This window comes from Myotis daubentonii, chromosome 2 (genome assembly GCF_963259705.1).
Source record: "Myotis daubentonii chromosome 2, mMyoDau2.1, whole genome shotgun sequence".
Classification (NCBI taxonomy): domain Eukaryota; kingdom Metazoa; phylum Chordata; class Mammalia; order Chiroptera; family Vespertilionidae; genus Myotis; species Myotis daubentonii.
This window is the reverse complement of record NC_081841.1, coordinates 52,833,407-52,898,362: the sequence shown is the minus strand read 5'-3', so window position 1 is coordinate 52,898,362 and position 64,956 is coordinate 52,833,407. Positions and strand designations below refer to the sequence as shown.

Genomic DNA, 64,956 nt, shown 5'->3' with positions numbered 1-64,956 from the left:
TAATGACCAGAATTAATAAACCCTTCTGGCTTGCAGAAAAAAAAAACTGGCTAAAATTATGGGTCAAGGGGGAAAAAATCTTATGAAATAATGGAAAACATAACCTTCAGCTTCTTAAAGGGCCTGCTGGTCACCCAGGCTTACTGCCATTGCTCCTCTGCTCCTCAGACAGCACAGAAAGCCCACCCTCTTCCCCATGCAGGACACCCCAGACTCCTCTATCTGCTCATCTGTGGCTGGTGCCAGCTCCATTATTCACCGATGCCCCTACAGCCTTGTTCTCCATGAGGTAAACACCTTGGTGGTTATTATGCTCTGTGATTGGTTCAGTGGAGACTGAGTCAGCCAATTACCCCCAGGTACCTTCTGGCTACTCCATGAGGGCCCCGCAGAGAGCCCAGGCTCCAAGGTATAACAGAGGGCACAGCAATGAGCCTCGTCCTAAGCACCAATCTCTTTCACACTCATCCTGAGTGTCCCTGGTGCCAAGGCCTGGGCTGAGCATGGGAGGAGCAGGGGAAGGGAGGATTAATCTAGGGACCTGTCAATCTGATGGGGGAACTGGGACACATACCGAGGACCAAACTGAGAATAGAATGATGAAGTAGAAACCTATCCGGGGTTGTTTCTGAGAGAAGAATTGAGGGCAACTTAGGTTGGAGAAAAGGAAATTGGGCCAGAATCAAAGAAGGATACTCCTATGCTTATATGGAATGAAGTTCTAGAATCTGGTTCTTAATTTCAGATCTGAAGAGTCTTCCTCAGCCCTTCTTGGCCTTGTTCCTAATAGGTGGTCACATATTGATCCATAATCAGAGACACGAGGGCAGGAAATGTCCTGATCAGAGGTTCCTTGGATTGGATAAATATCCCTCTTCTCTTATTAAAGAACTCAGAAGTACCTCCCCCCGTCCCCCCAAAAAACCAACAACCTCAGGAAAGACCATCTTCCTAAGCTTTCCCAGGCCATCTTCTTCCCACCCCCCAGCTAGTATCTCCCCACTCTTATTCCAGAAATGCTTTTCTGGAGAAACATGTTAGCTCTGGACCCAAGTCACCCCCAGCACTTGTGACCAGGGCTGTCAGTGACCTAAGTCTCTCACTGTGTCCTGCCCCCCCCCCCCACACACACACCCCAAGCAAACTGAGAGTTCCTTGCAGATGGGACAGAAGTCTCAACTCTCCCGGCTTCCTTTCCATACTCAGGGTGGAGCCATCCTCCTCCAGAACCCAAAGAAAGCAGCAGGGGACAGGCTAAAGATGATTCTCTGGAATATTCTTGACCCGGGTCATGTCCTGAAGCAGAATCGGCCTGGACATCTGCTTCCCTGATCCTCTCTCTCTTCCCCCCACACATCCAGAGCCGCCAGACCAGCTGGAAGCTTCCACAGGAGATGTTGGCTGTGATAACCCCAGTAATTGGATGGCAGCAAGTGGCGATAAGGCAGCAAAATTATTATAATGCAGGAGGTGAGCAAAGCAAATGCAGGGTTCTGGGGCATTTTATGGGGGGTTTATGGGAGGTTCAGGGAGGAAGAGACAAAAATCTCAGATAGGGGATGGTAATTTCCTAAATGAAGAACCCAAGAGGCCCCCATGGCCTAAATGATGTTTCAGACCTACAAATTAGGCTGACTCCATCCAGCAGGCCCGCGCTATTTAAGGGGTGAGCCAGGATAGAAGGTCCAGTGCCCTCTGCTCCCTCTCCTGCCTCCTGCCCGCCCCGCGCCCCACAGCACATCCTGCAACCATGAGCCGGCAGCTGCACTCTTTCCCTGGCAGCGAGCGCCTGGGCTTCAGTGGCTGCTCAGCAGTCATCTCGGGCAGGGTGAGCAGCAGCTCCGCCTCCTTCAGGGCTGGCGTCAAGGGCACCACCGCCTTCGGCAGCAGGAGCCTCTTCAGCCTGGGGGGCGGCAGGCGCCTGGCTCTGAGCGCCTCCGCGGGGCGGAGCGGCGCCTTCGCGCTGGGCCACTGTGCGGGCACTGGCGGCCGCCTGGGGGGCTTTGTGGGCACGGTCTTTGGCAGCGCCGGGCTGGGCCCTGCGTGTCCCTCTGTGTGCCCGCCAGGTGGCATCCCCCAGGTCACTGTCAACAAGAGCCTCCTGGCCCCCCTCAACGTGGAGCTGGACCCCAAGATTCAGAAAGTGCGTGTCCAGGAGCGGGAGCAGATCAAGGCGCTGAACAACAAGTTCGCCTCTTTCATTGACAAGGTGGGTCCTGGGACATGTTCCTGCGTTGGTAACCGCTGTACACAGGGACGCTCCCTCTGCCACTGACAGCTGCGTGGGAACTTGGGCGAGTTAGCTAGTCCTCTGAGCCTCCCTTTCCTTATCTGTGAAGTGGGCACAGGAGTGGCTCTTACCCAGTAGAGTTGTGATGAGGATGATTGGTTGTCCTTCGAACAGTGGCAGGCATTCACTCCCCATAAACCAAAGCTTCATTCCTTCTGTACAGGAGAAGAACCTGGGAAGGGGGTTGGTGTCTGGGGCAGGAGGAGAGTGGAATGGCCATCTGAGGGCTCTCAATGTCAGACAAGAGGGTGGGGACACACATTCAGGACAGGGTCACTAGTGGGACAGAGGCCAGTGGGTGTCACAGGACATGATGCTTGGTGAGTGGGGAAGGACTTGGAAGGTAAGAAGTGGGATACAGTTGTAAGCTAGGATGGTTTTTAGAGGAGACGTTTGAAAAGGCCCAGAAATTTGAAGGGTGAGCCTGAGGGAGAATATTTAGAAAGAGGGCATGTCAAGTTGTATGTGTGTGTTCTGTGTGTGTGGAAGGTACTCAGAAATCCGGGTGATAGGAAAGATATCGCTGGAGATTCTGAGCTAGTGACCCGAATGAATGGGGAGGAGATGGGGAATGGGCTTCTCTTCTCTCCAACTGGAGCAGAAGGTCTAGGGCATGAGTGATGGGGACATAATACTAACAATCGCTGACACGCCTCAGTGCCCGGTGCTGTCCCAAGTGGTTCTTGTTTATCAACGTGCAACCCATGATTCTGTTATCCTTCTGCCACGCAGATGAGGACAGTCAGACAGAGGAAGGCTAAGAAAGCGCCCCAGTTGCTAGAACAGGGAGCAGTAGAGCCTGTCCCTCACCACTATGCTCGGGAAGAGGAAAGAAGTAGTTAGAGGAGAGAAGACAGGAGTGGAAAACACAGAGCTACCATCCCATTTTCTTCCTCCAAGTGTGTTCTTCCCTAGCATATTTCCTTCTCTCCCCCAGGCTAAAGAGATAGGTGAGAAGAGGAATGCTGGTGAGTAGCGGAGTGCCTGAGCTTATGTAGCCCCCCAAATGCGAAACCTTTGGTCGAGTAGGAAAGAAGCTTGTAAAGATGTTATAGCCCACTCTGAAAACCAAAGAAACAAGCCAATCAAGAGCCATTTGGGCTGTACAAGAGATAGAACATACTAACCATGGGAGTAACTTTCCAATGCCACCTCCCCGTCATTGTTTCTCTCCTGCTTCCCATTTCCTTCCACTCTGAAAACACCAGCATTTATAGCAAAAGACGCTCCCTCAATCACATGATAACCATGGAGGCAGTTACAGCATTGCTTAAGAACACTTCCTGGTTTCTCTTAGACTGGATCTTATTTCTTGTCCTAGAGACCCAAATAGGCATGATCCCCCCCAGACTGAATCTACTCTGTAATGAGACTTGCTCTTTCCTGCCCCACGCCCATACTAGAATGACTGCATCTGATTTCTGGAGCCTTCTCCCCACTTTTGAGAGTCAACAGCATGGGGATTCTGGGTCATGACCATCGTTGGGTTCCAGGTGCGGTTCCTGGAGCAGCAGAACCAGGTGTTGGAGACCAAGTGGAGCCTGCTACAGCAGCTGGATGTGAACAGCTGCAGGAAGAACCTGGAGCCCGTGTACGAGGGCTACATCAGCAGCCTGAGGAAGCAGCTGGAGACACTGTCGGGGGACAGGGTGAGGCTGGACTCGGAGCTGAGGAACATGCAGGATTTGGTGGAGGACTACAAGAACAGGTGAGTGGAAAGACAGAGGTTATGCCCCTGGAGGGTCTTGATTACAGATGGGGTTTTGATTTGGATCTTTTGCCGATCCTATTGCAATTTTCTTTCCCGTAAGGGAGGGAGAGAGATTCAGACAGGAGGACAACTATTTCATAACATAAGTTGCTAAAAAGAAGTTTTCAATTATCTTTTGAATAACACACATGAAATCTGAGATAAATCATATAATTTGTTTTCTGTGTTTTATCCAGTGTAATTAGAAAAATCTGGCAGTTTTAGAAAATGTCACATTCCCATTCACTAACATGTACTACTTCAGCCATTCAATAAGGCTTTTCTTCCTGGCAGTCAGTGATTTGCCTTAGCAAGTAATAAAAGCTGAAAAGATGTGCTCATGTTAAAGTGTATGAAAAAAGCCACATTCTAGTATTAATTATTTTTTCCAACGTTTTATGTTGTTTGCTCTCACAACTGTCCTATCATACATTCTTTGACAATAGTAAAGGGTGAGATAGTGAGAACTTTAAGTGGAATGATCAATACTCTTATCTCCTCGATCCACAATATATCTGTATTAAGAACATCTCACCCCATACAAACACCTGTTTCCAAGACCTTACTGCACCTGGAATATATAGAGGAAACAGGTAGGATAAGGTTTTGTTTGGTGCCTGTGAGGTTTTGCACGCTGGGCTAGTGCACATTACTAAGGTGCCAGATAGAGGAGGGTCCATCTTTCTGCTGTCTCAGGGAGGCGTAGCTGTGAAAGGGAGGTGGGACAGTGGGACCTGCATGACATCTCCCTCATAGATCTCCCCGGCAGATCTATCTTAGGGCAGATGGCATATGAACTAAGGAGCTGGAAATTGATTTCCTTAGCCTGTCCTTGTCACATTCCCATGAGGAAGGCTATGCATGCCCCAGGGGTACATGACCTCAGTTTGAAGACCACTGCCCTGCAGCTCTCAGCACAGAGATGATCACTAACTGCTTAGTGAGCATTTGCAGAAGTGAATTATCCAGTGGCTGTGCTCTCTCCTTTCTCTTGCTCCACACAGGTACGAGGTGGAGATTAACAGACGCACAACTGCTGAGAATGAGTTTGTGATGCTCAAGAAGGTAAGGGGAGCAGGAAGGGATGGAGAAAGCCTAGAGGGCTCTCTGAGGACTTGGCTGAGGAAAGGGAACCTTAGTCCCTTGGGAAGGGATGACTGGGGTTCTAATTTTCCTGCTCTTTTCACCAAGTCTTTTATATGCTGCACCCAGAATCCATCTGTTTGAAACCCCAGCATTTGTTACACTTCTGGTGCACCATTGCACTGCATATTGGTTGGCTTGCTCTTAGGGATGGGGCCTCCCTGAGAAGCATGGGTTAGGGGAGTGGAGAGAGTAGGGAATCTGAGGCTTCTTATGGCAGGAAGGGAGGAAGAAAGGGATGGAAGACGAGAGGGAGGTGGGGCAGCTGTCCGCTCTCTGTGTTCCCCAGGACGTGGATGCTGCCTACATGAACAAGGTTGAACTCCAGGCCAAGGTGGACTCTTTGACAGATGAGATAAAATTCTTCAAGTGCCTCTATGAAGGGGTAAGGACCTCACTGACCTCCTTCACGTGGTTTGCTCCTCTTACAAGTGGCTTCTGGCCCTTGGCCCAGATTGTTGTGTGGACCAAAGGCTGGCAGAGAAGCCTTTCAACTCGGTGCAGCTGAGGCCCTACTATGTGCTGAACTATGATATGGGTTTTGCAGAAACCATGATGGAGAAAAAATTATTCTTGTCTTCCAGGAATTCACAGTCTCAGAGATCAGAGCTGTGCTAAAGCATGAGGGGCCTAGAGAAGGGAAGGTCATTGGCAACTCCCTAGAGCACTCCGAGTTTAGACTTGATTGCATAGGTGGAGGGTGGATGTTGCTGCAGAGTGTGAAATAGGGGTGGAAGCAGTCCTGAGTCCATGGTGAGAGGATGGTCCCACACAGGCTGAAAGCCCAATGTGTGCATCTCACACCCCGCAGACACTGGCACTGCTGGGCTCTGCTAAGGAAGGGCAGAAAGGGACAGCGACGGTTTTACCAGGGAGGATCAGGAGACGTGCTCCCCTCAGGGGAAGCCTTTAACTGTCTCCACTCCCCTAATTGTTCCCAGGAGATCGCTCAGATCCAGTCGCACATCAGTGACACATCTGTCATCCTGTCCATGGACAACAACCGGGACCTGAACCTGGACAGCATCATTGACGAGGTCCGTGCCCAGTACGAAGAGATTGCCTTGAAGAGCAAGGCGGAGGCTGAGGCTCTGTACCAGACCAAGGTGTGCCCAGTGACCACAGGTGCTGCCCTCTCATTGTGTGTGCATGTATGTGCATGCATGTGTATTTAGGCTGGGTGGAGACCTCCTTCGTCTTGCAGTTGGGATTGTGGAAATGCCTCTCTGTGGATCAGGGAGGCCAACTGCAGTTAAAAAAATTATTGATTCCAGAGAGGAAGAGAGAGGGAGGGAGAGAAAGATCAATGATGAGAGAGAATCATTGATCGGCTGCCTCCTGCATGCCCCGAACTAGGGATTGAGCCTGCAACTCAGGCATGTGCCCTTGACCAGAATCAAACCCAGGATCCTTCAGTCTGCAGGCAGATGCTCTATCCACTGAGCCGAACTGGCTAGAGCCCAACTGCAGCCTTGGCATGAGTTGGGGACATATATGGAGCTTAGCCCTTCCCCTGCCATGACCCTTACTGACAGCAGAGGCCACACCAGCCACAGCTCTGACATGACTCTGATACCATTTCTGTGGATAATCCAGAAGCCTTGGCTTTTCTTCCTGTCCCTAACTTTGTCAAAATAAGGACAGGAAATTTGAACTCCACCAAGGCTCTCACATTTGCGAGCCCAAGGATTCTGCTGATGGGGCAGGACCTTTCTATCCAGAAGGAAAGAGCTGTCTTTCTCCCCCTCCTCTCCTTCCCTTCTGCCATCTCTCTCCCCTCCTCCCTCTTTCGATTCGATTGTGTCTATGATGCTTGGATAATGAGAATGGCATGTGGCCCTCCCTCTCCATGCTGAACACCCTTGAAAGGTCGATGCTCAACTGTCCTGTGTTTCTCTCCTCTTGCTCCCAACTTCAGATCCAGGAGCTGCAGGTCACAGCGGGTCAGCATGGGGATGACCTCAACCTCACCAAGGCTGAGATCTCAGAGCTCAACCGCCTGATCCAGAGGATCCGCTCAGAGATAGGGAGTGTGAAGAAGCAGGTAGGTTCTATGCAATGGGTCAGCTACAGGGTTAACTGAGCATCAATATATAGGACCAAATATGGAAAAGGTCCTTCCTTCAGGCATTTGTAATTCATCAGGAGAGAATAGTCTGAGCCAATATGGAAGGAGGAAACATCCACCCAGTGTGCTGCACACCCACTAAGTCCTGTAGAAGTCCCCAGGGGCTGGAGCTGCCTGAGCGGGTGGGATTACACTGGGATGGGAGGCAGAAAGGAGAGAGGAAGAGGTGCCTTCAAACCCGGGCAGTGGGGTTTAGACCCAGTGCAGTAGGTAGAAGGAAGGCATTGGGAGGTTTCGTGTGATGAATCTGCTGGAGGGAGGAGAATCAGGCAGTGGATGTTAGAGAAGAGTAAGGATTAAAAGCCTCCCACCCTTGCCTTGCCTTAGGGCCCTGCTCTGGGTTTGCCTGCCCCACTTCTGAGATGGCACATGTTATTTTCTGGTCAGGCAACTGGGTCCTAGGTGTCTCCGCTGCAGCTGTTAGCCACTCACCCAAAAAGCAATGGTGTTTGCCTGGCTGGGGGCCTACCTGATAGAGGAGAGTGACACCAGATGGACAGCAGGCCAGAATTCCACATGGCCTTAGGGTCAGCTGCTGTCCTTGGGGTGAAACAAATGTGACTCCAGAGAAAGGGACACACCAGAAAGAGAGGCCAGACACTTAGATCCCACCAAAACCTTAGCCAAGTGACCAGAACACGCACTCAAGACTAAAGGCTCCGGAAGCTCCCCATCCCGTGCTACTCCCACCTCCCCAGCTTTCACATGGATGCCTCTGAGCCCCACCTACAGCTTCTTTCTGGAAGTTACATTTCCACCCAACCGCAGGTGTCTGTCAGCTTGTAAAACCTGCCAGTTACCGCTTAAGGCATTGCCATGTAGCATGATTGCCTGCAAAATTTTGGAGGCCATACTCTCAGTGTTTATTGGACAGACATTTTATTAATAGGAACTCTATTAGTCCTCAATTTTTTTTCATGATTTACAGGATCTCCCAAAACAACCTTTTACACTGTGAGGCAACATTGAGGTCAGCTACCCAGAGACTATTCTGGCTTGGCATTAGAATCATATAGCCCATGTTACAGACCAGGAGGGAGAGGGCAGGGGCCACGTGCCAGGTGCCCACATTCTCAGTGCCCTTTCCCTCCTCCATCCTGTGGTAGAGACTCTCCACCTTCACATGCCACAGCATGAGTTAGGGTGCACTGTGTCTGAAGTCGGGGAAGGACAGATTCTCCTCTAGTGATGTCCGAAGATGGAGGAACCAGGACAACCTCAAAGCGTTTACTGTCAGTCAGGACCCAGTGAAGGGAGGTAGTCTGAGCAGGATCTCAGATGAATTTATCTGCCCCTCAGTGCTCTAACCTGGAGACGGCCATCGCTGATGCCGAGCAGCGGGGCGACTGTGCCCTGAAGGACGCCCGGGCCAAGCTGGACGAGCTGGAAGCTGCCCTGAACCAGGCCAAGGAGGAGCTGGCCCGGATGCTGCGCGAGTACCAGGAGCTGATGAGCACAAAGCTGGCCCTGGATGTGGAGATCGCCACCTACCGCAAGCTGCTGGAGGGCGAGGAGTGCCGGTGAGGGCCACATATCTTTTGTCTGGACCAGTTATCGCTTTGCATTAGTAAGAAGATTGAAAGCAAACAGTTTGGTTTTGTTCAGGTCCTACTGAGGTAAAATCTTATAGAAAATGGGCTTTAACATGCTGCCTAGGAAAGACAGCAAGAAGTTAGATAGCAAGAAGAACTGAGTTATAAGATATCCCAAAGAAGTGGGAGCAGAGGAAGTACTGATTCAGCAACGTTTGAGAAACAGAGCATCACTTGGCCCTTCGTGGTGCAGGATGACCTCCAAGAGTCATTCACTTTCAAGGTCACTCTAGCAAAGTGGGGGCCCAGTGAGGATGTGCGCTCATTCCTCTTATTTGTCTAAGACCAAGGGCGTAACTAGAAAGCAGTGGAGGCACAATTATCTTACACATCAGGTAATCTCAAATCCACTTTGATGGAGTGTTGACTCCATGTGGCAGATTTTTCATCTTGGTTCTCCATTTCTGAAGAGGCCCCGCTGGGGTGTATGGGAAGAAAAGAGTCTGGAATGGGGTAGAGGTGGGATGTTCTGAGAGGAGAGGCTCATTCACAGGAGACTTCCTGGAACCTTCGGGTGATGGTTTACTGAGGGTTTATCTGTTTTTCTTCTTCCTCTTCAGGATGTCTGGTGAATATCCAAATTCTGTGAGCATCTGTAAGTACCTACAGGCCCAGTCCTGCCCTTGGTCACCTATCACAAGTCTGAGTTCCTTTAATTCCATGACACCAAGAAGAAGTCAGAATACTGGAGTGAGGTCAGGGCCGACTTAGGGGCACAAAAAGGGAGCTGGCTTTAGTCACCAACGAGAAGCAGTGGATGGAGAAAAAGAATAATATCATGAAATACAAGTATAACCTTAGAAAATCAAATAATACTCAACAGTGTATAATCCAAGAGTCTGTTGTAAGAATAATGCTTAATGGCTACATTATATTTCTACTGATGCCGGACCCAAATAAAAGCCCTGAATGACAGCAAGAGGTTATTGAGGGAAACCTGAAAGGGAAATGATGAAAAAGAAAGCTAAAATCTCCTCCAGATTTAAAAACTAGAGAAAGCAAGGGGAGATGCTGTCTATGACAGGCAGGAAGACCCTGGCAGCCCCAGGCCTCCAGGAAGGCCTTTCTTCCTGTGGCCCTTCCTGTGGGCAAATTCACTAGTAGAACCTGCAGAAGCTTAAAGTCGGATAGTGACTGAGTGATACACCTACCAGGAAAAGGCCAAGTGCGTCAAAAAGGACAGTGCTGATGAAAATCTGCCAGTTCACTAAAAATGTACAACAGAGAGAATCTGTCTCAATGTGAAGCCACCATAGGGAAGAGAACTAAGGGAGGGCCCCGGATGACGGGGCTGGGTTCTCCTCTCGCCCATTGCAGCTGTCATCAGCAACACGGGAGCCGGAGCTGGAGGGGCTGGCTTCAGCATGGGCTTCGGCGCTTCTAGCAGTTACAGCTACAAACCTGGGGCCGAACTCAAAACCAAAGGCAGCTGTGGCAGCGAGTTCAAGGATCCCCTCACCAAAACTTCCGGCAGCAGCTGTGCAACCAAAAAGAAGGCCTCCAGATGAAGGGCAGAAAGCTGCGGACCCCATCCATCTCTTCTCCCTCCGCCCCTTCCCAAGTCAGGAAGTGCTGACCCTGTAACCACAATCCCAGTCCCCTCCCCTCTCTCTGTGGTCCTGCGCTGGGTGACACGCCTGTGCGGAAAGTCCAGTCATGGGTGCGCTTGGCAACCTCCTCCTGGACCACCTCTCACTGGGTCGCTGCCCTAAATGCAGAGACAAGACACAGACTCAGCATGCTTCCTTGTGGCCAGTTGCCAGCCCCTCTGTTCCCATGTTCTTTTCTTGAGCCTTCATTGCCCAGGGTCTCTTTGCCCTCTGGTTGGAGTCGTGTCCAGTTCTCTGCCTCCCCTGCAATAAATGCTCAATGCTGTTTGATTCTCAGTGTCAATCTGTTGCCCAGGATGCCAACATCTACATGGCCCCTTCTAACTTCTCTTGGTCTAACTCTTGCTTTCCTGAGTCCCTGACACTGAAGCCTGGCTTCTCCATCGGGTTCTCAAAAGCACCCAGTGTTCCACACAACTGCCTCTCGTTGCTAGAGTGGTCAGTCCTTCTTTTCCTTCACCTCCTCGCTCTCTGGCCAACCTCCCCCACAATGGCCCTTCTTCCTGCCAAGTCTTTCCACCCTGCAGTTTGAGGCCTGCATGTATATAAAATTGTATGGATGTATCTGTGTCTATTATGTACACATAGTAGTGGCTCACTGCACAAATCCTTAGTGAGGCAGGCATTGCTCAGGCACTGGGAATACTACAGTGAACACACGGGCGCAGACCCTGTCCTCAGAGAGCTCACAGTCTGGCATGCAGAGTAAAAATAAGCCACTAACACGGGAATAAAGAATATGTGTCAGTAGTGATAACTACTATGAAGGAAAACTAATGGGGTAAGGAGGGTGCTCTTTTAGGTATGTGTGTATGTTTCTGCAACAGTGTTTGTTTTCTCAGAATCAGCACAGGTGACTTGAGCAAGGTGCTAAGGAGCAGAATCCTTAAGGGTGAGACCACCTTCCAAGGATGAGAGTGGCATTCAAGGTGCCCATGACCCCTTCTTCTCCCACATCATTCCTGTCCTTTTACTCCAGCCTTTCTCCAAGCAGGCCAGGACTTTCCATGCCCATGGACCTTTGTAAATATGATTTTTCAATCACAGAAATCATGCCCCATTTATTGAAAGCCTGCTCATCCTCTGTGGCCCAGCTGAAATGCCACCTCCCATGTTCCTGAATTTTCTGGTCCCGCCAGGTGGGTTCTATTAAGTCATAAAGCTTAAATGCAAGGGAACATTAGAGCTGCTGGCTCAACAGCTCTCCCCTGTCCCTTCATTTTATGGGAGGCAAACAGGCCTGATGGCTAGGTGCTTTTCCCAGGTTCACAGCCCTGCAAGCCCACAGCACCGTCCTCAACTGTGTTAGGTTGGTGTTTATTTTCCTAGTGTCATGTTAGCTACACTCATGTCTGTCTCCTCCCCACACTCCTCTCAGCCCCTTGTTCCAGGGTCCTCAAGTCTGGTGCACAGTCAGCACTCAATATACCTTCACCGGGGAGAGAGTTCAAGGTATACGCACGTCCCGATGATTTGGCATGCAAATGATAAAACAGATTTGGGTTAAAAAAACTGTGTTTCCTATGCATACACATGTGTACAGTTTATGTAATTTGTCAGCCAAACTTTTGTTCTGGACACATGCTGACCTGGCTCCTCAGACAACAGGCATAAGCCAGTACCATCTCAGGCAGGTGGCCCCCTGGGCCTACCACTGGCTGAGGAGTCGTGTACCTGGCTTCAGATCCTGGTTCTTCCAATGGCTGCCTGTGGCCTAGTGCAGGATTCTGTTCTTGTGAAAGAGGATTGATGCAAGCTGGTTCTTATTGCCAGATACTGTCTCAGTACCAATTCTCCTAAGCACGCTATGTCTGGAAACTTAATTAACTCTTCCAGTAATCTGATAGGCATTATTGCTATTGTAATAATTCCATCTCACTACCGCGGATACCGAGGCTCAGAGAGCTTACCGAACCCACCCAATGTTACATGGTTAGTAAATAGCAGAGTTGGGACTTGAACCCCAGTCCAATTCCATAGTCCACACTTCCAGCCACTGCACCTCATTACCTATCAAAGTTCTCACCTTAGAGGAGAGTTGAAAATGTGAAAAGGGATAATGGAAAAAATACAGTGCCTGGAACTCAGTTTGCAGCCAATACATGTTAGTTGTTATAATAATGCTTGCCATTGAAGTGTGTTTGTGAAGCCCTCTGTGTTTGCCAGCCAGGCACTGGTTCACGACCAGTCGATCCACAGCAGGACTGTGCCCAGAGCCCTGGCCGAGATAAGCTAAGTGCAGGGCAGAGGGCGCTGGGTCTGTTCATTGACACACATCCCCATCCAGTCACCAACTGCTTATTTCCAAGCAGGTAAAATACAGGGTATTCCCAAAATATATACACACTTTAACAGCTGAAAGCTCAATTGATGTTTCTTTCTTTACAGATTTAACCCATTGGAATTAATAATTATTCAAAGTGTGCATACATTTTTTGGGGGACACCCTGTAACTCCTTGGTGTCTGTATTTTGTGCATACACTGCCCTCTGCCATCAGATCCAAGTACTGCACCTTCTGTCTGTGGCCCAGGGGAGACTTCCCCACAGTAGAGAAGGTGTTGGATGAGCTGTCAGCAGGAAGAGAAGCTGTTTCGCTCCCTAGCCTGCCCAGGCTAGTCCCAGCCTCCATACTGCCCAGGCCCTGGCTCCTGGGCCCCCTTCCTCTCCTCTGTGACCCCTCCTCTACCAGGAGGTGGCGGGGGGGGGGGCGGGGCTGGTGCTGCTGCCATCTGAACCTCCTCACCTCTAGTCAGAGAACTCGGTACCTTCAGACAGCTCTTACTCAATGGGCACCTGAGAATGTTGATCTTGGTGCTGATCCAGAGGTCCCGGGAATGAGAACCCCCTTCCCTTACCTCATAATGTCCCGCCACCCCCCCTCCCCTCCCCCTGCCTCTCTGCGTGCAAACCCTGCCCTGGTTGTATTGGGGTGGGAGGGCTTTGAACTCTCTCTCTCTCTCTCTCTCTCTCTCTCTCTCTCTCTCTCTTCTCTCTCTCTCTCTCTCTCTCTCTCTCTCTCTCTCTCTCTCTCTCTCTCCCTTTCTCTCTTTCTCAACAGATAATCCAGACATGGAGACACTGGCAAGGTTTAGCCAAGGGGTTACAGAGGAAGGAAGGGATCAGAGTTGAACACTGACAATCTAGGAAGGCTTCCTGGAGGAGGTGAGAGGGACACAAAATCACACTGTGTAAGAGAACATGCTTTGCGCTGGGCTAGTCAAGAGTCTGAATCCCATTGTTGGTTCGTTTCTTTTGCCACTTATAACCATGACTTGGGTAACTCAGTCTCCTTGTTCCTGTGTTTTCTCATTTGTAAAGTGAGAAAAATAAGAGCACTTTCCTCATTGGATTGGTGTGAGGATGAAACAAGTTAAAATGTACCAAGCAAGCTGTCAAAAAGTGTTCACTCCATTTCTACATCCGAGGCTCCCCTGCCCTGCTTGCTTCCTGCTTGATTCCAATCCCAGGCCAGCAGCTCTTCCCCCATCTCGTTCCCCTTGGCCCTTGTAGCCACATTCATTTTCAGAAGGTTCCCCTCCATGTCCACTGGTTCCTCTTAGCCGTCTCCTTTGGCCCTCTGTTGTGACATGGAGTGCCTGTCCGTGCTCCAGGCTGCCCCGCTGTTCCTCTTCCTTCCCCATGTTCACCAGTGTGCCCCGTGTCCATCGGCTCACACCCACAGACCGCCTGAGTCCTGGTGTGCGTCACTCTCTGATCTGCAGGTTCATGTCACAACCAGTCTCCTGAACTGATAGCTACATGTCACACCTTGTAGCCAGGCCACAAAGTCCCACCTGCCTCAGCGGGGGCCCCTGACACTGGAGATGGGGACTTGCTCTGTGGGCCTCCTTCTCTACAGGGAAGGTGGACAGAACTTTTCAAAGGGGCTGGGCTGTGGTCTCAGCTCCAGATGGAGAAGCTCACCCTCTGACCCAGCCTCAGGTGCCAGCATTGAGCATCATCTAAGCCCCACCGGCTGGAGTGGCTTCATCTAAGGCAGGCTGCATCCTGGAGGGCGGTGCTTAGGGCCCCCTGGCACAGCAGTGAGGCGAGGCGGTTCCTTGCAGTCAGTAGGTATCTCATTCCTTCCTTGCAGGCTGGGGTGGGGCTGGGGTCAGTTCAGCCCCTGCCTCCAGCCTCTGGGCTCATCCTCTACCCTCTCTGTGTCTTTAGCCCCTCCCCTCAGGACAAACTCATCCCTCCTCACTCAGTCTTTACTAGTTCCCTTTTCCTAACACATTCAGTTATTTTTTATATTTCTTTCTTGACATCCTACTTCACGTATTTTCCTCCCAGTTTTTACCTTGCTGTGGCCACCCAGGCCCTGAGTGCTTCTGCCCTGCTTGGGTGTTTAAGTCCCCCTCCTAACCCTGTCCCCAGGGTCTAGCGGGCTCAGTTATAAAGTGGGCCCGGGAGAGAGTGATGGCCATTCCCCCACACCTGAGGCAGGTGCTCCTCCACCCCAGGCCCTGCCCACCTCTCCAGCAGCTTCTCCAAGGGATGGGGTGGGGGCAGGGATGACCTTCTCCCTCTTGTTTGAATAGGGCTGTGCATGGTGCTCTGATGGGAGATAGAGAGCATGTCATTAGCGATGACTGGCTTAATTGCCACCTGTGCGCAGCCCGCATGTTTGCTTTGGAAATGGGTAAAGGAAGAGGCGGATAAAGCTTCAAACTTCATAGTCACGATCAAAAGATTAAGGCATTTCCCCCAGCTGCTCTATTCTCTTTCAAAAAAAGAGAGTCATACAATAAAGGGGGTTGGGGGGACCAGAAAATAACTTATAAACTTCTCCCAGAAGTGGTTGGTAGTGGAAGGGACTGAGTTGGAAGAAATAATACAGAAGTGGGGGCCTGGTAGTATTTTGAAACAAGCAAATGGAAGAAAACGTGTCCTTCCTAGAGCAAGACCGCACTTGTCCGACATACCTCTGGGCATCTAGCTGAGAGGAGAGCTCCCTGTGATGACGAGGCAGATGGTGGGAGTGGGGATTGCAAAGAGCCCAGAGAGCTTGTCTTTTAAAAAAGAGGAAAGAAAGGGAACTAAAGACTGCTTGATTGACACTAAAGGACTAGGGGTCTGTGCAGTCATAGAGCCTAAGAAGGCAGGGTGGGGGAGGGAGTGAAAGGAGAAAGGAGCTCATGAGACATGGGCCAGGGCAAAAGGACACTCAGGCTGGGAAAAATGAAAAAGAGTCTGCAGGTCCCTGAGCCAGAGGGAAGCAGAGTAGGGCAGTTAACAGTGGTCAGAGCCCAGAGTGGACACAGGGGGGAGCAGGGGGGCCACCACTTCCCCAGGGCTCAGAGAAGGAAAAGACCCAGGGGACTGGAAGACAGCACTCAGCCAGCCCTGGAGGAGTAGGGGACAACTGGGGGGCATGGGGGGAGCCGGGAGACTCTGATGGCCTTCCCTTTGAGAGCACAGAATTCTGGCCACAGGCTCCAGCTCACCTGTATGTCTTGAGCCTATGCTTGAGGTTCAGGCAAGCCAACCATGCTGCCCCAGGGCCCTGTGGGCTGTGCACATGAGGGGTGAGTGGGGCCTGAAATCCAGCTGTGCACTCAGGCTAAGGGCTGCATCTTTCTAACCGGCACAAAGGTGGCCGAGGCCCTGCAGCCACTTGGTTAAACCGCTGTGACAGTTACACTCTCTTGGTTAAACTCTCTTGTGGCAGGAAGGCCGGGACATGCCCCTCCTGAGCTAGGCTGCAGCGGGCAGAAGCAAGATCCGGGGTGCTAATGCTGAGGAGTTGACAGGAAGGCCCTAGACTCAGAAAGAGGTGTTTGTGGAGAGATGCCAAGGAGTACTGCTAGAAAGTTCTACGACCAGCTGTGCTAAGGGAACCACCACTAGGTGTCAGATCACTAAGCATCCTCTGGTAAGTTTGATCAAGCAGAGGATCACTGCACAATGTCTTGACACTAAGGTGGCACCGGTGGGGATTCAGAGCTCCGACTGCCCTCTGGGATTTCACTCAGCACAGTGCCTGCGTTTGATAAGTGAGAGTGAAACTGAATTTAAATGGATGAGATCCAGCTACCTGTTTTCTTAATAATCTGGAGGATTCACATTAACCTGTGTGTGTAAGAATGGGCATGGGGAAGAGGGACTAGATGGATGAAGAGAGATGTAACTTCAATGACCCCTACAAACTACTGGGGAATCTGGGACTCTGCACTCTGCAATATAAGGGGTGATAGGGTGATTGGCCGCCCAGGTCGTAGCACTGGATAAGTCGTCAATCCTGGGGAGTTGGGCCAGGTGGTCAGTCTAGAGCCCTGGACTGCAGCGATGGCTCTGCCCTACTGCTTAGTGCATATCCCATTTGCTGTGGGACTCGAGAGGCCAGGACTCGGAGAATTTCATGCCAGGAAGGTGTAGGGTGTTGGGAGGAGAGGTAAAAAATGAAAGAAAAGCTGATGAATCTACTGTTTAAGCTAACTTTGGATGAGGATGGAAAAACGGGCACCTTTCAAACTGGTTCAGACAGGCAGAGAGCTTTAGGTTTCTGCACTGAGCTCATATTCAAATGATCAGATAACTCAGTTTCAAGTCCTTTCTGATTCCAACATGCTGTGGTTTATCCCCAAATCTTGTCACCCCAAAGTTAGCCCCAAAACTTTTCAAGCTTCTTCCTCTTTCCATTAATGACCTTGATCTACAGAATGCTGGTTCCCTAGACTATGCCCAAGAGTAGTCAAAAAACCAATGGGTGGAAAAATGACCTTCAGGATCCTTTCTCCAAGCCAAGCAGACATGACTTTGGATGTGTCCATTTGGGATTATTCGTGGCACTGCTTTCTATGTACCTCCAGGGTAGTGTGCTCGGCTGAGAGGGACTTCTACCCTCCAGGAATTCCCTTAACTCGTGGCAGGACACCGTGGAGCAAATGGACTTAGCTCCTTCAGGGTTCTCTAGGGTCCTGTCTCCCTCACAGTTCTCCTTGTGTAACATGGAATCTGTTCTTTAACCTAAAGCCCTGGCTCAGTGATGTTTCTTCCCCTCATGACCCTCTTACAGTTCACACAGTCTGCAGGAACTGTCTTAGCCACCATCTTTCTCCCATTGACCTCCTCTCCCCAAGTCAAACCTTCCTCTCAGTCCACCTGGGCGGCTCATGGCCTCTCAGATGCAGTGCACGTGTCCAGTCAGGATCACCTTCCAGGTCTCAATGTATTTTGAGCCCAATGTATTTCATTTTGATTTTTTTAAAAATCAGGATTTTAATAACAGCTTATCTAAGCCATTCAGTCAAGCACATTATTGAATACAGGCATGTGGAATTAAACTACAGCAAAACAAGAGCAAAACAACTCTCGTCAGTTTATATTTTTTCTCCTCCAGTTCAATTTCCATTTTTTTAGGGGGGAAGGAGAAAGTCTTAGAAGTCTCCTTCCCTCAGTGTCCAGCATTGAGTAGTCCACACAGTAGGCACTCAATTTTACATTCATTGACTAAGCCAATCTCTTCAGGCTTTGGGACATTCATTAGTCCAGTGAACTCAAAGACTAGGGTGTGGAGTGTGATGACTAATTAAAGGGTAGCCAACAAGGTGAAAATTGGGGCTGTCCGAGATCTGACTGTGCAGGCTAAAGAAAATCGCCTGCAATTTCATTCCCTAGGAACCAGCTGGGAGGGGAGCCACCTGTGTGTGGCCACAGTCACAACACTGTTGTCTGGAAACCCTCCTCTGCCTCCTCTTCTTTCTTCTGTGTCACAACTACCATCACCACTGTCATCACCACCACCACCGCTATCACTGAGCCCCTACTTGCCAGCCCCTAGTACAGGACCTGGCATAGAGAGGCAGTGTGTGTGGAATGCACACTGAAAGGTGCAGGGACCCCAGCCCTAGTCCTGGCTCTCCCAGGCCCATCACCTTGGAACATGGATGGGCTTAGTTCATTCTCCAGCATTTTCCCAGGCACCCGAAACTATTTTTTAATCACCCTACGTCTTCTCTAGCCTTGAAGATCTAGCTTTGAACTTTTCCTACTTTGTAAATGTTCTTCTGAGAAGGTCTTTGGTAAGAGGTCCAGCTCCCCTAGCAGACAGAGCTCACGCTCAGCCCCACAGTGGAGGCACAGACTTGGCCCAGGAGACTCAGCCCACCAGAACCATGTGTATTTCCCATAGGGAGCCCCTCGGGGATGGCGACTGGAGGAGGGGTCTACAATAAAATAGCCCTGCTGAAAAGTGACTCTTTTCCTTCCCCTGCCCATCCCTATTTTGGCTGACTCTCTCTCTCTGAACCAGAGAAACACGGCCCAAGGAACTCAGAAGTCCATATCAGAAAGTCTTTGCATCTCTGACTAATCTCTACGACATTATGTGATGATGGTGGTTAGGAGCAGGGACTGTGAAACCAGATACTCTTGAATTCCACCCCCAGCTCTGGTTTACTAGCTGAGTGACTTTGGGCAAGTTCCTGAACATCTCTAGGCCTCAGTTTCTTCAACTGTAAAGTGGAGTTAGTAAAATGAGAGTTCAATTAGAAACCCTTGTAGTGCTTGGCACAATGTCTGGCACGTACAAAGTGAACAATAAACGTTGACTTTTGTTGTTACTACTGTCACTATGATCACAACTGATTGTATTGCCGCCACCATTGCTGACTTCAGGTCATACTTCAAATCCCTCCTGCCTGGGAGTGGCTACTCGGAGCCAGCCCCTGTGATAGGTACTGTTGGGGGTATAAAACTGGCCTTCTGGAGACCCCTAAAATGCCAATCACAATTAGCCCCTCCTCCCCTGCACACCTCTAATCCCTGTTCACAATTCTTTCCTGTTATTCTGGAGCTTTGGCCCCAGATTTAAGTTCTTTTTATGAATTCTGTTCATTGATCTTCAGGTTCCTTGAGGGCTGGAGCCATACATTAGTCATTCCCAGTCAAGGGACTCACTATAGTTTGTTGATATTCAGAACATCAGGCTCACACACAATCTGGTTTAGAAAAGTGCAAGAACCCACTTCAGTTATGCCCTCTCATGCTCTCTCATGCTCGGCCCTGCCAGGAAGGTTGAGAGGCAGGGTTCCTGGAGAAGGAGCTTCCACCGCTGCCTCTGGGCTGAGAGGAGAACACAATAAAGGGAAAACCCTCTGAGGCAGCCAGGCGTATAGGCATCCTGGTGCCCAGCTCACTGTCTCCCCCTTTCCCTTCCCCAGCAGCCACAGCAGTTGTCTACTACCCTCTGGCTATCCCAATGGCTCCAGGCTCCCCAATTTAGTTATAGAAGTGGTCAGAGTCCTGCATTAGGGCAGCTACCAGGTGCCTGTTCTTGAAATAATTTTTAGCATTTTTAACGTATCATCGCCCTTTCCTAGGACTACCTGAACTTTACTGCAAAGAACTGGCTTTTCTGATCTAAGATTGAGTGGCTTCCTAAAGTGATCAGGAAACTAGCAGAACAGCCCACCCTGAACCCAGGAGTGAGCCTCAGGGCCTTCTGTACCTTGGACACTGGGCATGGAGTGTTTCTCTAGGGAGTGCGAGGACAGATGTTATCCCCAGAGAGAGAAGAGTGAATGTCCCAGCTCCTGAGGCTGCTCTATGGCCCGACCTCCTAGAATGGAAGAGCTCACCCTGTCCAGGAGAAAAAAATTCAGTGGAAGAACCGCCAGTTCCCTGGAAAGGTTCTCACTATTGAAAAGGCAATATCCACTACCTAGGCCCTGCCCAGGACAGAAAGCCCCAGACAGCACCACTGCTGGGACCCATACAGTCATTTCCACTATTTTCCTGATGTCTGTTCCATTGCTGGACAGCTGTGGTCCTTAGAGTGGCCCCTGGGACTTTTTTCTTGGGTCCAGATCTTTGAAGACCCACCATGTCCTTTTCCAGTCTCTTCATCCTCAGCATGGACATCCCAGCTCCTCAGTAAGATCAGATTATAGGGAGATGGGGCCTCTGGGGAGGAACCTGGGGGTTTGGGATGAGCCCACGTGGACAAAGCAGGCCTTTCCCCTGCTCCTTGGTAATAGATAAGCTAGAGGAAGGCACAGGAAAAGTGAAGGTAGGAGATCTGTGAAGGGGATAACTCTGCAGGTCCCTAATTAGGAGCACAGATAAACGTCTATTAGACCCCTCCAGTCTGCAAGGGCAGCATATTCTGCTCGCTATCAGAGGTGCTTTGTTGCAGCAAAGGGCTTGCGATCTCTGTTCCACAAATTGCCCATGGCCCCTGGCCCTTTAGCAGGAGGAAAGGATACGGTGGAGAGACGCCCTTTTCCGGTGTCCAAGGCTCGGCAGGATAAAAGGAGCCAGAGCTGTGGGTGTCCCTTCGTGTTCTCTATCTGTTGGTGACTGCTGTTTTCCAGCTCTGTCAACTTCCTCTCTCACATCATGAGTCGGCAACTGAGCATCAAGTCTGGTGGTGACAAGCGTGGCTTCAGTGGGTACTCGGCAGTGGTGCTGAGGAAGGCTGTGGGCAGTGTGGCTTCTCACCACGGGGCTGGCAAAGGAGCTGGGGCCGGCTTTGGCAGTCGGAGCCTCTACAGTCTCAGAGGGGATGGACGTAGTTCCCTCCACGTGGCTGGTGGTGATGTTCGGACTGGAGGTTATAGCTTCTGGCCTGGCTCTGGGTATGGAGGAGGCCGGGCACCTGGCTTTGCTGGCAGTATGTTCGGTAGTGTTGCCCTGGGGCCTGTGTGCCCATCCATGTGCCTACCTGGGGGCATCCACCAGGTCACTGTCAACAAGAGCCTCCTAGCACCCCTCAATGTGGAGCTGGACCCCAAGATCCAGAAAGTACGTGCCCAGGAGCGAGAACAGATCAAGGCGCTGAACAATAAGTTTGCCTCCTTCATCGATAAGGTAGGTCTCATAGGAGGAGGATAAGACAGTCGAGTAAGATATGAGTGGTTCCTGCTGCCTGGGAGTGGACAGGGCATTGCAAATGGAAAGGTGGCAGCTGGACCCTAGAAGGACTCCCTGATCATAACAGAGAAAACAGGCCTGGAAGCTAGGTAGCACAAAGAAATAAATGTATGTATTGCTCTCTTTGGGGATTTTACAGAGAAGGGTGGGAAACTGGGTAAAGGGTAGCCATTTAGAAACCATGAGAAAGAAGTGATGGTTTTCTGAAGGATGGTAGATGAACCTCCAGCTCTTTAAAGAAGACAAGGGGTTAACAGACTCAGCATTATTTAGGGGAAGGGCTCATGGTACAGAAGAAACATGTACAGACACAAGGAAGAGCATCTCCTGGGTGCTGGCTCAGGTGACAGGAGAAAGCTATGGACTCACCTTTTTCAGTGACTGATTTTGTCCAGAAGGCTGTGGAATGAGCATGCAAAGGGTCTATTTTATATGGAATTTCATGAGTAGAGTCAGGACTTGAGTCAAATGACTTTAGGAAAAATCTACATAACCTGGGGAGTCAATGGTGTAAGTCCATGGGACATGATAGCATTTATTATGGTTGCAGGTGCGGTTCTTGGAACAGCAGAACCAGGTGCTGGAGACCAAGTGGGAGTTGTTGCAGCAGCTGGACCTGAGCAACTGTCAGAAGAACCTGGAGCCCCTCCTGGAGGGCTACATCAGCACCCTGCGGAAGCAGCTGGAGACACTGTCGGGGGACAGGGTGAGGCTGGACTCAGAGCTGAAGAGCATGCGGGTCCTGGTGGAGGACTACAAGAAGAGGTGAGCAGGTACCCCCAAAGATCATGGGTCATGTTCCCAGAAGCTCCTGGGCTCAGCCAATTTTTAAGCCACTTTAGGAGGGAAGGGAGCAAGCACCAGGGTCAGTGCTCACACCCCTTCTCTGGTTGTGGGGGAAAGACCCTGTTTGATAACTTCCTATCTAGTTGATAGGAAAAGTTCCTATGCTCATTGAGTCCCTGACTGGTTCAGTGGCCAGTTTGGGGAGCATAATAGACACCTGAATATTTTCCAGCAAGTGGAATGTAGATGAGGTAACTCAGGGACAGACCACTGCCACCACCAGCTTCTGCACTGCTCACCTTTAGGAGAGCTTGTGGGGACTCTATATCCTGAGCACTTGCTCAATCAGAGGGAAGACAAGGCTACTTGGCTGTTGGGACTGAGGCCTCTGCTATCTTCTTTCCTGGCCCACAGGTATGAGGTGGAGATTAATCGGCGCACAGCAGCTGAGAATGAGTTTGTGGTGCTCAAGAAGGTAAGAGAGAGAAGAGCCTAAGGACTCTGGCCTCTCTTACACCCCATCCTAACCAACTCTGCTCAGTATTTCAGCCCAGGTCTCTTGGGGCAGGGGCTGGTGCCTGAATGGGGATGGAGTCATACATAGTTCTGGTCTCCAGCAAATTGAAAAGACAGGGCGTACATCCAGGAAATGGACAGAGTCAGTCAGGAGAGACTTCTGGTCTGGGAATTGGGAAACTTTGGTTCAGTTCAGCCTTCCTGTGTGACTTGAAGAAACTCACCCCACCTCCCTGGGCTTTGTTTTCTCCAGGTGTAGCAGAGAACGAGTAGGCCTCATTCTCCTTTTCCTATTCCCAAAGATTCAGTGAGTCTGAGAGAAAAGCAATATCGAGTGATTGTATTCATCAATGTGTTTTCCTTTGTGGGCAAAACACAGGAAATCAGATGGCTTTGGGGCAGGGACAAGAAAGCTGATGGGAGGGGGGTTGTATTGACCAATGGCTTTGGTGCCTCTTGGCAGGATGCAGATGCAGCCTACATGGTCAAGGTGGAGCTCCAGGCCAAAGTGGACTCTCTGGAAAAAGACATCAAGTTCCTCAAGTGTCTGTACGATGCGGTAAGGACATTCCTCCCCTTCCCCATCCCACCTCTCTCCAGCTGAGAATATCATCTGGCTCTTCCAGGGAGATGCCAATAGGAGGGATTTAGGATAAACAGTATGAAGGCTGTTTTGATGGAAAAGTGCAAAACCCTGCACTGGGAGACCATGACAGTGTAGAATCCTGGTCCCCAGAGCCCATAGACACAGGAGACGATCTCATCTGAGCCTATAAAGTGACCTTGCTCACAGGCAGAAAAAAAATGACCCCATGAAGTTCTGCTAAAGCAAAAATTCTTGTGTCTGTAAATCATAGGAAATTTCTCCCACTACCTGTTGCCTGTGTAGTGGAGGGGGGAGTCCTGGGGGGGTACAGGGGGTGTCCTGCTCCTGTGAGCCTTCTCCCTCGGCTCCACAGACAGATCTCCATCAGGTACTTCCTGCCTCCACCTTAGCCCGTTCTTCCAGGGCTGCAGGCCTAGAGACTGATGAGCACAGGAGAGAAGTTGGGGGACCCTGACTCTGTCCTCACTTCTCAACTTAGGAGATAGCCCAGATCCAGACTCATGCCAGTGAGACCTCCATTATCCTGTCCATGGACAACAACCGGGACCTGAACTTGGACAGCATCATTGCTGAGGTCCGCGCCCAGTATGAAAAGATTGCCCTGAAGAGCAAGGCCGAGGCTGAGGCCTTGTACCAGAGCAAGGTGGGCACTGGGGTGGGGATCTCCTTTCTCCACCAGCCCCTTCTTTCTTGGGAAGGTACACCTCCACCAGTGAATGGGAGAAATATCTTTGGAGATATGCTGAATGAAAAAGGGGTTATTACCAATGGCTTAACGACATTCTACCCAAAAAGAATCATTGGCAGAGGCCATTATCAAAGATAATTTTTAAAAAATGGCATGGATGGGCATATCCAATAGAGGATAGGCAATCTTCTGGTGGAAGAAAAAAGTGAGGTGTTCTTGTTATAAAACAAAGGTATTTCTAGGAGGTAGGACATGTTGCCACGGAGCAGAAGGAGTGTAACAGATATAAAGCACAGTGTATATGGGTGAGCTGGGGTGGGCAGATATGAAGAAGAGGAAGCCTAGAGCTATTTTCTTTCATTTAAAAAAATAACTAATGGGATTTTTTTATTTGTCACATTAAAAGTCTGAATTTTAAATAGATCCTTGGAGGGGGAACTTACATCTATCAGCTCAATCAACTTTAACACTTGGCTCATCCCCAGTAGCTTTTCCAGAACTTCTGCCTTCACCATGAAGTTCCATAAGTTTTTACAATCCAAACTTGGGCTTCTTCAGAATTTGACTTTCTAACAAAGACACCATGGAGCGGGTAAATAGATTGTCAAGTCTTTTCTGTCTTTTCCAATGCTACCTCAAATTAATTGACCCCTTCTTTTAAGTCTTTTGCACCTCTTGGGTCATGAATTCCATCATCTTCTTCCAGATTTGGTGGACCTGTCTATCCTGAGCATAATAGGTCTTCCTAATCTGATTGTTGTGTTTAGTAAAACCAACACAGAATAGATGAAGCAAACACTCACTGGTAGTCTTGACATCAACACACGCTTCATTCATGGCCTGCCATTTATTGACCATGGAACATATTTTGTTGCCGGGGTCCAACCCCAGCGGGTCCAGGGGTCCCCATAGGTGTGGATGGAGTCGGCGAAGAAGGAATGACACAGGGACTTCTCCAGCCAGGTTTGGTCGCCATGTTCTAGTCAGGTTCTCTTGCCAATTTCTGTAGTCAGGTTCAGTCCAGGATCTATTGCCATGTTCTCTCCAGCGAAGTTCTTCTGTCTCCAGGCTCCCTGTAGGTTCTGTCTTCTGAATTCTGTCTCATGAGTTCTGTGTTCTGAGTTCTGTGTCTTTCTGTCTTGTTACAACTGTATTTATACCAGTTGATTCAATCCTATCAATCTCTATTACAAAGGTTAGGGCGTTTCTTATCTCCATTCCAGGGAGAAAAGATTATGTAGTTTAAGCATGATTGTTCGTAGTTAAAGGGATTAATTACCCGCCTGGCACTTAGTTGAGGGGTTTTATTCCCTCCCTAACTTCAGGGGAAAATCCCTACCTGGGGAAAACAACCTTTCTCAGAGACCTTGGTTAAAACATATAGTGCCAAGAAGGTGAGCAAACATATTAAGAACAGTATGCCATATATGCCAGGTCCCTTGAAACAGCAAGGATGGACCGGCTCCCGGCATTTTGTCACGGGTAAGAGCCATTCCGTGGAAATTAGTCAGGCAGTTTTTGTCCTGAACATTCTCAGTAATTAGCTTCAATTTTCTAAATGCAAATTCATCATTCTGCAGATCAGCTAGTGTCACTTCAAAAACATGACCCTTGATACCATCAGATACGATTTGGGTTCCTTGAGTTCTTGTGACTAGTGTTTTCCCAATATTCTTATATTGAATATAGCTGGTGCTTTCACATCATACCAATTTTTCTTAGAAAATAGATCAACCACTTTCTTCTTGGCTCCCTTTTTGTTGCCTTGCATAAGGCGCTCATTCTTGTCAACCACTGTGGTGGTGGCGTTCAGAGGGCAAAAAGGCCAGGAGCTCTTTTCTGATCAGTGAGGGAGGGCTTCCAAGAGGAGAGAGGAGAGTTCTAGGTGCCTTCTAAGTAAGAGGAGCTATGCTTTGGAGTAAAGCCCTTGGGGCTGTCACTGAGAAGAGCCTTACCTGGGCTCTCAGCGCTCACTCCTGTCAGTTCTAGCACTCCTTTTCACAGTCATTAAAGCCCAAGAACAGCAAGGATACAGGTTCACTTTCTCCATCCATAGCCACATCAGCCCCTATTCTCTGAAGAACTGGCCAAGGGGAGAGGGAAAGATTTGAGCTACAAGTCCTGTGCCCCAAATCACATCACCCCAGGGATATGTGCTGTCCTCGGCTTCCTGTCCACATGAAAGGGCTGCAGGACAATGTATGGTTCATGTGAGCAGGGACCTCTCTCCTATCCTGTTCATAGCTGAACAGAAGCTGAACCTGAACCTGAACCTGAACAGAACTTAGCTTTTAAAAGATGCCTCTACATAGAAGTACTAAATGAGTGGAAAGAGTCAGAGCTCTTCTTATATTTTGGAAGTGTTTAACAAATAATATGAGCTGCCTTTTCCTTTATCCAACCCAAGACTGTATGCAGGGTGATGAGAAGGGAGGTTAGGCCCAGCAAACAGGTTCTGCTTAGAGAAGCAGGTGGACTTCTTGGTCAGAACCATCACCAAACAGCTAGAAGGATGCTCAGGTCCTGTCTCCATCACCTTCTGCTCTGGAGCCACCTCCCCTGGCTCATTTCAGGGGTGGAAATGTTTACTTGGGACCCTTCTCCTACCTTGAATGGATTGAGCAGTCCTGTCTTATCACCAACTTCCTATCTCTGGGAAACCAGATCCAGGAGCTGCAGCTGGCAGCTGGCCGGCACGGCGACGACCTTAAGAAGACCAAGAACGAGATGTCAGAGCTGAACCGGCTCGTGCAGAGGATCCGCTGTGAGACGGTCAATGTGAGGAAGCAGGTGGGCAGCAACCACGTAGAGAACACCAGGGTCAATCTCACCCTCTGCGGTGGACAAATTGGAGCCCACCCTTCAGTAAAAAGCAAATCTGCCCCACCTGGGCTTAGGAGCGCCTCAGCCATCCACTGTCCCTCCTTCCCACCCACTGTCAGAGCAGGCACCTGCTCAGAATTGGGAGGAGCCTTGAGCTTATTTCATCTGACTCCTGGGCTGGAGAGGGAAGTAACTTATCCAGGATCCCCAACTTGTTATTTTTTTTAAAAAAAATTTTATTGATTGCTGTGTGTGTGTATGTGTGTGTGTGAGAGATAGATAGATAGAGAGAGAGAGAGAGAGAGAGAGAGAGAGAGAGAGAGAGAGAGGATCAATGATTTGCTGTTCTATTTATTTATGCATTCATTGGTTGATTCTTGTTTGTGCCCTGATCGGGGATCAAATCTGCAACCTTGTCATAGCAGGATGACACTCCAATCAACTGTGCTACCCAGCCAGGACCCCAGCTGGTTATTAATAGAGCCAGGATTAGAATCCAGGTTTTTTCCTTCCTTTCCCCTCTTTCTCAGATTTTTTCTGTGTGCAATGAACCTGGCCCATGTCTCCTTCAAGTGTGACCCTCTGAGGGCATCCCCCATGCCTCTTCCTCCCACTAGACACACAATACAGGTGGGATGTGTGGGGTGTGCATTCAGGGCCCCTCAGGGTGAGACAGGTTCATGGTGGCTGAGTGAGATTGACAGCAGATGAAGCCCTCCGGGTCCCCTGTCCTATGCCGAAGTACCGTTTCTATTTCACCGGAAGGATCCTGTCTTACTTGGAAGCAGCAAACCTTAAGCACTGTGTCCGTGGGAAGATGATTTTAAGGGGTGGCAAATCCTTCCTGTGTTCTCCCCAGAGAACCAGGTCAACTCTGCTAGTGACAGGCTTGCCAAACTGAAAGACCAGAGCCCGCGCTCCTCCCCACACCCCACAACCTTCCACACCAGGCACAGGCTCCACAGACTGTTCCTCCTCCGTTAGCACCTGTCATCACAGGGCTGCCAGATGTTCATCAGAGCCCAGTTTCTGAGGCCATAGGCCTAATTTCAGGCCAGACTTGGGGACCATCTAGACCAGCGGTTCTCAACCTGTAGGTCGAGACCCCTTTGGGGGTCGAATGACCCTTTCACAGGGGTCGCCTAAGACCATCAGAAAACACATATATAATTACATATTGTTTTTGTGATTGATCACTATGCTTTAATTATGTTCAATTTGTAACAATGAAATTGGGGGTCACCACAACATGAGGAACTGTATTAAAGGGTCATGGCATTAGGAAGGTTGAGAACCACTGATAGACAGACCATCCTCACAGAGTGTTCATTCTTATTGCTAAATGGTAGAATGGGTCTCCAATGAGAGCTGTCCTACAGGCAGAAATCCTATCACAATGGCAACTGGTGTGTTATTTGATCCTTAGAGGCATCCTGGCTGGGTCTCAGCACAATTCTCTGGACCTGGCATACGTGGAACCTACAGCCATTGGTGGCTTCAACCCCAGCCCTTAGACAACTTTTCCAACATCGAAAAGTTTGCATTCCTGAAAGGCAACCACTCTGATAGCTTTTCACAACCTTAAATATCCATCTGCAACAGAAAGTAGGGGAGACCCAGCTTCTGGTGTTGGCTCTGCAGCTATTTCCTTTTGTCACTTGGGCCTCATCTGTAAAGTGAGGGGGTTATGCTACCTAACCTTTAAGATCTAAAAAGTTTGTTGTGTTCTGAAGATCTCCCCATTTTTTGCCTTTCAGTGTGCCAACCTGGAGACGTCCATCGCCAATGCTGAGCAGAAGGGGGACAGCGCCCTGAAGGATGCCCGGGCCAAGCTGGACGAGCTGGAGGCTGCCCTGCACCAGGGCAAGGAGGAGCTGGCCCGGATGCTGCGCGAGTACCAGGAGCTCATGAGCCTGAAGCTGGCCCTGGACATGGAGATCGCCACCTACCGCAAGCTGCTGGAGAGCGAGGAGTGCCGGTGAGGGGGCAAAGGTGCCAAGGGAGAAGGGGCTGTGGGTGGCTCTCCGCTAGGATGAGGGCCGTTTGGAAGCCTCCTGTAAGGGAAGGTCAGTTGGGAGCGCCATGAAGCACAGGTGGTTGGTGGTGCTGTGGAAAGAGCCAGTGGGGTCAGAGAGACCTGGGTTTAATTGCTAGCTTTGCCACTTACAGCTGTTTGGTTCTGGTAAATCACTACTGTCCCCAGGTCTCTATTTTCTCATCTATAAAATGAGGATTATGAGCTGCATCTTATGGGTTGTTATAAGGTTGAATTAAAACAATATACACATAAAAGCAGGAGCCCGCTAAGGCTTAGCTGAATCTAGACACACCCCCTGAGGTTTTCTCCTCTAACTTTCTGTCCTTCAGAATGTCCGGTGAGAATCCGTCCTCTGTGAGCATCTGTGAGTATCCCTGAGAACTGGGTTGGGTGGGGATCCTGGTTGGATGGGAAGACGGGGACCCCAGGATAAGGTGATGCTCCTTCTCCACTCACTGTCTCCTCCTAGCTTGGAGTTTCTGGAAATGTCTTGTGAAGCTTCTCTGGCTTCAAAGGAAACCTAGTCCCCTTTTGTCCCGTGGAAGCAGTGAATGAAGTAATGCCCACCCCAGTCCTCCCTAGCTCTCCCCTGGGCATCATCGTTGAGAGAAAGGGTTGAGAATATGGCCTTGGGAGCCAGTGGTCTGAGACTCTCCAGGAGGGCAGGGAGCATGTCTGTCCTGAGTGGCCCTCACCTCACACCATGCTGGGCTCAACAGAGGGTCTCGCTTCATCTTTGTGGTGTTTCTTGATGCTGAGGGCTGCTGTGGGACTAAGGGGGATGGCTCACCTTCTGACGGACTCCACTGAACTCCTTTCCTGCTCTTGGCTCTGCCTCCTCAGCTGTCATCAGCAGTGCAGGCAGCTACCACCTCGGCTCCTCCGCCAGTACCACCCTTGGTGCCAGCAGTGCGGCGGGAAGCTCTGGCAGCACCTGGAGTGAGCAGACCAGGACCAGAGGGGCACCAGGGACAGAACCCAAGGACTCTCAAGGCAAGAGCATCCCAGTCAGTGCCCCAGCCAGGAAAGACACTCGATGAGCCACACGGCCCCTTGCTTCAGCACCTCAGAGAAGAGATGCCCTTGCCCATGCCCTGCCTGAAGACACCTGCCACACCCCAATCCTCCACCCTGAGGCCTAGAACCCTGGGCCATTGAACCATGGCTTGTCTCACTGTCAAATTCTGATTGGAACCGTCACCTCCCTGTTTCCTCAGGCCCTGTGTGCACTTTGTGACTTCTCGTTTTCTTTGCTGCCTTCAACTGGCAGGGGTCTTGGCTATAATTATCTTTTCGGTCTTAGCTATGATCATCCCTACAGAGAGAGGAGAGGAAGGAGATGGAGAGGATGGAGGAGAGTCAGCAGGGAGGGGAAAAGGTCTTTGCAGAACCACTCCATTAAGCAGGAGAAAATGTGTATAGTCTCAGACAGCAGCTGTGCCCATAGTCACAGGGCCAAATGAAGGAGGACTGGAGATCTTCTGCCACCCACCACCCACCCACTACCTTTATTATTAGTAATAGCTACTTCCACATGTCAAGAACCTACTACATGCCAAGCTCCCTACATGTTTTGCCTTTCATTATCATCCCTCCTGCAAGATGCAGTCAGTATCCTTGGGACAGATGAGAAGACTCATTCTCTGAGAGGCTGCAGAACTTGTCTCCATCACTCACTAAGTGCCAGGGTCTGGAGATGAGCCAGATCAGGCTGACCCCAGGGTCTGTGTTCTTTCCATGGCACAACACTGCCTGTTTAACAAAGGGAATGTTAAATTCATGACTCTTTTAGTCAAGCGCTGTGATTTATCTTTGGTCTTCTCTCTGGGCTGTGTCCTGCCGTAGTTTCTGACTCAGTTCTTCTTGCTATGAGTTGTGTTTGGCAAGGGAATCTTGATCTGTTTCTGGTGGTACCTCCCAGCCCAGAAGCCATGGCCTTTGATGTAAATATTTCTAAGAATGGCAACACCCAGTTCCTCCTTTGTATGAGTCATGACTGAATGTCTGCTGTATATTCAATAAATTGCCCTCGATTAATGTCAGAGCTGCACTCCTGCCAGTGTGTCAATCTCTCCAAATTGCCCACCCCATAATGATAGTGTACCCCACCTAGCACACGTGCACAAACCTGGGAGGCTAGAGGCAGACCAGAACAGCCTTCTCTGGCGGTGAGGTCAGGCTGATAGGAGATATGAACACACATGCAAAGCCACACATTTATACAAATCAGGGAATGGCAGCCCAGTGCAGCAATGCTGAGAAGTGATCAGAATGGAGGAGCTAAGCAAGGAAGACTTCCTGGAGAAGGAGGAGAGTTTAATCAAATAATCAGAAAGATAGACACGTAGATTCCCAGAGAGAGAACTTACATTACGCTATTGCAGTAGGTTTGAGTGCAGGTTTTGTGAACTTGTTTTGGTGAGCGGTGGGAGGGCTCAGATTTTTTGATATCGGTAGTGGGGTTGACTGAGTTTCCAAATTCAGCCCATTAGTCAGCTTTCTTATTTGTCTTGTGTTATGAGTATGCACCCAGTTGTTCCCCTGACAGCTCTCAGGGGAACAGGGATGGGGCCTAGTGAGGACGGGGCCTCTGGTCCCAAGCTGCTGCCTCCATTGACCTCATTGTGCCTTCCATGTATCAAGGAGGTCCTCTTCTGTGTGTGCCAGGATGCAATAAACCTTGGGAAGAACAAGATCCCAGGAGTCTGGTGGGCTTTCTTCCCAAATGCCTCTCTTTGATGTTTCTGGGTCATCTCTGTGGGTATTGGAGAACAGTGAGTGCGCTGGGAGTTACGGGGGTTCTATTGCAGCTTGGCCACTAGCCAGTCACCTGCTATGCTCAGACCAAATCAGTGGTTCTTAACCTGATGGGTCATGACCCCTTTGAGATTTGATGGAAGCTATGGGCCTTTTTCCTTGGAAAATATACAGAATTATGCCTGCATGTTCAGAGGTCACAGCCTACCCCCCAAAGCCCATTAGTGGACTCCCTGGGTCATGAACTCCAGGACCAAATACCCCTAAAGTCCTTCCTAGCACGGATGCTCTGCCTTTCACAAAAGGCCAAATTCCCAGTGACCCAGTGAAAGGGGCTCGGGGTAGAGTAGATGGGATTCACTTCTTGAAATAAGCTTTAGTGGAATCCATGAACCATCCATTAAATTGCCTCTTCCAGGGCCACAATGCAGACACGCTTTTAACCCCTGAACTATGAGGCCTGAGTGCTGTGCCCAGCCCTGGATGCACAGTGAAGGACCCAGAGGTTACATGGATATGATCTTGGGGGACAGAGATAATGTGTCCTGTGCTGGGATGTTGAGAGTGGCAGAGGGGCAGCTCTCCTGGTTGCAGCTAATCCCCATCAGAAATGGGGAGGTTCTTTATCATCTGGGGCTTAAGATCCTGAGAAGTGCAGGGTGGTGACCATGCTCTTGATTTAGGACTCATTTTGGAAGTGTTTTTGAAGTCCAAAAGGGGAAAGCATGGAGTCAGGCCCAGTGGTGACCAACTTCAGTTCCATAGGTCAAGCTTCAGCATGCAAGGCAGAGACTAGAAGGAACAGGTGTATGTGGGAGCTTAGGTTGGAGAGCAGCCCAGGGGAGTGAGGGAGCACCCATACTGTCTAGGAGGGTAAGTATCTGGTTACTTGTTCTATGGAGACCTCCAGTGAAATTTCCAGTTAGGGGTGGGTCATCTGGCTGGGTGACATTCATGCTTACACAGTCTCTGTACATGGATTGTCATTGACACCTTTTATTCCCTGGACATTTACTGCTCCTTTGAGATTCTGCTCAGGTACCCACTCCTCCTCCTGGAAGACTTCTTGGACCCCCAGGCTGAGCTGAGTGTTTATTGGCTAGAACCTTGCAGTGCCCGATGTTCATCTCCACTGTGATATCTCCACATGTGATTGAAATGATCTGTCTGTGTGACTGATTCCATCACCATCAGAGGTCTGTAAGTACAAGGATTGGCCTTATTCATTGCTGGGCTTAGCAATTAGAAGACACTCAATGGAGCTTCACCCAACAGAGACACCCAGAGGATAGTGTTCTTAGGGTCTTACTATCCAGCACAATGTGTTTAAAAATATTTTGTGAGGTAAAACCCATACATCTATGACCATTTTGACAAGGATGCTAAGACCATTAAGTGGAGGAAAGAACAGTCTCTTCAACAAATGGTGCTGGGACAACTGGATACCCTTATGCAAAGGAATGAAGTGGGACTCCTACTTCAGACCATATACAAAAATTAACTCAAATAGGACCAACCACTTAAATATAAGAGCTAAAACCATAATACACTTAGAAAAAAAAAAACAGGGATAAATTTCATGATCTAGAATTTGGTAAAGGATTCTTAGCTATAACATCAAAAGCACAAGCAACAAAAGAGAAAATAGATAAATTGGACTTCATCAAAATGAAAAACTTCTGCACATTAAAGGACATTATTATGAAAGGGAAAAAACAACCTGAAGAATGAGAAAATATTTGCAAACCATGTCTCTGCAAAGGGTGTAGCATCTAAAATACATAAAGAACCCTTACCACTCAACAGAAAAAGACAAACAGACCAATTAAAAAATGAGCAAAGGTCTCTAATGAACCTTTCTTCAAAGAAAACATACAAATGGTCAACAAGCACATGAATAAATGCTCAACATGATTAGTCATCAAGGAAATGTAAATCCAAACCACAATGTGGTACCATTTCACACCCAGTACGATGGCTGTAATAAAAAATAATGGAAAATAAAAAGTTTTGGTGAGGATATGGAGAAATTGGAACATTTATACATTGCTGTTGGGAATGTAAAATGGTTCATCTACTGTGGAAAACACTTGGGAAGTTCCTCATAAAATTAAACAATTCTACTCCTAAGTATACATATCCAAAAGAATTGAAAACAAGTGTTTAAACAAATACATGTACATGCGTGCTCATAGCAGCACTGCTCATGATAGTTAAAGGTGGAAGCAACCTGCTATAGTCTGAATGTTTATGTCTTATGAAAAGTCACATGTTGAAATCCTAACCCCTAAAGATGATGGGCCTTTGGGAGTTGCTTAGGTTATGAGAATGGAGTCCTCATGAATGGGATTAGTGTTCTGATAAAAGGGACCCTGCAGAGCTCCCCAGCCCTTTCCACCATCTGAGGACATAGTGAGATGCCACTGGCTATGAACCAGGAAGAGGGCCTGCTCCAGAGTGCAACTATGTTGGCACCTTGATCTTGGACTTCCCAAACTACAGAACTGTGGGAAATAAATTTCTGTTGTTTATAAGCCACCAGTCTATTGTATGTGTTATAGGAGCCTGAAAGGAATATGACACAGCTCCGATGTCCATCAACAAATGAATGGATAAAAAAAATTGTGGCATATTCATACAATGGAATATTATCCTATATAATAAAAGGCTAATATGAAAATTGACCGAATGGCAGAACGACCAGTCTCTATGGTGTGCACTGACCACCAGGGGGCAGATGCTCAACATAGGAGCTGCCCCTTGGTGGTCAGCACGAAGCCAAGCTCATGGCTGGTGAGTGCAGTGGCAGTGGTGGGAGCCTCTCCTGCCTCCATGGCAGTTCTAAGGATGTCCAACTGCTGGCTTAAGCCATCAATGGTACGTCCCCTGAGGGCTCCCAGACTGTGAGAGGGCGCAGGCCAGGCTGAGGGATGCCCTCCCCCAAGTGCACGAATTTCGTGCAGTGGTCCTCTAGTCTATATATATAAAAGCCTAAGCGACTGTTACTACAGAAAGACTGGAATGACCAGTCGCTATGATGTGCACTGACCATTAGAGGGAAGATGCTCAATACAGGAGCTGCCCCCAGCCTGCAGGGCCCGATTGCTGATGGGGCCTGCCGGCCAACCTCCCAGTTTCTCCCCGCAGCCGGCAGGCCCTGATTGCCTGATCAGGGCTGGGCCCCTGGGCTGGGATGGGAAAATGGGGGTGGGTGGCGGTGGAAGCAGGTGGCAAGGGAAGGAAGAGGCAGGGAGGTGGAGAACCTGATCAGCCCTGGTTGCCGGCCAGGCCTAGGGACCCCACCTGTGCGTGAATTTCATGCTCCAGGCCTCTAGTTTAGTCATAAAAAGGACTAACACACTGATACACAAGTGTGGATAAACCTTGAAAACATTATGCTAAGTGAAAGAAGTCAGACACAAAAGGTCACATATTGTACGAGTCCATTCATCTGAAATGTCCAGCATAAATAAATCCAGAGAGATTTGGTGGTTGGAGGGATCCAGATAGGAGGAATGAGAACTGACTGCAAATGCATACTGGATTTCCTTCTAGAATGAAAATATTTGAACTAGGTAAAGGTTGTGATTGCACTACATTGTGAATATATTAATGCTACTAAAGTGTTTGCTTTAAAATGATTACTTTTAGCCCAGCCAGCATGGCTCAGTGGTTGAGCATTGACCTATGAACCAGGAGGTCATGATTCAATTCCTGGTCAGGGCACCTGCTTGTGGGTTACAGGCTCAATCTCCAGTGGGGGACATGCAGTAGGCAGCCGATCAGTTATTCTCTCTCATTATTGATGTTTTTATCTCTCTCTTCCACTCCCTTCCTTTCTGAAATCAATAAAAATATATTTTAAAAAATGAAATAAAATGTTACTTTTATATGAATCTTACCTAAATAAAAATAAATTGGGGAGAGGGCAGGTAGCAGAGAAAAGGCCAGAGAAACGTTGCTCCCAGCTTTTCCTACCAAATAGCAACCTGCAGTAAATACAGGGAGAACAGTTGCGGCCAGTAGGAGGATGAAGATCTTACCTTTCATTTGATTGATCAAAGGGAAGTCTGGGGAATTTGAGGACCTCTCATTTCCTTTATCCCCAATATGAGAGCACAGAGAGATTGCTCAGTAAGTGGTGAATGAATTACTGATTGCAAAAGAAGATGGCAGTCATGAAATGTGTACCCTGTCTCCTGGAACCTCATCCACTCTTTCTTGCCCTCCTCCCTGTGCCTTTCCCTCTGCCTCTGACCCTCTCATTTTCTGATCTCTACAAATTTCTCCCCAGATTCCAAACTTGGTGTAGCTCAAGGCTTTAACTTATTCATCCATGTGCATTGGTAGAGAAAGTTTCATTGAAATGGATGCTCTGTGACCTTGAGAAGTCAGTTTGTCCATCCTTCTGCCCTTTGGAAGGATGTTCTTACACACTCAACTAGTCAGGATCTTTCCTGCTCTTATGAACTCAGAGATGTTGAATGAATGAATTTGATTCCCTTACTTGGTCACCAGCTGTGTTTCACCACATCCCTTCATGGCTATTATTGAAAATGAATGTAGTGAAAATGAGACAATTGGCTCTTGCTTGTGTGCCACTAGTGGAGAAGAATGGAAACATGGCAGTTAATAGCTAATTCAAGATGGGGCCCATTGTCAGGTCAGTGGTCCTCAGAAACCCGTGTACACATGCATAGACATGTGCTCATTGCCTCACTGGTTCATGTCTATGGAAGATATTGAAAATATTTAACAATTGGTATTCTGCTCATGTCCACGTTCAAGTCCACCCAATATGGATGTGTACCCACACATGTCCTCCAACATGTTGGGGCATATCTGTCAGCTGGAAGAAGTCAGAGTGGACCTGCAGGATGGGGGTTAGATGGGCAGACAGGGGAGGACTGCCCAAGAGGCTACTGCCTGAATTCCAGAGGGAGAGAGGATCAGGTGCAGCCTGGGCCAGGCAGTGATGATAGATACAGAGGAGCTGGGGCAACAGAAGACAGGTGACTTCCTAAGAGCGGGGAGCACCTAGGACAGTGGTGGCAAACCTATGACATGTGTGTCAGAGGTGACATGCGAACTCATTTTTTTGGTTGATTTTTCTTTGTTAAATGGCATTTAATATATAAAATAAATATCAAAAATATAAATCTTTGTTTTACTATGGTTGCAAATATCAAAAAATTTCTATATGTGACATGGCACCAGAGTTAAGTTAGGGTTTTTCAAAATGCTGACACGCCGAGCTCAAAAGGTTTGCCATCACTGACCTAGGAGGATGGCCGTGAGCACGCGTTTCATGGCAGAGCCCATGGGGGATAGGAAGTGTGAGCTCAGTTTTCCACATTGTGGTGCAGATGTAGGAAGGACAGCAGGAAATTGGAACTGGAGCTTGTGGGAGGCTAGAGTTGGTCATGTGCACCTGGAATAGGTCAGGCACCTGCACTGGGCATTTGTACGTGAGGAAGCCAGGACGGTGTAGAGACTAAGAGTACACATTGCAGGCAGGCTGCCTGGTTGAATCCTGGCTCAGCTACTCACTAACTGTGCAACCTTGAGTAAGTTACCTAACTTCCTGTGCCTCAGTATCTTCATCTGTAAAATGGGGATAATAACAGTACCTGCCTCATAAGGCTGTTGTGAGAATTAAATGAGCTAATATAGGTGAAGTGCTCAGAGCAGTGCCTGGCAGAGCTCACACTGTGTGTTAGCTGCTACTACTACTATTATCATCATCACCATTATTATTATTTACAAGTTGCCTGCCATCCTCCTTGGGGAGCAGGTGGAATAGGTATTAGTATCCCCCTTCTTAGAGATGTGGAAACAGAGGTTTAGGAAGTTGCGAGACCTTCCCTTGTTCACACTGCAGGCCCAGGACTTAGGTCTTCAGAGCCCAAGGATACACACTTTGCCGGAGGCTTGGAGTGAGGATGGAGGAAGGAGATGGTCAGCAAAGCTCAAAGGAGGTGCTTCTAGCTTCAGAGCTGAGCGAGGGGCTGGCTGCCTTGGGGGGCACCCCTGGCAGCCACACTGCAGGATGGGAGCAGAGCTGAGTGCCTGGTGGGGTGGCGCTCCTCTGTCCCTTATATCCCAGCTCCTCTGGGGTGAGCTCACATTTGGCCTTGCCAGCTGCCAACCTGCTGAACAGCTGACCTGCCCCTAGATGAGCGGCTCTGATTGTGACCACATCCCCCAGGGACTGTGCTCTCTCCAACTGGCTTGGGGCTGAGCACCCTGCCTGCAACTCCAGGAGGATGCAGGGACACGAGGAGGGGGCTTGTGGGTGTTCACATACAACATGCTCCTTTCCTGGGTCTGTGTGCTGAGGAGGGCTGGCAGGGCCTGAGCTGATGTCATCCAAATCGCCCAGCTCATTCTCTCTAATTTTGGAGACAATTATTTCCTTAGAGCACTACCTGCTTCTCTCTCAGCACCTCTAGCCTCTCCCCACCCCCACCCCCTGCTCCTACCCACACAGCAGTTAGATTCTGCTTCCTCGAACACGTGTGGCTCAGACTCTGCCTGGCTCACAAGCCCTCAGTGGCCCCCTACCACTTGCCCTATCCCATGTACAGCTTGGGACCTAGGGTCCCTCCCCCCATGGTCACCCTTCACTCATATGATGACTTCAGCCCGAAAGGTCCTTTCCTCAATACTCTTTCTCCTGGCAGTCTGGGCCATTTTCATATTTCCTCTCTGCCCGTCCACCCAAGCCCTCTCCCTTTAAAGGACTCGAATTCAAACCCTTTCCTTTGGGCAGTCCTTTTGGACTCAGTGTCCTCAGGTCTTGCCTCTCTTCTGTGCATTCCCTTTTCTTCTCACTCAGCAATTACATCTTGGATTGGACTAAATGTTCTTGCCCATCACTTTCCAAGACCTTCTCTGGAGGCTTCTCAGACCCCAGAAGACTGAGGGGGTGCAAGTAGGTCTCTACTGGGGCCAAGGGATCACAACAAATGTGGCAAAGTGATCATCACCATAGAGGTAGAAATGAAATTACAAAGTTACAAATTGTGCGAACCAAATTAAACATTTTGCCTATGAAACCAAGAGACATACAAAACATAATTTATTTAATACACAATTCAAATTTTCCCTTGACTGCCCGAGCTAGATGTTTCTGATAGCTCGGACACACTCCCTTCCACTGTTTCACAAGGGAGTTAAACTGCAGCTTAGACATTTCCATGCCTGGCTAAGCATCGCTCAGAATTTCATTCCCACCTAGAAAGTTGGGAGATCCCCGGAAAGGCATGAAGGGAAATGAAGCTAAAATACAGTAGATCACATCCTCCACCAGCCCAAGAGGTCTCCCAAAGCAAGGGGCTCTGTCTCATTTTGCCCCTGAGTCTCCCTAAATCTCAGTAAGGCCTGGGAAGGGCCTTGGAAACCTCAGTGAACTGTGGCCCTGTCCGGGTTTCCTTCTGTCCCTCCCCTTTTCCCTCCAGCAAAAAAATACAAGCAGCCCAGGAGCCCCACCTGGGCCCACCCTTCCTGTGGGTGGCCTAGAACTCTCCTCCTTCCTGTTCTATCATCATCCTCATCAACAACATTGGGTGTTTCATACCTAATAGCCAGGATCTGATTAATTCACGATAAGGTGTTAATGACTTGTTAATAGCTTGATGAGATGCTTTTCCCAGGAACACCGTATTTGGAGGGATGCAGAAACCAAGTGCTTTGATGGCAGGGTACTTTGCATTGCCCCCCTCAGCACTTGGTAAGAGCTAGTAAATATTTGACAAGTGGATCAAGCCAAGAGACTTGGCTCAACAGAGGTTTATTGAAGGGAGAACATAAGAGAGGGGGAGAGTGGGAAGGAGGGAGGGAGGGAAAAGTATACTAGATGGTCTTCGATCTAGAGAACCTCTACTTTCTTTACAAAGAAAAACATGACATGAAATGACATGTGACACAGCCTTCAGAGGAACTTCATGGCAGCTGCCCACAGAGTCACTGTCTTTCCAGCACATACCAAGACCATGCTAAGGGCTGAGGGAGAGGAGGAGAGTGCAGACCTGGGCTATGCTGACCCAGGAAGACCCCTGGGAAGAGGGCAGGTGGGGGAGCAATAGAACGAGAGCTGGCAAAAGAGAGGGGGAAGGATGGATAGAAGATGGAGAGGAGCGATGAGGAGGGATGGAGAGAGAAGGTAGGAAATAGAAATTCTGATGGTTTCAATAAGAGCCATGAAGACAAAATGGTAGGGGAAAGGGATTCCAGGTCCCCTAAGCAAAGTGAGAGAGAACCCCACTCCAGCCTGGCTCCAAATTATTCTCCCTCCTGTGGTCACTGCCAGCCAAGAGTCACAGGGCCCAGCAGCGATCTCTGGGCAAGGGCAATCTCCAGGGGAAGAAAAGGGGCCACAGCAACAATGCAGTCACGTGCGAGAACCAGGACCCACCCCAGAGCCGGGAACACAGTATAGAGGGGCAGCAGGCAGAATCTAGGACAGGGATCACAGGGACCACAGGACCATTTGGAGCAGGATGGCATCATGCTCGCTGGGTCACCTTCTTCGGGAGGCCTGCACTGGGGAGTCCGGCCCCCGCCAGCCTGTACTCCTGGCTCCCATGGGTCTGGGGAGATGCAGCAGTTCAGTCTCACTTTGACAGCAGTTTCTTCTATTTGAACTCTAAACACATGCTCCTGTCCTACACATCAAAGGAAAGACAAATGATCAAATGGGACCCATCTCCCTCCACCAGGAGTCTTCCCTTGAAACCTCCAGGCTCTGAGCAAGCCTCTCTTTGTCCTCCCATTTCCCCTCTCAGTTGACTCCCTCAATTTCTCGGCCACCTTCCCCAGCTCCATCCTCCTTTCCTCTTCCTCTTTCTGTCTAGTGCTTGAAGGACTAGACATCAACTGTCTCTTGCCTTATTGCGGGAGTTTGAGAGAAGGAAAGTGTGGGCACCCTTTCTCTGGAGAACTTGCAGAAGCGCGTGGCCCCCCTGTGTCCATGGCTGACTCTGACCTGGGCTGCTCATGCCCCATGCAGCCGGGAGGGTCACCCCACCCCCAATAGCCCAGCAGAGAGAGCTGCTGTCTCTGTGGGTTAGGAGAAGAGGCCATTGGTGGGTTGTGCCTCCTGGAGGTGTGGGGGAGGGGTGCATGCCTAATGATCTGCCCCTTTCTGGGAAAGAGGAGGGCACCGCTATGGCTGGAGTCCCCAGATACTCTGTCTCCCCTGTGGCCTGCTCTGTCCAGAGCAGCCCACCTCCTCCCACCCTCCTGAGCCCCCGAGAGGAAGCCCACAACCCAGAGAATCAGGATAGGGATGAAGGGCCAGCGACATCCCCCTGGAGAGGCTGGGCCTGCGGCAAATTGCCCTATGACAACAGGTTAATTAGATAAGACCCAAATTACATGAGCAAGGCTTGCAAGCCCAGCACTTTGAAGGTTTCATGTTGTCTCAGAGGTGAGGAGGGCTTGGTCTCTAGCTCAGCATAGAGAAAATGACTTCTTGCTCCCAGGCACGCCAAACCCACGAATTAAGCTCTTCACTGCCCATCCACAAGCCCCAGTGCCAAGCACATATAAGGAAGGGCACCTGTTGGTCCTCGCAGCATCCTGTGGAACCCGTGTGGGATTTTGCCTTCCTCCCTCCTGAGTCTGAGTTCCGCCTCCACCAGCAGCATGAGCCGCCAGTTCACCTGCAAGTCGGGAGCTGCCACCAAGGGGGGCTTCAGTGGCTGCTCCGCTGTGCTCTCAGGGGGCAGCTCGCCCTCCTTCCGGGCAGGGGGCAAAGGGCTCAGCGGGGGCTTTGGGAGTCGGAGCCTCTACAGCCTGGGGGGCTCCCGGGGCATCTCCTTCAACGTGGCCAGTGGCAGCGGGAAGAGTGGAGGTTATGGATTTGGCCGGGGCCGGGCCAGCGGTTTTGCTGGCAGCATGTTTGGCAGTGTGGTCTTGGGACCTGTGTGCCCAACTGTGTGCCCGCCTGGAGGCATCCACCAGGTCACTGTCAATGAGAGCCTCTTGGCCCCCCTCAATGTGGAGCTGGACCCTGAGATCCAGAAAGTGCGTGCCCAGGAGCGGGAGCAGATCAAGGTGCTGAACAACAAGTTTGCCTCCTTCATCGACAAGGTGGGTCTGCTAGGACCTGGGGATTCTGTAGGCAGTGTCTCTTCTTGGGATGTGAGCTTTTGTTACAGCATGAGAAACTGAAGTTAAGGATGAAGAGGGACTTATTGTGGACAAGACAGGTATTTTCTAACATCAGTGTGACTTGTGTAAGGTTCCTTGTGTAGTCTTTTCCTAGAAAAGGCAGAGGCAGGTCAATCTCTACTGGCAGGGGCTTATCAGGGCTAGTGGCAGGAGAGCCCAAGAGAATAATCCTGCTTCTTACTCTCAAGGGCTAGATTGGGGCCATTGCTAAACCTGGGTCTATGCAGATTGTGTGCAGAAAACGGCCCCAGGGAGAAGGAATCTGCCCCAGAGTAACCAGGGAAGCTGGCCTCCCATCCATAACTAGCTGATCTCGTGCACTAGTCATTCGACTGTTGGCTCAGGAGCATCAGGGCTGGTCGTTCCCGGTGGCTCTGCTCAGGGCATATGTTTCAGTTGGCTGAGGCCTTTCTCGAAGCAGAATAGTGCGCTGGGGAAGTCAGACCTGGCTTCCACCCTGGCCCATCACTTACCAGTTGTGTGCTTGGGGAAAGTTGTTTATCCTGTCGGTGCCTCTGTTTTCTCGTCTCTACAATGGAGATAATACTTACCTTTTGGGGTCATTATCAGGTTTATAAAAGAAAATGCACAGGAAGATCTTGGCACAATGCCTGACACATACTAAATACTCCCAGTGGTTGCTATTGTTACTATCATTTTAATCTCCAGAGAGCTAGGGGAAGGAGAGCATCAAAGGGCTGGAAGAGACCTCAAGGGATCATCCAGTCTAGACAGGCCCCTGACTTTCGGTAGATAAGAGATTATTGCTCCCATTTTATAAGTCAGCAAAAGTATGGAAATGAAGGCCATGCCCAAGGTCATCTGAGAGAGAGAAGGTGAGGTTGGACACTCAGCCTCCTGCTTCCACACCAAGTACTAGGGACTTGAGGGCCATGATGGCTGCATCACAGTAACACACTAAGGACAGGTCAGCCCAGGACAAAGCCAGTGGTTGAGATGGTCAATAGCCACCAGAGCATAGCTGCACCCTCGAACCCCCAACTCCTTGCAACTCTCATCTCCTGCTCAAGGGAGGATTCCCTGCTGCCCCTGCTCACCTAAGGGGCCAACACCACTGCTGTGGCTTCTTACTTCTCTAAGTCATTTGGAAGATCAAGGTGCTCTGAGGTATGGGGCTGGAGGATGGGAGTGAACTGAACATTGGCTGGGCTGGTCAAATACCATTAAAGGATGAAGTCTGGAGAAATGGGAAGAAAGACAAACACAAAGACAGTCACTTCTATGAACAAAGGTGGTATGACTGGGGTGAGAGGAAAGCAGGTTCAAAGGCCTGGGCAGTTCCCAAACGATTTTAGTCTCCAGAAGAATACAGTCAGAGAAGGTAGTACATCCTCTCAGAGATCCAGGGGTGTCCAGTGTGTGGTCTAGATATGTATTGTGGTGTCCTCGGTGTAGGGTTTACTCTGTGGTTAATGCTCAGCCTTATGGATATACATGAAAAAGTCAGGACTGGTTAGAGTGACTCTAACCGTTAGACCAAACCAAATGCTGGCTGACCTGCTGGAGGCAAGCTGTTTGGTGGCTAACCCGTCCCAACATTGAGTCCCAGACTGTTTCTCAAGGTCCTGTGTTTCTGACTTTAGGGATTCAACCTCATTTAAAGAGTAGTGCTCCTCCTCCCTACCCCAACCCAAATAGAGAGGCATATGCAGATCCACCTCCTCTGGTTAGGGCCCTGGCCCAGTGTGGCCATGGTGGCAGCAGGAGCCCCCTCTGTCCATTGAGAAAATGGTTCTGAGGAGCAGGACAAGGGGAGGAGGAAGCAGCCATGAGCCCAGTAGAGTTGGGGCCTCTCAGGAGTTTAGAATAACTGAAGCTCTTGGGCCACTGAGCCTCGCTGAGCTTGATGTGTTATAAAATGAACAGCAGACCAATCTTCAGAGAGGTCAACCGTCCCAAAGATGAACCCAGCCTGACTCTGTCCTGGCACCTTCAGGCACATCCCTGTCCTGTGCTGACTTGACCACAGTGGGTTCTAAGCGACTGGATGCATGAGTTATGGGACCCATGTCTGGGTTTAGTCCTGGCCCTACCACTTATTAAACCATCAGATCTTGGAAAGAGGCTAAACTTCTCTACGCCTCAGTTTCCTCTCCATTAAATACGGTTAAGGACTCGCCTACCTCATGCAGCTGTTGTGAGGGCTAGAGAGCTTTGCACAGTGCCCTGTGAGCGACAGGTGTGACTGTTTCTGTGGGGGCTCAACAGTTTCTGGGCTTCGGGTTCTAGGTGCGGTTCCTGGAGCAGCAGAACCAGGTGCTGGAGACCAAGTGGGAGCTGCTGCAGCAGCTGGACCTGAACAACTGCAAGAACAACCTGGAGCCCGTCCTAGAGGGCTACATCAGCAGCCTGCGGAAGCAGCTGGAGACGCTGTCGGGGGACAGGGTGAGGCTGGACTCGGAGCTGAGGAGCGTGCGGGACGTGGTGGAGGACTACAAGAAGAGGTGAGCGAGAAGGGGCCCCCTGCAGCTCAACAGCTGCCCTGTCCCTCTGAACACATCCTGCCCTTGGGGCCCTGGCAGCTACCCCAGCTTAAAGTTTTTGGAGGTGGGGGGCAGTGTCATTGAAGCAGAATCACCCTCTGGAACAAAACTCCAGAACTTGCTCTCTGCCCCTCCAGCCTCTGGCCTGACACTTGGGACAAATGTCCAGCTTAGTTAGTTGGACAGTGGTCAGAGGATTGACTCCGGCTCTAGGGTGAGGGAAACCTTGGGTAACCACTATGTTTCCCCAAGCTTCTGTGTCCTCATTGGTAAAAGGCGTTTAAGCCCATCGACCTCCCAGAACTGCTATGAGGAGTAACTCCAGAAACACTCCCATTCATTTGTAAGGCTTTATTCAAATGTCGAGGGAGAAGATTGCTTCTTGCTTCCTCTGGGATTTCCCACAGGACATTCACTCGACATGTTCTTTTTTCATTTTTGAAGCTGAACCTTTAACAATCTCTTTCTTCCAAACTTGGTTACCAGGTCTCCTCCCTCAGGAAGCCTTCCTTGCCTGGCTGGCCCCCTTGGCCCAGTACTCCACAGCCCCTCAGCACCTGTGCCCTCTGACAGGCATACTACTCCTCATTCAGGGTCTTCCCTGGGCAAATGAGGTTTCTCAGTGAGACATATTAACACCCCGCTCTGGCATTTCCGCAGGTATGAGGAAGAAATCAACAGGCGGACAGCTGCAGAGAACGAGTTTGTGCTGCTCAAGAAGGTGAGGGGGAGGCAGGCCCTGAGTCCAGGCTGCCTGGAACCCGGAGATGCTGAGCCTGCAGTGTGCTCTTCTCTCAGAGAACGTGAGCTGATTCAGAAACAGTGAGGCGAAGGCAGGGAACTGCGATGAAAAACTACTCAGAAGAGAGAATACAAAGGCAGGAGGAGGATGGCCTTGCTGATGTTTCCCATAGATGGGTCTGTCCATAGTGAAGAGCAACCGAGGGTGACACACAGGTTCCCCCTGCAGCCTCAGAGTCTGCTCATATATCACAGAGATGGGCTGGGGCCTCCTTCCTTTAGGGGTGCCCATCCCTGCTGATGGGGCAGAGTTTCAGGATGCTCCTTCCTCTCCTTTTCCATGGGCCCTTCAAGGAGAAGAGGAGGGGCCACTCACTTGTGCAGGGCACCCAGGCTGGGGCAGCTGTTGCCTCCTTGGGTGCACCGGCAGTGACCAGGGGATGGCTGGGGCATCTTTCAGGACGTGGACGCAGCTTATGCCAATAAGGTGGAGCTGCAAGCCAAGGTGGACTCCATGGACCAGGAGATCAAGTTCTTCAAGTGTCTCTTTGAAGCCGTGAGTCTATCTCTTCACTCTACCCCTCTGAGGGCAGCCAGTGGGTCAAACTCTATTCTGGGGGCTGGGAGATCATGGAGCCCTCGATCTCAAGGAGTTCCCCCAATTAGTCATTCACCTCCCACCTCGGCCCTGAGAGGCTCCTCAATCTCCACCTCTGGGTGGGAAGGAAATGGACCCAGCCCTGGCTCCATGGTGGCAGGAATCTGGGGCCCAGAGGGAACTTGCCAAGCCTTGGTTGGGAACCTCATGTTTGACATCACCAGGATTTGCTCACCTTCTTTGGGGTAGGTTTTGGCCTTTGACAGTCAAGTCCTGAGACTATCCTTGTTTCCCTGCAGGAGATCACTCAGATCCAGTCCCACATCAGCGACATGTCTGTCATCCTGTCCATGGACAACAACCGGGACCTGAACCTGGACAGCATCATAGACGAGGTTCGGGCCCAGTACGAGGAGATTGCCCACAAGAGCAAGGCCGAGGCCGAGGCCCTGTACCAGACCAAGGTGAGCTGGGCCTGAGAGGGCAGCCTCAGCAAGTATGAGGGCTGGGTCTTATCATTCCCAGGACAGAGGCAGTGTCCAGTCAAGTGTCCAGTGTGCCCTGCCCCATGACATCACCAACCTGAGACATCAGGTGCTCCCACACCATGTTTACCATGCTCATCCTTGGCTCTGTGCTCTGGGGTCCCCAGTTCCAGGAACTGCAGCTGGCAGCTGGCCGGCATGGGGACGACCTGAAAAACACCAAGAATGAAATCTCGGAGCTCACCCGGCTCATCCAGAGAATCCGCTCAGAGATTGAGAATGTGAAGAAGCAGGTGAGGGGTCAGTTTGCCTGTGGCTTGGGGCAGGTGGGCACAATTGGAGGGGAGATGAGTTGGCTGAGGATGGCAACTTCCCAAAATCTCCACCCATGAGAGGAAAGGGGCCAGATGAGGTCACTGCCTCAAACATTTAGAGCAGACATCCCTGGGGTATCTCAGTACCTATTCAGCCAAGGACGTCTGTTTTGGAACCCCCTGCCCCAGGAAGCATTCTCTCATCCCCCAGGCTGAGTGTGGTGCCAGGCGCCCTGTCCCCCTGTCCCAATCAATGTGCTCTCTTGGCACTGGTGCTTTGCTTGAACTTGTCACACTTCTATAATTGCACCTGCCCGTCTCTTCTTCCACTGGACTGAAGGAGGCAGGGAGCTGGCTGCTTTGTTCCCTATTGTTTTTCCAGCATCTAGTATGGTGCCTGACATATAGGCTGCAGCCACTGCTTTAGTAGATGGCAAGACAAGGTACAGGTATATAACAACAATAGCCACAGTTCCTATAATTGTATCACATTAAATCCTCACAAAGACTCAGATGAGGAAACTGAGGCTCAGAGAGGTTAAGTGGGTTACACAGCTGGTAAGCAGCAGAGCTGTGATTTGAACCAAGGTCTCTTGACTCCGAGTCCAGTGCTCCTCCCACTCTCTGACAAGCTTTAACACTTAGTAGCTCTGAGACATTAGGCAAGTCACTTGTCCTCACTGTACAGGGTGTTATAAGGACTAGATAAGTTTAGGTGTATAAAAAGCGGATAAAGGGCTGAGTGTTGTGCCAGGCAGATGGTAAGTACTTGGGAAATAGGAGTAGGTCCTGGGGAATCCTTCCCTGTCCCCTCACTGTGGCCCCACGTACCTGGTCAGGCACCGTCATCGTAGCTGTAACACTGTATTCCAGTGATCTCTCTTCCTAGACTTTAAACAACTCAAGAGCAGAAAGCCAATGTGACTCTCACTCATTTTGTATCCTTGGCCAAGTAAAACGTCTTTGCATTCACTGAAGTGGTGGTGAATTAGCCATCATCTCAGGAGGGCAGGAGGCACTCTATTTGTTATCACCACCAACATCTAAACACAGGGGAGTGGAGCTAGAGCTAAGGAAGGACTTGCTGATGCCAGAAGGGTCCCAGCCTAGAAGAGGAGCAAGAGGTGTGAAGATTGGAGGTGGTCATCTCTGCTCAGAATCTCAAAGAATGAGTGGTATTTGCATGTAAGTGCCTCCAATGACCCCTTTCAGTTTTCCAACATCTCCAATTCCCAATTTAGGCTTCCAACCTGGAGACGGCCATCGCCGATGCCGAGCAGCGGGGGGACAATGCCCTGAAAGACGCCCGGGCCAAGCTGGACGAGCTGGAGGCTGCCCTGCACCAGGGCAAGGAGGAGCTGGCCCGGATGCTGCGTGAGTACCAGGAGCTCATGAGCCTGAAGCTGGCCCTGGATATGGAGATCGCCACCTACCGCAAGCTGCTGGAGAGCGAGGAGTGCCGGTGAGGGGGGCGTGCTCAGTAGGAAAGGGTTTGGGCGGGGGGACCTCAGGAGAAAGCCTAACACATCCTAACCCAGAAAAGATGAGTTCTTGGGGAGTGAAGGGGCAGTGATGACTGAATAGTTATAATAGTAATAGTTATTAACAATCCCTACATGGGCGTGAGTACTTACTTCATACCAGGCACTGTGCTATGTAGACGAACTCATCCAACCCTCACAACCTCCCTGAGTGTACTCCCCCTGCTCCCTAACAAACAAAAAAAACCTCACTGCTATGTTAAGTCTTCTTGTTTCATGCTCCTTACCTGTCCAGGTACAAGATGAGCTTGTGGAAGATGTTCCATTCTGGTTTCCGCAATGTTCTCAGGAGACAGAAAGGCTCAGTGCCTAGGCCTGGCCCCTGGGAAGTGTGCATACCACCCCTATGTGTGCACCTCACAAGAACTACTTTTTGACTTGGGTTGCTGCCTGGTTACCACAAATATTAAGGGACAGCTCCCCAACTTCTCAGGCTCCGCTTGTGCCAAAGAAGACCTGGAATTTCCATAGGTGCCCATAGGGCTTAGAAACCCACATCAGGCTAGTGGAGGCACTTGCTCTAAGGTTAATAGATTGTGGGTTGCATGATTGCGTGCTCTCACTTTATTTCTCTCCCTAACAGGATGTCAGGAGAATATCCTTCCCCTGTCAGCATCTGTAAGTACTTGTATGTTTGGACCTAAAATTGCAGAATCTGCAGACCGGAAAGGGGCTTAGTCACACCTGTGTGTTGATGAGCAATCTGAGACCCAGAGAGGGAAAAACCTTTGCCTGAGATCACAGAGCCAGATAGCAGAGGCATGGTCAGAAACCAGGCCTCCTGACTCCCAGCCCAGGGTTCCTTTCTCCTTATCACTCCATCTACTATTCCCAGGGGCTGGCAGCTAGGAACAGGGAGACATGCCACTGGGATGGGGAAACAAAGGACATGTTGCAAGAAAATGAATATGGGTGTAGGCGAGGCTTGGGGAGCCACGTCTGCAAGTTGTGATCAGACCTGGGCTAAGGACTTAGAGCGGCTGGAATTAGTGAACGGGGGACCTTGGAGGTCCAGCTGACAGTGCTAGATCTCTAGGTTTCTTTCTCAGTAGGGCTAAGAGTGTTAAACTAGAGCTTCTGGAAGAGTCCATCTGTGGGACAGTTAGCAGAGAGGGGAGGTTGGGGGATGGGAAATTTAGCAGAAAAGGTTAATAGAAAGGGCAGAGGGTAGTGTCCAGAGTGACAGGTGGATACATTGGTGCCGGGACCAAAAATATGAGCTTCTGAGAGTTAAGCAGCAGCCAGAGTGGGTATAAGCTGGGCAAGCCAAGGGCATGATATGGGTGAAGATGTCTCGGGAAACCCTCCCCCCCGCCCCGGTGCAGGGTCAGCTGTGATCAGAGCCCCCACCCAACCCACTGCTCCAAGAGGAGCCCCCAGCTCTGGCTGAGGGGTGCTGACCGGCTCTTCCCCTGCAGCCATCATCAGCAGCACCAGTGGCAGCAGTGGCTATGGCTTCCGGCCCAGCTCCGTCAGTGGCGGCTACGTGGCCAGCAGCGGCAGCTGTATCTCTGGAGTGTGCAGCGTCCGTGGAGGGGATGCCCGGAGCCGGGGCAGCACCAGTGACTACAAGGATACCCTGGGGAAGGGCTCCAGCCTGAGCGCCCCCTCCAAGAAAGCCAGTCGGTAGAGAGGGCTGCCCATGCCCTCCTGCCACCCCTGTGTCCCCAGCAGGGGCTCTGGCTCCCACACGTGCTCTGCCCAGCCCACTGTCAGCCCCACCCCCACCCTGCTGGCCCTGCTTTTGTACCCCAGGCTCTGGCCTTGGCCACCTCACTTCTCCCAACCTGTGTCTTCCGGAGCCTGGACAGGTGTGGACGACTAACCCTGTGAAATTCCTCCCTGCACACGCCTGGCATCCTTGGCTGTGGTCCCCCAGCCATGCCGTCAGCTCAGACCCTGGTTCCGGGCTCTGGCCCAGCCTCCAACTACTCTGTCTGGGCCCTGGATCTCAGACCAAGGCCCCTCTCACACTGGGACCTTTATCCCGGAACCTGACTGCGCTAGGAGCTGTCTCTCTGTCCAAGAAAAGGAGGACTAAAGGACAAACAACTGAGAGGCCTAGTCCCCACCTAACCCGCTCAGACTCGCAACTCATTCTGAATGAAACCAAGCACAGTGCAGCGTCTCTCTTCACTCTCTGCGCCCAGAAGCAGAGAGGAGGAGGCCCGTTCACTTCTTTCTTCTCATAGGCCCTCCCACTGCATCCTCAATAAACAGCACAATCTGATGGTGGTCTCTCTGAGGATCGCTGTGTACATGGACTCCCCTAGGATGCTCACACGAGCAGGCCCCACACACTCCACAGACACATAGGGACAAACAGAACACATATCACACTAGGTTAATTTCCCTGTAGAGTGGAAATAGAAGCCCCTCCCAGAGCAGACATGGCAGGGGGGCTGCGAACACCACTGGGCTGCAGGGAGAGGAGCATGGCGCAGAGTCTGGAAGGAGGGGGAGGGTTTGTTGGAGAAGAAGGAGTCACGTGGGAAGGGTGTGTGCCACCTGGTTTGTGCCCAATGGCAGAATTGGTCCTGCTCCTAACAGGGACCTGGCCTCTAAGAACTGGGTCTTCCCTGGAGGGAGGACGGGGGCTTGGCAGACAGGAATCTGCATCTGTTCAACCTTTTCCTCTCTGCTCAGAGGCCTGGCCTTCTGGGGGGTAGAGTGGGTGGGGGCCCCTCACTCTGAGCCTCTCTGCTGGAAAGTTAAGACAGGAAACAAGTTTTTAGAACCTGAGGTTCAACTGGGGTGGAGTGAGTTGGGGGTCAGGCAGGCTGTGAATTTCAGTGACTGTAGTTGGCACCTTCCCAAACACCTCTTCACCCTGAAATCACTATGGTGGTGGCCAGTCCTGCCCTGTGGTGAGAAGGAAGGAGAGGAGGACAGGTGGGCAGATTCCCCAGTGGCCAGAACGAGCCCACAAACTTCAGCCGGGAAATCCTTGGGGTCCTAGGGGCTTCTGAAGATGGAGGTGGAGAGATTGGAGGAAGGGCTCAGTGGGCTGGGTTGGCAGATAGAACTTCAGAGTGGTGGCTGGGGCTTATGGCAAGGTCACTGAGCCAGGCTCTAACCTCCGACCACCCGGAAGGTGACCTTCAGCCAGAGTCTCCTGGCTGCCCTCAACCTGGAAGTAAACACCACTATTTGCAAGTGTGGATGGAAGAAAGAGGGTAGATCAAGACTCAGTAACAAGTTTGCTTTCCTGGGGACAAGGGGAGGCCTGGTGCATGCGTGTGTGTGTGTGTGTGTGTGTGTGTGTGTGTGTGTGTGTGTGTTTTCAGAACCGGGTGGAGACACTGCTATATCCTTAGCACAGGACCCACACACACCTGCTGCCTCTGTCCCCTTGCTCCCTTTGCAGCAGTAGGGACTGAGGTTGGATAGCAGAAAGAACTTTCCAGTCAGAGGCTTAGAAGAAATGCTGGATTCACAGGGATGAAGGCTGCTGCTCTGGAGGCTGCTGGTTCATCCCCAGATCCAGGGAGGGAGTGGATAACTCTCCCGCATCTCTCTGTGCGCAGGGCTTACAGGGGTCTCCTAGGTGGGCAGGGTTTTCCTGTCCCAAGTCTGTTCTCGAGCAGCAGATGGAGGTGTTGGAGACAGTGGGACTTCCTGCTATCAGCTTGACAGGTCCCAGAATGACAGGGCTAGGCTGGGTGTGGGTTACAGACCAGGCAGAGCTTGGTGGATGATTTTGGGAAAACAGAGAGCCCTAGGGAAAGGGGTGAATGACTATGACTAGCAGGAAGGGTAGGTGACCACTATGCTAGATGCAGCAACGTGGTTATTTGATTGTGATTACCAAGAGCAGTGGCTCTATACACAGGCTGAAAAATAACCTGGGAACTTTACAGTTTTCTCTGAGCCCCTACCCTAAACCAATTAAGGCAGGCCACTGGGGTGGGGTCCAAGCATTCCCTGGTGTCTTAAAAGTTAGCAGCTAGAGCTGAGCACCACTGGCCAAGAGTGTGAACTTGAGGATCTTATGGCTGTGTCCATATCCATGGGGAAGGATGGCAGTGCCTGCCCTGGCCACTCTGGAGGGAGTGGTGGCACGTATTGCCTCCCTCTTGGTGTCTACTGGCTCTTTACAGTTTACCAGGTACCTGCCTACCCACTTTCTGAGCACAGCACTGGGGGCGAGGGAACACTGCTATTGCCATTTCACAGATAAGACATTGAGACTCAGATCCCCTGCCTCCCTACAACCACCCTGGGAAGGAGACAATCCCAAAGGTACCCTGTCCACTGCCTGCCCTTTAGGGGGCTGGGTGGAGAGTGGGTGCAGGAGCAGGAGTCTGTCTCTGCCTGTGTCTCCCACTGGGTGTGTTCCAGGAGGAACTCGACTGTAGGGTGAGCGTGGAAGGGGACTCAGGGCTGCTGTGACTCCTTGCTCGGCCCTGATACCCTGATACCCTGATGTGGGGCACTCTGTGCTTCACAGCAGGATCTGCTTTATCTATTTCACCACTGGAGGAGCTGAGACCCAGGCAGGGGCAGGGGTCTCTTCTAAGGTCACCTGGATTGTCAGGGGCAGAGCCAGGCTCAGACCCCAAAGCTCTGTGGCACTGGTCATCATGGGCGAGGAGGTCGTGTCCCCGAGGTGAGCAGGTTGGATAGTCTCAGGAGCAGAGGGGATGCTGAACACAATTTTATCTTGATCAGTGACACTCAGTGGGGTGGGAGGAGAGTGCAGGTGGGGCCTGAGGCAGCAGGGGAGGGGAGGCAGGGCAGCTGTCTGGGAAGCCAGAGAGTGTATCATGTGCAGCTTAGTTGGCTCATTCCCACTCAGTCCTTGCTCCGTGAAGCCCAGGAGGAGCAGGCTGTCTGGAGACATGCAAGGGAGGAAATGGAGTTTAAGTTCGCACTACAGTGGGGATGATGCCCATGGCCATTCTTCCCCTCAGGGTGTGGAGGCCTTCAGCGGGAGGGTGGAGTTGGAGGCCCAGAGGAGGAGCTGTGCAGGGGACCAGCTTCTCAGGAGCATCACTGGGGCTGCCCTGGGTGAGTTACAGCTGGGCCAGTCCTGGTCTCTCCCAGACAGCGCAGGTCTTGGGGATCCTTGAGTTGTGCACAGGCTGGTTTCCTCGGCTGCCCAGCTGCTTCCTTCTTCCCCCAGGACCACATGCAGAGGCCGCGCCTCATGCCCAGTTCCCACACACCTATGCTGAAGCCAAGCCTCAGAAAGGGTCCCAGACAGAGCCCAGCCCAGGCTTCTGACTCCAAACCCATGGCTCCTACATGCCACTCTTGCCATAACAATGCCTGCGGGAGCCCCACACCCAGCTAACATGAGGACCAGAAGGGCAAAACCTACTCACAAGCATCCGAAGCACAAAGTGCGGCCCTAATCAGGGAGCTCCCCATGCTGCCGTGTCAGGAAAGTGGCCTGTTGGCCTGGGGCTGAATTTCCCATGGTCCTTCAGGAGGGGACAGACTGCAGCCCAAGGCCCAAGACACATCCATGTTCCTATCCATGGCAACAAGCTGCTCCTGGACTGGCTGCGTCATCGTGAGGGGCACACGCATGAAAACATGGCCCAGAGGCGGGAAGCCCAGGCCAGGTCCTAGAAGACCAGAGTCTCTGCTGGGCTTCCTCTGCTTCCTGAAATCCAGGCTGGAAGGACACCAGGGGGGGAAGATTAATAAAATCAATAAAATCTGGGCAGGAAAATTCACTGAAATGAGATCTCCCTTGACCTGAGTGAGTTGCTATGGGATTTGGGATTGGGGTGTATTCCTGGGGTGCTAACTGTAGGTACCAAGTCCCTGTAGCCATGGTTGGGTGAAAGTAAGAGATGAGAAGTGAGAAACTGAGATGAAGGTGAAGTGGGGCACCTTGCACTGAAGGACTGATTGGTGTAAACTAAACTCAGGATGGAATGGGCCGCTTTAAGCGATAGGGTGCTCATCGTTGCTGGAGGTGTTCAAGAACAGACTCAACAGCTCTTCAGGGGTATTACAGGGGACTCAAGAGTTGCAAGGGTGGTTTGACTAGACCAACGCTTCTAAAATTATTATTTGCATATCCCACTTCTGGAGATTTTATTATAAGGCACCTTATGCTTCAGTAGGTCCACATTGGTACCCAAGGGTCCACTCAAGGGGGTTGAGGCCTCTTGGCCGTGACTAAGGCTCAACTCCTTTTTTCATCTCCATTTCCCTCTCCCAGCTCCAGGCCCAGGTACCATCCAGGGTCTGAAGGGAAGGAATGGAAACGGGTGTTTATGGGGCACCTCCTATGGACCAGAGTCTCCCTGCATTGGGCACGTCACCCATGGCACCTCCCCTGTGCCACCTTTCCGAGGAGGATGCTGTTATTCCTAAGACAGAAACATACTAAACCCAGGACCAAAGAGCTAGTGCATGGAGCCAGGATTCCGTGAGGTCATTTTCTCCAAAGCCCACACTCTTTCCACATTGCCACCCTGCTTCTGGGTCTGGGAACCACCTGTCTCTGCCCACCCAGCTGCTGTGCCTTTCCACCCTGCCCTGACATCCTGAAGGCTCTCTGCCCATTATCTGTCGGAGCTTCCATCCATCATATACCGTCATATCTGAAGGCTGAAGTCTCCAATTCCTGGGCGCTGGGCTGGGTTCCCTTTCCCCGTGGTTGCCATGTAACCCATCTCAGGTTTCCCTACCAGAGGCTACCTGCAGAGACTGTGGCCCTGTTGTCACCGTTCAGTCATAGAAGCCTCTTCTCTTAGTGGTGGGGGCATCAGGACAGCACCTAATGGAGAGCACAGTTCTTTCTCTTGACATTGGTGTGGTGGCCAGTCCAGCCACGTCTACAGCCACCTTTGAGTCTCTGCTTCTCATGAGGACTTCCCGAGGAGACTCCAGAGCCCTCATGTTTCACAACCTGGCCTTAGAAAAGTTCTGTTTTCTGTCTGACTGTCACTCCTACAGCTACACGGAACCTGGACTCCCTGTTGAATATGTGTTACCTTGCCTAGTGATAAAGACTGCTTCTTACCTGCCTCATTCACCCATCGGCCTTCTCTGGGGTGGAGGTTCTCAGGTTATGTAGCCTGACCCCAGTTCTCTAAGCGCCCTCATTCAATGGTGGCCTTGTCACAACACCAGCTCTATGAGAGAAGATATTTTTTAAGTCCAAGTCTCTTCCTTTCTCTGCCTTAGCAATTTCTAGTTCCTCCCATTCTAGTCTGGAATGTAAGCACTGCCCATGGCCAGTGCTGGTGGAAGAGGGAGAAAAAGCCACCTAAAACCAAAGGCGAGGCCACACATCATTCAGAACCTAGATGACCCAAGGATTCAATACCAGTAGAAAACACGTGTCTTCTAGGAACTAGTGTTTCCTGGTTTGAATATAATTTGAATAATCCTGGAAAACAGCCAAGTCAAGAGAGAGGTTGCCATGGCAAATCCTCAAAACAAATAAAAGGTGGATGATTCATGGCTTTGACTGCCTGAGGAATGGATGGGACAAGTGTGGATTATGGGAAGATTCTTGTTGACTTTCTCCCCCAGTCCAGAAGGTAGAGTGTCGGGGAAAGGGGCTGCATAAAAGCTAAGGCAGGTTTGAAATAGAGGGTTGGTAAGGACACTGCACCCTCTTAAGCCAGAAAGATGGGGGTATTCCTTCTGCCACCCTCAGCTGGCAAGTCAGCCTAGGCCCAGCGCTCTCTGAGATCCCTTCGTCCACGGTCAGGAAGAATGGAGGGCATCTTCCCAACTTGGTGGGAGGCAGGTGGGCACCACCTTTTGAGCATCCTTTATATTTCCTCAGCAGCATAGGCGCCCCGGCATAAATGCCCCAGCTGGGAGAGGTGTGTGGTGAGCACTGAGCAAGCCCAGGACTCCGGGGCCATCGGGTGGGATGTGAAGAGGATTTCAAATCAGTTGTCAGGGCTGCCAGTCTCTATTTTTTTTTAAGGATATTAAAAAGCAACAATTTCCAGCTACTGCCTTCATCATTTTATCAAGGAAGGGCACAAAGGAAAGACACTCTGTCAGAATAAGTTTGGTCCTTTAGATTAAAATACTTAGCCACACTTATTTTCCTCCATGTGCTCCAGATTAGTGCATAGTTCCTGTCTCGGCATTTACTGTGCAACCTCTTTGTATCTGTGTCCTCATCTAAACAATGAGAATAAAACCACTAGTCAATTGCTTAGCATTTAAAAAATCACCAAAAGGGATAGTGAAGGGGAAACCTGCAGAAAAATGGCATGACTACGGAACGAAGGCATGATAGGGATCCTGCAGAGGCAATGCCATGTGGGGTGAAGAGTGAGGACTCTGATCCCAGACTCCATCCGGTAGGGCTGTGCCTTACAGCAAGTTCATTATTCTGTCCGTTTCCTCTTCTGCAAAAATGGGAATAATAACAATAATAATAACTACCTCCTGGCATTGCTGTGGTTGAGACATAACATGCCAGGATCATAATAAATGTTAGCTATTATTATATTGTCGTCATTGTTATTACTATTATTAGAGACAATGAGAACTACCTAGGAAACCGCGAGTGATTTTTAGAGATTCACTGGAGACTCTGATCCTAATTTGATTTCCCAGCAGCAAGAGTGCTTGTCACCTCCTTTCTTCATCTTCTATGCCAGACTGAAGTATTTGAGCTCATGTTTTGAAAACTTTGCCTCCTCCAGGGAGCTCCCCCAGGTCTTCTGAGCCCACCACGGCTTCCTTCTCAGTCTCTCCCAACCGTAATGGAGCTTGTGCCCTGTACTTTTTTCCTGAACAAAACCCCCGGAATCTCCTAAAGCCATGCCTTGCTCCTGACATGTATGTGTTGCTAAGTTTGTGATTTACTTTAAACAGGAGTGCTAGTTTGATTCCCCAAGTGCCCAGCCTTTCAGCAGCCTCAGTCAAAGAGTATTTCCTCCAGAGGACCCTGGTAGGCAGAGCCTGGGAAGTGCCTTGTTTTCTGGTGCAGCATTCAGGACAGAACTCCCCCCAGGCTGCCGAGGGGTTTTCGATGAGGGTGGGTACAAGAAACCTACAGAGCTGTGTCCCCAGCGCTCTGAACACCACTCACCCCCACCACACTCCTCTCTGTGCTCACTCACCACCGTGTCTCACTCAGACCTATCCTCCATGGGGCTGGGAAGGATCACCTGACAGCCCGGGGGGCCAGGTGTGCCAGTAGTCATCGCCAAAGCTGTCTTTTAGCTGCAAGGGTCTCAGGGCAAGAGCAGGCAGGCAGGGCTCTGGCTCAGGGCCACGCCCGGGAGCAGAATTTCCATGGCTCCGTGATTGACTTTTCAGGGCTGCTGTCTGGAAACGGGTTTGAGCCAGGATGAGTGAGAGGAGAAATGGACTGAAGAGTCTTCCCGAATGAAATGGAGCAGAAGGGCAGGGGGGAGAGGAGGTGGAGGGGCCTCTTCCCACATCTCTGAGCTTTGCAGCTTTGGAAAGTGAAGGATGGAGAGGGACAGTCTGTCTGTGTCCCCAAGGCCAGGGCCTGGGGAGTGCCCTGGGGTAGCAGGAAGGTTGGAGACAGTGTGTGCTGGTAAATGCTTAGCAAGCAGCTCTCTAAAAAAAAAAAGTGTATATTCATTATAAACACACACATATACATATGCATAGATGTAAATATGTATACACACATATTACATATTTATATGTATGTACATAAGTTTATTGTAAGTTGTAATGATATATACATAACTCACAATTTACAAAGTATAATAAAATATTCACCACTCTTTACTGTAAACCCTGTAACACCACTGAGTCTCATAAAATGCTTTCAGCTGAGTTTTGCTAAGCTCGTATACCCATAACTAGCTCATGGTTACACCTGACAAACAAGTCCAGCTCCATCTCGCTCGCTGGTCCATATTTCTGTCCCAACAATTAAGCTGGAAGTGAAACAGTGAAGATGGACGTTGGAACTTCACTCGTCCTGCAGTGATGTGAGTGGCCACCTCTTTGCTAAATCAAATGGCAGTTTTTAAATACTGGATGAGTATTTTGTCAGTTTTTTACCTGTTCACAATATAATGGCTACAGACACACATACTTTTAAGTTTAATCCTCATAATGTTTTCTCCATCACTTAATTAAATCTAGACCAGGGCTGTCAAACATAAGCATAATGCATGCCATACATAGAACTTTAAGTTTTCTGGTAGCCATATTTAAAAAACAGCTGAAATTGGTTCTAATACTATAGTATACTTAACCCAATATGTACAAAATGTTATGATGTCAACTTGTTATCAATATGAAACTATTAATGATATACTTTTCATGCTAAGTCTTTGAAATCCAGTGTGTATTTTACATTTACAACATATCTAAATTTGAACTGCTCACATTTCAAGTGCTCAGTAGCCACATGGGGCTGGTGGCAACGATGATTGAAAGTGTGGTTCTGGACAATAGACAAAATAATAAATGAAGATCTGATTGGCAGTGTTTGGTGATTCCTTTGGTGTAAATGCTCCCACAATAATGATTTCAAGTTACCAACAAGATGTCACTGATTAGATTTGCAAAGAGATGTACAATGGGGCATGATCACATAGCATTTCCACCATAGAGACTCAATAGATGTAAATAACCTACTTAGACAAGTAGGCTGGGGATGAGTGAAGACTGAAGAGGGAATTCTGGAGTCTTAGCTGGTCTGAAAGGGAGTGTGGATCCAGATGTGCTTGCCCCTGTAGCCCTGAAGATTCTTTCTCTGTGGGGAGAGAGCAGCTGGAAGGGGCCAGAGCAGTGGCCCTTGTGATTAAGTAGAAGGGTGTTCCTGGATACAGGACCCACATTTGGGACATAGGCTAGAGAAGAACTAGGCACTGAGGCCAAGCTCTAGGTCAAAGGTCAGGAGGATGGAGCAGCCGGAGGGGCAGTGCTGAGCCCATCAAGGAGATGGGAAATAAGTACAGAGAGAAGTGTGGAAGGTAGGAATAATGATAATAACTATTGTCTATTGAGGGTGTCCTGTATGCCAAAACATGGGCTAGGTTAATTTTTCAAGTTAATATTTCTTATTAAATCCTCATCAACAACTCCATTAGCAACCCCATTTTATATAAGTAAGGAGACTTAGGGCCAGCGAGACTATGAAACGTGCTTAATGTCACCAGCCAGAAGTCTGGTGGGGTCAGCAGCCCCACACTCTCGAACTCTGACAGTGTGCTGGAGAAGGGGGCGAAGGAACATCACTGTGCCCTCTTGTGTCTGCTCCAGGTCTCCGCTCTGTCTTCAGGAGCCAGATCTGAGGCACTGGTGTTGGCAGAGGTGTCCCAGAGAGTAATGACAACAGAGAAGTTAGAGATTGTGTGGGACCAATGATATGGGTCTGGGAGGACAAAGGGTAGACTGGGCAGGACTTTCAGACAAGGTCATGGCCACCTAAGTGTCCGAATGCCCAGGTGGTCAGGGCCATCATTAGGGGGTGGCCATTGTGGCCATGAACCTGGTGCAGTGGTGACAGGGAAACTCCTCAAGGTGAGAAACTTTTCAGAAATTTCTCCTAGGTCCTTCATTTGGTCAGTGAGAGTGGTTTCCAACATCTCTAAATAGGTGCTGCCTATCACAGGGGAGGGAGGGTTGGGTGACTCTTCCCTGACACACTCCTGGGCTGAACCACTCTACAGCCCCAGTTGTTTTGTCTGCCTGGTCAGAAGCTGCCACTTGCTACACTCACCCTCTAGGGCTGTAATTTGTCTTTCTAAGTGCTCATTTGTGGTTTGCAGACACTTGATGATATAATTACAGAAATGGACTCGCCACCTCCCTGACTCTGGGTCAGGTGTACTTGTTGGTCAATGTGCAGCTGTACATTCTGAGGATGAAAGAAGTTCAGGTATTGCCCCTTGCCCTGCCCCTTGCCCCTCCTAAGTGCCACAGAGTGGGCTCTGTTTCATGGGAAATGAGGTCTAAGAGCAGAGGGAAGGGCCCTGGAACACAGCTCACTCCCTGCAGACGTGTTAAAGCTGTGTTTCCCAAAGCAGAGCCGACCAGCACTGCTGGCACACAAACTCATCTCAGACTCTATCGCAGCTGCTTTACAGTCCTGGCGTTTTACGGTTGTGCATCAGAAAAGATGGCATTCAGTAGTTAACAAAGTTGTCTTATAATAATAAATATATTGGATAAACTCACAAGCCAACTTAAATGAAAAATATTAAAGAAAATAACAATACAGGTGGCTTGTGGATTTAGGCAAAATCATGAGGGTGGCACTCAAATGACTGTCGTTTGGGAAATATTTAAGGGGTTGTAACCATATTAGAGAGGAGCATAGAGGCACTGGCTGGAAAGGCCAGATCCCTACATGCGGTTGGGCAGGCCTTAAGGCCTGCAGCCAGCTCCGGAGGGCTGCAAGAAGGGAGGTGGGACAAGCTGCTGCAGTGTGGCTTGCTGGGGGTATACTCACATATTCTCCCTGAGGGTCAGTGTCCTCTGAGTTACAGAAGGGGTGTGACTAAGAAATGACCCCAAACAGAGAAAATTTTTCAAAGGAGTAAGAGGAATTGATCCTGTTTTTCAGAAATCCATAGAACAGAACCACGACTGAGAAGCCAATGTTGGAAGGAGGCCGATTTCAACTCACGATGAGGAAGAACTTGCTTCTAATGAGAACTGTCTGAAAATGGGCTGGTGGGTCTGAGGAGAGGAGAGCTCCCCTCTCTGACCTGCAGTGGGGTTGGGGGATGGCACCCTCTCTGGTTCCTCCCAGCAAGTACAGTGTGACCTTCCAATGAGGGAAGGCAGAAGGGAGACAACTTCTGAACACCTATTGTTTGGAGACAGGCTGCCACCAGGGGACTGGGGGCCAGTGCTCCCAGGGCCTAGCCATCTGCCCCAGGGAAGATGCTTAATAGTCCAGTTGAAGGCCTATTCCAGGTGCTGGAAGTGGGGTGAAGGACAGCAGGGAGAGTGAGGCTCTGTGAAAGGTGAAAGAAGGTGCTCCTTCCCTCAGCCCTCAGGGGATCTGTGGATGCAGACCCTGCCTCAGACATATCAGGATTCTTGTTCATGGAAAACCACCACAGCCTGGATCTGAGCATATTAGAGTGAAGAATGTGGCCCACCTGCTGCCAGCCCGAAGCTCAACTGGAATCCTGGAATCAGGACGAGGCAGGTAATTGATGGTGCTGGAGGCCTTGGAAGATGCCTGTCCCACTGACTCAGAAGGTGGTGCCCAATTGGGTAATCTGAATCCATTGTTAGGGGTTAGAACATCCATACTGAATTGGTTTCCTCAGGGAGTGAACCCAAAATATCACTTACTCTGCTCCTTCAATTTCTATCTGGGGCTGTCCACCACCAGTGGGAGAGCCGTAACCCGTGCTCATTTCCCTGGAGGGATGTGGAAAGGTCACGGGCTGTGGGAATCCTCATGAGGGTATAGGGTTAAGCAGAGGGCAGAATTCCTGAGCAGCCCAGAGCTATTTTCAGGTGAAAGACTGTCTTTAGTTTATGTTCCCAGCTGAGGTCATTATGAGATGAACTCATTAGGCATGACCCTGTTCTCCTCCAGGAATTGACCTCTGTCAAAATTCTAACACAAAGAGTGCTCTCTGCTCTTACCAACCAAGAAAACTATGGGCCTTTGGGAAGATAGACAGAGCCTGTTCTGTTTGGGGTGAGCCCTCAGGGGACTGTTTAGAGAAAGGTGAGGCTGATTTCCACTGCCTCCCTCACAAGGAGCTAGACCACTGGGAAATGTCAGCATTTGTTCACCAGCACAAGGTCCTCGGGGAGACACGAATCACGGTGTCACATTCCAGGACACATTCCTCACCATCCCACAGAGACTCATCCTTACAAACTACCATCTTTTCTTTCTTTCTTTCTTTCTTTCTTTCTTTCTTTCTTTCTTTCTTTCTTTCTTTCTTTCTTTCTTTCTTTCTTCCTTCCTTCCTTCCTTCCTTCCTTTCTTTCTTTCTTTCTTTCTTTCTTTCTTTCTTTCTTTCTTTCTTTCTTTCTTTCTTCTTTTTTTAAAAAAATATTTTTATTGATTTTAGAGAGGAAAGGAAAATGAGAGAGATAGAAACATCAATAATGAGAGAGAATCATTGGTTGGCTGCCTCCTGCACTCCTCCTATTGGGGACTGAGCCCACAACCCAGGCATGTGCCCTTGACCGGAATTGAACCCAGGACCCTTCAGTCTGTAGGCCCAAGCTCTACCCACTGAGCCAAACCAGTTAGGGCCCATCTTGCTTTTTTTGACCTCACTAGCATGAAGATCTGTAGCTAACAGCAGGAGATAGGAGGAGAACCCAAGGCAGACAAAGGTAGCAATGGGCGAAATCAACTGGCCAATAAATGAGGCCACCAAGAGACCAATCCCCTCCAAGAAGCATAATGAAGCCTGGCAAAGTGGGGTGCTCTTCATCAAGCAGCCTGGGTCCACCCTAAGATGCCAGGCCCAGGATGGAGCAGGAATGGGCTTGATGGCTCACTCTCATCAAGTAGTAACCGAAGGATGGGTCTGACTCCAGCCTGCATCTTTCCCACCCTCAGCCAATGAGGGAGCACCTGTGCCTGTCAGTTCACAATGGACACTGCTCCTGCTGAGCCTTGGAGCAAGGAAATTCAGAGAGGTCAGGAGGGAAAGGTCAGTACTGAGGAAGGCGGACTCAGGGGCCTGTGAACACCTGTGGACAGAAAGCCAAAATGCATACAGACCCTGGGACAGGAAAACATGCATCCAACAGAAGCTCCCCAGTAGATGGTGAATGTAGCCTATTTACTGTTTTCCATGGACCTAGTCCAGGGACTGGTGGTAACATGTGTAATGGGCACATAAATGAGATGAAAAGTGAGCCTCTGCAATGGGAAGCTTTTGGAGGGGATCTGTGAGGAGCAGAATTCAGGAAGCAGGAAGGGCCAGCAGGGCTGGGTAGAGGAGGCAGGGAAGAGAAGTTGGGAGAGGGTAACCTGGGTGTGGAGGATGCAGAGTAGATTCTCTTGGCCAAAGCAGACTCTGGATAGAGATGGTGCACTTACTGCCTGTTGCTGCTATAAAAAGTTATTTATTATCTCAGAGATCTGGAGATCAGAATTTGAAATAAATATCAGTGGGCTAAAATCAAGGTGTTGACAAGGCTGCATTTCTTATGGAAGCTCCAGGGGAGAGTCCCTGCCTTTCCCAGCTTCCAAGGCTGCCCACATTCCTTGTCTCATGGTTCCTCCCTTCTTCAGAGTTGGCAACAATGATGAAGTTCTTCTCATATGGCATCACTCTGATCTCCGCTCTGCCTCCCTCCTGTACATTTAAGGGCTTTGGGATTACATTGGACCCATGTAGGTAGTCTAGGGTAATTCCCCTATTTTAAGGTCAGCTGATTAGCAACCTTAATTCCTTCTGCAGCCTTAATTTCCCTTTGCCATGTAGTAAAATGTATCCACAAGTTATGGGGATTAAGGTTTGGATATCTTTGGGGGCCATTATTCTACTACCACATTTGGTAGGAGGGTTGGTGAGAAACAGGGACCCAGAGGAATGAGGAGATGAGAATAAGGCTAATAGGTAGCTACTGTGTGTTCTTGAGCAAAGAAGGGCTGTGCTTCACTCGGGGACTAGAGATAACCTCAATTCTCAGGGTCAGCGTGAGATCATTTTCCAGACTCCAAACAATAAAGCCATGTTATGTCTGAGGTCTTGCAGACCATAACGTACTATTGTTCTCTGCTTAGGGCAGTGTGCCAACCTGCAGGAGGCCATGACTGGTGCCAGACTGAGGGGGCCCAGGATGCCCAGGTCAGCTGGCAGCTGGATAAGTCATGATGTTTTGGCTGTGAGGCACCAAGTGTTTTCCTAGCCCTGGACAGTGAGGCTGCCCCTTCTGGGGAAGGCCTGGAGGGTGAGGAGGCTGATGGATCAGACAAGCCCTTGGGACAAACTCAGAAACCGGTTGGGAGTCCTGGACTGCTGAGGAGGGAAGCAAGGTATGGTGGGGGTGGGAGGAGGGTCATTGTGAATGGAGCTTTGTTCACTCCTTGGCACATACCCTGCCTGGGAAGGCTGATGGCTAAGTGAACACTAGGGACTCAGAGATCCAGAGAGGTATGAAGTTCCATCTTGCGGGGACACTGGCAACGATGACCCTAGTGCAGTGGTTCTCAACCTTCTGGCCCTTTAAATACAGTTCCTCATGTTGTGACCCAACCATAAAATTATTTTCGGTGCTACTTCATAACTGTAATGTTGCTACTGTTATGAATCATATTGTAAATATCTGATATGCAGGATGGTCTTAGGCGACCCCTGTGAAAGGGTCATTAGATGGCCAAAGGGGTCGCGACCCACAGGTTGAGAACCACTGCCCTAGTGGTACCTCCAGAATTTCTTCATGGGTGGGCATGACGTTTAGAGGCTAGGATCTAGTTAGAAAGAAGCTATGGAGTGGCAGACCTGTCTCAAAGCTGTTTGCAGTAGAGCACACGGTTTTCATTTAGGTGGTCTCTTAAGTTGAGGATGCTCTGATGTGTGGGCTGCTGGTGGAGATTATTGGGGTGGTGGGCGCCCTGAAGAGCCTGGGGCATCACCGCTTATGTTCTGGTTGAGAACTTAGGCTCTAGGAACAACCAGACCTGGAATCAAATATCAGGTTCAACACTTATTAGCTGTGTGACCTTAGATAAAACACATTTCCTTTCTGAGCTTCAGAAAACAGGGGCAATAACAGTGCATTAATACCATTGGATAATGTGAGAAGTGAATAAGACAATGCATATTAAAGCTTAGCACAATCTCAGGCTCATAGTAAGCACTCCAACTGCCATTTATTTCAAAGAGGGACTGGAGGAAATCAGACCCAATGTTACCAAAAGAAATGAGGCTGCATGTCTGAATGAAATGGGGTTAATTTCTTTTCAGAGTGGGAGGCAGCCTTGTGCAAGGAGATGGTCTAATCCCTATGAAGCCACTAGGTAGCTTGGCCCATCCCAAAGGATCAAAACGCCAAATAACCCCCAGGCTGGGCTGTCCCCTATCATCTTCTCCTGTTCGTGGCCTCTACTCATTCAGAGTA

At 50.1% G+C, this 64,956-nt stretch overlaps 3 protein-coding genes and 1 pseudogene across 4 annotated transcripts; 3 read left to right on the top strand and 1 right to left on the bottom strand.

The window, feature by feature from the left end:
- The first annotated feature begins 1,750 nt into the window (after positions 1-1,750).
- On the top strand, positions 1,751-10,684 carry LOC132227643 (keratin, type II cytoskeletal 72). 2 transcript variants are annotated; one of them, XM_059682982.1, is made up of 9 exons: positions 1,751-2,209; positions 3,784-3,998; positions 5,045-5,105; positions 5,473-5,568; positions 6,125-6,289; positions 7,102-7,227; positions 8,611-8,831; positions 9,464-9,498; positions 10,221-10,684. In XM_059682982.1, the coding sequence occupies exons 1-9, from the start codon at positions 1,751-1,753 to the stop codon at positions 10,409-10,411; spliced, it is 1,569 nt and encodes a 522-aa protein (XP_059538965.1). In that variant the 3' UTR covers positions 10,412-10,684. The 2 variants fall into 2 exon arrangements, with proteins under 2 accessions (XP_059538965.1, XP_059538966.1); XM_059682983.1 differs by lacking the exon at positions 7,102-7,227.
- A 10,175-nt stretch (positions 10,685-20,859) lies between these two features.
- On the top strand, positions 20,860-30,263 carry KRT74 (keratin 74). The gene is made up of 9 exons (XM_059682987.1): positions 20,860-21,330; positions 21,944-22,158; positions 22,594-22,654; positions 23,159-23,254; positions 23,781-23,945; positions 26,655-26,780; positions 28,571-28,791; positions 29,181-29,215; positions 29,695-30,263. Exons 1-9 carry the CDS (start codon positions 20,860-20,862, stop codon positions 29,889-29,891), a joined length of 1,587 nt encoding a protein of 528 aa, XP_059538970.1. The 3' UTR covers positions 29,892-30,263.
- LOC132226110 (40S ribosomal protein S3a-like) lies at positions 24,405-26,031 on the bottom strand (annotated as a pseudogene).
- A 10,947-nt stretch (positions 30,264-41,210) lies between the features above and the next one.
- KRT71 (keratin 71) lies at positions 41,211-50,197 on the top strand. The gene is made up of 9 exons (XM_059682993.1): positions 41,211-41,703; positions 44,035-44,249; positions 44,949-45,009; positions 45,490-45,585; positions 45,927-46,091; positions 46,280-46,405; positions 47,668-47,888; positions 48,551-48,585; positions 49,386-50,197. The coding sequence occupies exons 1-9, from the start codon at positions 41,257-41,259 to the stop codon at positions 49,595-49,597; spliced, it is 1,578 nt and encodes a 525-aa protein (XP_059538976.1). The 5' UTR covers positions 41,211-41,256; the 3' UTR covers positions 49,598-50,197.
- Positions 50,198-64,956: the final 14,759 nt, after the last annotated feature.

What these genes read in the sequence shown, in the direction of transcription:
- LOC132227643 (XM_059682982.1), top strand. Translation starts at nt 1,751, where the DNA reads ATGAGCCGGCAGCTGCACTCTTTCCCTGGCAGCGAGCGCCTGGGCTTC. An exon ending in TCGCCTCTTTCATTGACAAG is followed by an intron (nt 2,210 to 3,783) that starts GTGGGTCCTGGG and finishes GTTGGGTTCCAG; the next exon opens with GTGCGGTTCCTGGAGCAGCA. An exon ending in AGTTTGTGATGCTCAAGAAG is followed by an intron (nt 5,106 to 5,472) that starts GTAAGGGGAGCA and finishes TGTGTTCCCCAG; the next exon opens with GACGTGGATGCTGCCTACAT.
- KRT71 (XM_059682993.1), top strand. Translation starts at nt 41,257, where the DNA reads ATGAGCCGCCAGTTCACCTGCAAGTCGGGAGCTGCCACCAAGGGGGGC. An exon ending in AGTTTGTGCTGCTCAAGAAG is followed by an intron (nt 45,010 to 45,489) that starts GTGAGGGGGAGG and finishes GGCATCTTTCAG; the next exon opens with GACGTGGACGCAGCTTATGC. An exon ending in TTGAGAATGTGAAGAAGCAG is followed by an intron (nt 46,406 to 47,667) that starts GTGAGGGGTCAG and finishes TTCCCAATTTAG; the next exon opens with GCTTCCAACCTGGAGACGGC.
- KRT74 (XM_059682987.1), top strand. Translation starts at nt 20,860, where the DNA reads ATGAGTCGGCAACTGAGCATCAAGTCTGGTGGTGACAAGCGTGGCTTC. An exon ending in GTGGAGGACTACAAGAAGAG is followed by an intron (nt 22,159 to 22,593) that starts GTGAGCAGGTAC and finishes CCTGGCCCACAG; the next exon opens with GTATGAGGTGGAGATTAATC. An exon ending in AGGCCTTGTACCAGAGCAAG is followed by an intron (nt 23,946 to 26,654) that starts GTGGGCACTGGG and finishes CTGGGAAACCAG; the next exon opens with ATCCAGGAGCTGCAGCTGGC.